At 50.9% G+C, this 70,906-nt stretch overlaps 2 protein-coding genes across 7 annotated transcripts in view; both read right to left on the bottom strand.

Moving 5' to 3' along the window:
• SUSD3 (sushi domain containing 3) overlaps nt 1–737 on the bottom strand; it is an 18,903-nt gene extending 18,166 nt beyond the window's left edge. For all 3 annotated transcript variants that reach the window (XM_061199339.1, XM_061199342.1, XM_061199341.1), the window contains exon 1: nt 638–737. In XM_061199339.1, the coding sequence (XP_061055322.1) occupies nt 638–725 (88 nt within the window). In that variant the 5' untranslated portion in view covers nt 726–737. The remainder of the gene's footprint in view (nt 1–637) is intronic.
• Nucleotides 738–18,463: 17,726 nt separating this feature from the next.
• Nucleotides 18,464–63,621, bottom strand: FGD3 (FYVE, RhoGEF and PH domain containing 3). 4 transcript variants are annotated; one of them, XM_061199338.1, is made up of 18 exons: nt 63,544–63,621; nt 54,188–54,371; nt 52,782–53,301; nt 42,951–43,040; nt 42,106–42,242; nt 40,349–40,505; nt 39,004–39,142; nt 38,355–38,413; nt 35,450–35,596; nt 35,013–35,105; nt 33,728–33,807; nt 32,312–32,342; nt 31,296–31,403; nt 30,191–30,253; nt 21,972–22,094; nt 21,533–21,673; nt 19,659–19,805; nt 18,464–19,392 (listed from the first exon to the last, which is right to left on the bottom strand). In XM_061199338.1, the coding sequence occupies exons 3-18, from the start codon at nt 53,250–53,252 to the stop codon at nt 19,150–19,152; spliced, it is 2,229 nt and encodes a 742-aa protein (XP_061055321.1). In that variant the 5' UTR covers nt 53,253–53,301; nt 54,188–54,371; nt 63,544–63,621; the 3' UTR covers nt 18,464–19,149. The 4 variants fall into 4 exon arrangements, with proteins under 4 accessions (XP_061055321.1, XP_061055318.1, XP_061055320.1 ...); XM_061199335.1 differs by lacking the exon at nt 63,544–63,621 and adding an exon at nt 57,263–57,302; XM_061199337.1 differs by lacking the exon at nt 63,544–63,621 and adding an exon at nt 57,263–57,302 and having other exon boundaries at nt 19,725–19,805.
• Nucleotides 63,622–70,906: the final 7,285 nt, after the last annotated feature.

The following is a 70,906-nucleotide window of genomic DNA, read 5'->3' as shown; positions in this document are numbered from 1 at the left end:
TTATCTTTGTTTCTAAAAGGGTTAGATTTTAGACGCATTCATGGAGCAAGGCCGACATTCGAATCCGGGGCTTCAGCTGCAATACCCCTATCTGAGCAAGGCAGGAAGGTGAACCCCCTACAGAACAATCTCGAAATCAAACATTTAAGATAACAGCCAGCCCACTCCTCCTTCCGGAGACCCCGGAGCCTCACCCCAGGCTCGGCTGCAGCGGGACCTTGAGCAGTCACTCCCCTCTCCCAGGTTCAGTTTCCCCGCCTGTGAATTGGGCTGGGGAGCGAGCTGAGGATCCAGAACACCTCCCTTAGGTGAGGCCAGTTTCGATTTTCCCACGTCCGTCACACCGACATCCCCCGCACTGAAGCGGCCCCCACTGGGAAAAGGCGCGCACCTGGGTTGGCGGGCAGCTGGACGCCGCCGCCTGGTTTCTGGCCGCTTGCCACTGGGCTTCGGCTCCGCTGGGGCGCCTCCTGGGCGGACGGAGAGCGTCGGGGAGGTTTGTCCTCCGACTGTGCGCCTCACCGCGGCAGTGCGGCACCCACCGCCCCCGCGCAGGGCTGTGCACCCCGCGCCTCAGCTTCCCCGTCTGAGAAATGGGCGCAGAGCCCCGCTCGAGGTCTGCGGCCTCGGCCCTCACCTGTGCAGTTCCCCGGGGCGGGCGTGGCGTCCCCCATGCGGCCCCCGGGCCTCGCCCTGCGGCTGAGGGTCGTGGCCTCCTCGCGCATCCCTGCGCGCTCCGCGGCGTTCGGCCAGACTACCGCGCAGGGGCCAGCGGGGGCTGGGCCGCCCGGTCACGCCCATCCAGGGTTGAGGGCGGGGCCGACCCCGCAGGAACCCAAATCCCCGAGGGGGCGAAGCCAGCAGAGCGGGAAGTCTCGCTCCAGGGCTTTGCGCAGGTGTTGACCTCTGCCCCTGCGCCTCCGACCACCAGGGCCCCCCACAGACCAGGTGTTTTCGGTGAGTAGCACATGTGAACCCCATCTGTGTCACTGTGGGTCAGGCCCTCTGTGGTGGGTGTCGATATTGTAGGTCCTCAGTGAGGGACCCCCGAGTCGTGGGGGGCAGGATTCAGACCTCCAGGGTCTGGCCCTGGGCTCACACACCCGGGGGCCCTGCCGTATCCTTGCTCCTCCTACCCAGCTCCCTCTGAAGGGGCCCCTGGCTAGGCTCAGAGCTGCGGCCCGCCCCTTCCTCTCTCTAGGACCCCGCCCAGCCCAGGCGCAGCACCCCGCCCAGGCCCAGGCCCAGGCAAACACTGAGGGAGCTCTAAGACAACAGACTCAATAGACGACCCCCCTCCCCCCCCAACCCCCCCTCCCCCCCCCCCCCCCCCCCCCCCCCCGGGCCAGGGCATCTCAGGGTAGCTCCTGATCAGGTGACCAGCCCGGTAGAGCTGAGGGAACGTAAATGGAGGATTCCTGGGTCTGTCTTCGTTTGCAATCCTAGTCTAATGATGGATCCTTATGTCTATCTTGGTCTACACTATCTAGGCCAATGGTGGATCCCTGGATCTGTCTTGATCTCCACTACCTAGTGTAATGGAGACTCCCTGGGTCTGTCTTGGTCTGCACTCCTAGATTAATGGTTTATCACTGAGTTTATCCACCATTAGACGAGGTAGTGGTCACCAAGATAGACATATGGCTCCATCACTAGACTAGGAGTGCAAACCAAGATAAATCCAGGGATCCATCCTTAGAATAGGTAGTGGAGAACAAGATAGACACATGGATCCAACATTTGAGTACAGACCAAGATAGATCTTGGTCTAATGAAGGGATCCTCCATTAGACTAGGTAGTGGAGACCATGATAGATCCAGGGGTGCACCATTAGCTTAGGTAGACCCAGGGATCCTCCATTACTAAGTAGTGGAGACCAATATAGACCCAGGGATCCACTATTAGATTAGGAGTGCAGGCTAAGATAGATCCAGGAATGCATCATTTGACTAGGAATGGAGACCAAGATAGACACTGGGACCCTCTGTTAGACTAGGTAGTGGAGACCAAGATAGATCCAGGGATCCAACAATGGACTAAATAGTGGAGACCAACCTAGGCACAAGGATCCACTATTAGACTAGGAGTGCAAACCAAGATAGACCCAGGGATCAAACATTAGACTAGGAGTGAATACCAAGATATATCCAGGGATCCACCATTAGGCAGTTAGTGACAGAGAGAACAACTGATGCAAAGGCCTTGAGATCTTAATTCTTTGGAAGCTTGAGGTATAGCCAGAAGTCCAGTGTGGCCACCCCTGCAAGTCTGTGAGGTGGCCCAGCTGGACAGGCCTGGCTCTGGAGTGCCTGGCAGGTGGCAGCGAAGAGGTGGGTGTCTTGTGGGACAATAGAGCAGGGTTCCAGCGGGCCAGCCCCTCCCCACCTTTGCTTTCGTAGCCTGGTAGAAGCTGACGTTCAGTGCGATACATAAGGGCCCTGCCCTTTCCTGGGTCAGAGTTGTTTCACCCCATAATATCTAATTCCCACTTCCGACTTGTGGGTCACACATAATGACTTTCTTCATTTCCCTTGATGTGAACCAAGCATGTATGTCCCATCTGCCACATCAGGAAGCCAGGTGAGTCCACAGGGCCCACTGTGATCTGCCCCCTCCAGACCACACTCAGGGACATGGGACCCCAGAATTCCCTACCACATGGCCCCGTACCCACCTCTGGGATCTTGTGGCCTTCTCATTGGTTCTGGTCTTTTGTGCACCACTGTACCCAGGACAGCTGCCTGTACGTGCATGAGCAGGGCTGGGAGGGGAGGTCTGGTGTGGCCTTTGAAACTACAGGATAGAGCTGGTGGAAGCTGCCTGCGGGCTGCCTACAGCACCGCACGCTGGCCCAGGCCTGCTATGTGTATGCGTCCTGGGGCTGCTGTAACAAGGTACCACAGACTGAGTACTTTAGGACTACAAAAATGTGTAATCTCAGGGTTCTGGAGGTCAGAAGTCTGAGATCAAGGTGCTAGCAGGGCTGTGCTCCCCCTGAAGGCACTAGAAAGGGTCTTCTCCATGCCTCTCCCCAGCTTCTGATAGTTGCTTGGCTTGTGGCAGCATCATTTCAATTTTCATACAGCTGTTTTGTCCCTTTGTGCATATCTGTCTCTGTGTCCAAATTTCCCCTTTTTATAGGGGTGCCAGTCCTATTGGAATAGGGCCACCCTAATGACCTCACTTTAACTTGATTGCCTCTATAAAGACCCTATTTCAAAATAAGGTCATGTTCTGAGGTACTGGGGGTTAGGACTTAATCACTTGAATTTTGGGGAGGACACATTTCGCCCATAACAGCCTATAACATAACAAGAATGAGACAACATGTTTTCTTGGCCATCTGTGGCATGGTTACATGTTCTGGGTATTCAAGCATGTGGCGCTGGCCTCCGTTTGTACCGTTAGGGAACTGGTGGTGGCCTGAGACTTCTGTCACATGCTACAGGAAACTATACACCTCGTTATACCTCAGAACACCCACTGTGTCAAAGACATCTTCAGAAGCAGTGGGAGGCACTGGGTTTGGTTCTGGAGGTGGAACCTCAGTCAGTATGAACCTTGATCTGGACCACCCCATCTACCTTTGCTGGGGCTTCTTGGAACGGCGTGCTCCTGGAGAGCACCAGCAACACCTACCATGGGTAGGGAGGGAAACTGAGGCCAGGGAGGCGAAGGCACTAGTCTACCACAGACTCAGACCGCTTGGGCCACCACCTCGCCCCCCATCCATGTCAGGGATGGTGGTTCTGACAGGCATCCTGTGCCTGAGCCTTAGTGTTCTGATCTGAGGGATAGAAAAGATCCTGCCACCCTCCCAAGGTGAGGGAGACTGTGACATGGTCAAGGATGGAGCATCTCCTGAAAGCTGGGTTACACAGGCCCTGCCAGTGTTTGGACTTGCTACCATCCCTATCTGCCCCCCAGCTCTCCAAGTCCTGGCCCAGACTGGGAGCAGTGCCTGTGCTATGCCAGGCTGGTGTCTCCTGGCCCTCAGGCCTTGGCCGCCTACTCAAGGGAGCCCTCCCAAATGCCCTTCCTGGACAAAGCCGTTCCATGCTGCATGACCTCAGGCCTGTGAAGCAGACAGGACATATGGCTCCGTGGTGGAGGCAATGGCGAAGAGGCAAGAAGAACCCAGCAGAGACACTTGAGGAACTGACCCAAGCCTTGGCCTCTCTGCATTTGGGGTCCAGCCCCTACCCCATTACCTCTTCCCCATCTGCGTTGGTATCTGGGAGCACACAGTATGTCCAAACAAACATTTGTTGAATAAATGAACTGGCAGGAAGGAACCAGGGAGGTGCGTGAAGGGGGAGGGGTCTGGAAGCTCTGGGTCTTGGTGTTCTGCTCTATAAAATGGGCTTACACACATGCTACCAGAGACTTTGAGGGGATGATGAAGATCTGGCTTGGGGGTCTCCTCTTCCCTCAAGGCTTAGCCTGTCCCAGAGAGCCTTCCTCAACTTGATTGTCCTGACACAGCGTCCACAGGCCATGGTGGCGGGGTGCGGGGGAGGCGTTGGTCATTGGTGTGTTTCCCTCAAATTGGATAATCACTTTAGAAATGTAAAATGCTTTTTGTTTTTCTTTAAATGTTCTTCATTTTTTCCACCACTCAATATAAAAATAAGATTTTTATCCTAAAAACCTCTCATAAAGGACCAAGTCCAGAAAATTCCATCCCAAAATAAGAGTCAGGGAAGCAGGGTGGTCTCGTGGGCTTTGCCTCTTTTTTAAAAAAATTATGTTTTTAAATTAAGAGCAATTATTTTAAAAAGTAATCTAAACTTGTAGCTCCAATGAGCTGGGTATTTGGGGAGAGAATTTTCCCAAAAATATTTTCTGCCAGGCTGTTTGGCACCCTCCACACACACTAGTACTCTGGCTGCTCCACAGGAAGGCAAGAGCTGGTCCTCTTCTGTAGGGAACCCCTGGCTGGAGCCCACTCCCCACCAGGGCCCAGGCTCTGACCACTGGACTGTCCCCCCTGGCCCTAGGTCTGTACAAGTGAGGCTTTCCTTGGCTTTCAGGAGGGAGATAGGTGACTCACCCCAGGTGACATCAAGCCACCACCCACAGGTTCACAGTGATGGCTTGGAGACATGTAGCAAGGAAGCTGGGAGGAGGCAGGCCTATGGGCTATACGCTTTCCTAGGGGGGCAAAAGCAGGTGATGGATTCACAGAACAGATAAGACCAGGCCCTCCTGAATGCCAAGCCTGCTCAGCAGCCAGGACACAGGGGGCACAGGAGGGACAAAGGCTGATGGGCTGCTTCCAGGGCTCCTCTTCCACCTCTGGGCAGCCAGACTATGGGTCATTTTTTCCTGCCTCTTGACTCTTCTCTGAGTTGTCTGAATTTTTTACAATAAGCATGAATCTATTCTCTCATCAGAAAACAGGAAACTCATAAAGATTTTAAGGGTGGGATACATGTAAATGGTAACACACATTCACAGTACAGTTCTGAATTCTACCTGTCAGAAAGGATATGGACTGGCCCCTCATTAGCAGATGGGGAAGCTGAGGCTCAGAGAAGTGGAACTGTCCCATCTAAGGCCATTTGCCAGCTAGGATGATGCCTCATGACTGTGGTCTGAGGGCTCACTCATAATGATAGGGTTTGGCTGTGCCCCCGCCCCCGCCAGGTGGGGGCAGGGGTATGTTTTCACAGCCAGAAGTTTTCCTGGGTAAGCCTGGGGTAAGAACTGCATAGGCAGGTCCAGGGCAATCCAGAGGCTTAGTGGTTATGAGCCAGTTAAGCTTCTTTGATGCCATGCACCTGCCCAGCCAGCTTGGAGGGAGCCTGAGTCCCCAGTCACAGAAGTATGAGAGCCTGCCTCCCCCTGCCTAACACAGACCCTGTGGCCTCTTGGCCCTCATCAGCTCCTCAGGCTCAGGGCATTTTAGCTACTTCTGCAGCCTGCTGGTTGACTTTGGGTAAGCCCTGCCCCCTCTCTGGGCTCCTGTCTCCTCCCTACCTCCTCCCAAGCCACACCTGCCAAGGCTATGGCTCAAGGGCACCTCAGACGCCCAGGCTTGTGGCCTGGCACATGCCCTTGTGGGAAGGCATTCCCTGGGCCTCCTAGGGGGTGGTCTCTCACAAGGCCTGGAAGGCTGGCCAAGGCCATCTGCATGGACAGATTGAAGAGACCTGGCCTGGGACAGGTGTTTGGAGGGCTCCCATTTTACAGATGGGGAGTCTGAGGCCTGGGGAAAGGGTCTGTCCCTAGCAACACAGCTCATCCCCAAGGCCCAGCCTCTGGGGCCTGACATTCTGGCTCTCTGTGCCTCTCAGTTTTCCCAAGATGGGCATGTTAGCACTCCTCATACCAGGGCCAAAGGAAAGATGAGATGTACAGTGCAAGTCCAAGTGTGTCCAGCATGTGAGCCCCATAGTCAGGGCTAGTAGGAGGGTCAGGACAGAAGAGAGCAGGAAAGGGCTGCTCTGAGTCCTGCAGGCTGTATACCTGCTCTCACCTCCTCACTCCCTGTGCTGACAGCAGTGCTTTTCCAGTAATCATCAGGAGCGCTTTGCTGTCCCCGTTTTATGGGTGAGAAACTGAGACTCAGGCCTGTGAGTCACACATTTGCTAAGTAGCTGCTTTAGTCAGCTGCAAGGGATAGAAACCCAGTATCAACCCAGAGGAGATGGCTGCTGGCAGCTTCAGAGTTCGGAGGGAAGTCCTTGAAGCTCAGGATCCCAGAGCAGGGGAGCAACTCTTTCAGCATCCCAACACCTCATCCCAGAGATGCACTGGACCATGTGTTCATCCCTGGACCAATCGCTGTGCCAGGCAGAGGCACTCGATGAGCCAGGGTTCCAGGAACCTGTGGCTGCATAACCACAGATACTGTTTACAACAGCAACAGTCATTTCTGCTCATGAATCTGCAGTCCAGGCAGGGCTCAGCACCTTGGCTCTGATGCACCGTGAGACTCCACTGGAAAGGCATCCCAGGGCATTGGCACCTCTCCACAGGGCTGCTTGAACTTCCTCATGGCATGGTGCTGTCTTCTAGGAGCAAGCGTTCCTGAAGACAGGGAGTGGAAACTGCCTGTTTATCCAGGCCTTGGCCTGGAATGTCACTTCTATTGTATTCTATTCATCAAGCAGCCATGGAGCTCAGGTTCAACGAGTGGAGACAGACCTCACCTTTCATAGGGAGGATCCTCAGCAAATTTGAGGGCCACAAGCACTAGGCCAGACTCTTCCTGGGTATCTGATGTGCACCTGCACACTAGCAGGCCATTCCAAATTAGAGAACTTAGATCAGATTCAGACCCCAAATGCAGGTGTGACCTTACTGAGTTCTGATAAAACATGCACAAGCAGATGCAAACACAGGAGGACTGGAGGACACTAGTCCATGGTGTTAAGTGCTGACAGGGGATACAAGTAATGTCTGTGTTTTTGATGCTTGTCCACATTTTCTGAACTGTTCAGAGGAATGTACACTCTATTCATCTGGCCTTGGGCTGTAACGATGCTATCTGAGGGCAGGCAGGCAGAGCCTATAACCAGAGACAAGGTCATCTCTCACGTACCCACGTGTGGAGTCCTGATTATGGTGCCCAGGAGTTTTCCTTCCCATCGAGACCCAGCTCAGCCCAGGTGGGTCCAAGCTCATGCAGATCTTGGATATTGCTGTACTCTTTTCTCCCCTGTCCTCTGTACCCCCATGGTCCCGGTCCTCCTGGAGACCACATTGTTCTCATCTCCTTTGAGAGGCTCAAGGAGGGCCAGGGGAGGCCAAGGCTAGCCCATCTGGTGAAGGCCAAGACCCTGAGGGTAGTGCACGGGCTGGATCTCTTTGTATCTCTGTGCTCACTGGGGCCCCTGTGCAGCAGACAATCTGTCAACTGAACACTGTGATCCTTGGTGGGGGACATGCCCCTTCAGCCTTCAGAGGACTGTGGGCGCACAGGTCCTGCCTTCCCTTGCTGATGGCCACCACCTCTTAAAACCAGACTCAAAGGGTGATTAGGTTAAAAGCTCCCTGCCCAGCTCTTCCTTGACTCCCTATCTTATTCCATCCAGTCATCAAATACCTGCTCCTGCCTGGCTCTGTGCCCCATGCTGCTGACCTCTGTGATCTCTTGGGTCCACAGGGCCCAGGAATAAAGCCCTCAGTTAAGCTGACTTTCCTTGCAGTCTACCCAGCCCTGTGGCTCTCCTCGTGCTTCCACAATTCACTCAGGTGCCACTGCTTCCAGGAAGGACTCCTTGCCTACCCAGGCTGGCTTGGGGCAGACCATAGGTTTGTGACTCCTTCTCTCCTACCCAATAGACAGATTGTACCTGGAGTGCAGGAACCACACCTGGTTCATCTCCTTGGCCCCAGAGCCCAGCACAGGCTGAGCACAGGGCAGGTGTCACTAACTGTTTGAGGAATCTGAGAACGAGAGATGGTCCAGGTAGATAATGTTGGTGACACCTTGGGCAAACTCCTGCTATTCCTTTCTCTCCACTCACCAAATTGAGCTGTGGATCAGATTGTGGAATTTGGCATCAGTGACCTTAAGCTCAAACCCTGGTACTGCTGTGGTGACTTTGGGCAGGTCATCTGTGTCAGATGCTGCCTGTGCCCACCATGTCTCCTCTGCTAAGCTCACTCAGGGCCCTAGGCCCAACTCCCAGCTTCCTGAGTCTCCCTCTGGGGTCTTGTGTTAGTCATGTCTTTTATTTTCTGTGTTCTGATGCTTTGACACAGGCCAGGCTGACCCTGGAGGGATGACCTCCAGTTCCTAGAGATAGTAAAGGAGTTGCCATGAGCACATCTTTCATATGCAAACCAACACATCCAGCGCCAACGCCACAACAACCTCACACTCCAGACCAGTGTCCACCCGCCCTAGTCACCCCAGGGCCAGCTACCAGACAACAAGCCTCTGTGCCCTGGTCCACTAAAATTATTCAAACTGGCCAGTCCTAAGCCTGCTCACCCTGCTCACTCGTTCCTTCCTATGGAAACCACAGTAAAGGCTCTCACCACGTCCCCCTCTCCCTCTGCCTCCTGAGCAAACCTGGTGCTTCCCTGTGTGGCCCTACATGGTGCAGTGTGCTCCCAGCCCCCTGGCCCCTCAGGCAGGTTAGCTCTGAGGTGCTGGTTCTATACAGTGAGAAAGCTGGGCCCTGGGGCTCTCCTGTTGAACATAAACCGTCACAGAACATCAACATCAGACAAGGTCACTCTGTGAGACAAAGAAACAATCCACTGTACCTATCCTGGTGATATAAGTGGCTGCTGCTTTGTTACCAGCTACAGCTTTTGCTTCCCTTCATTCCTTATACTTTCTAATAAAACTTATTGATACTCAAACACAGAACAAGCCCCACTTCCTAACAGCATCCAGTCCAGCTCTGCTTCTTTGAACCTCTTCAAAATTGCCTTATATGAGCCCAAACCCTACTCAAGTCCTCCCTAACACCGTTGCACTGAGACACCTTACGATTTCGCATGGCAAGTGTTTCACCTCACCTCATCATGGCAGGTCTAAAAACCCCGGCATCGTCCTGGGGTCTCTGCTGGGACAGGGTGAGTGGCACACAGGCTTCCCCTACAGCCAAGCTTCAGTTGCCTCCAGACCTAAGTTGCTTGATACCACGCTCTGTGTATCAGTGTCCTGGGGCCACTACAACAAAGTACCACAAATCAGGAAGCTTAAAACAACAAATGAATCCTTGGCATTCCTTGGCTTGTAGCTGCACCACTGCAATCTCTGCCTCCACCATCACATTTCTGTGTGTCCTTTCTCTCTTCTTATAAGGACACCAGTGATTGGATTTAGGGACCACCCTAATGCAGTAGGACCTCATCTTAACTAATTACATCTGCAAAGACCTTCTGTCTTGGTCACATTCTGACATTCCAGGTCGACATGAATTTTGGTGGGGGACACTATTTAACCCATCATAATCTACCCTTTGACCCCCTCAAAAGTCACTTTGGTCCCACTTTCAAAATACATCCACCCCATCCCAACATCTCCCAAAGTCTTAACCCATTCCTAATGGGAGAAAAAGGAAGGAACGAAGGAGTCACTGGTCCAAAGCAAGTCTGAAACCCAGCATGCACATTCCAGTAGATTTCAAGGCCTCCAAATAACCCTTTGTGGCCTGATGCTCTGTCCTTTGGGTGCATGAAGGTGGCCCTGCTCTCCGGGGCTTTGGCAGCAGCTGCATCCCACCTTCTCTGGTCTCTGCCTCTGCATTCGTGGCTCTGCCCTCCAAGCCATTCTTTCTTCACTTCATTTCATCTCTGGGCCTCTCAATCTAGACTGGCAGAGTTTCCACTAATGTAACAGTCTCAAAAGCCTTGTTGGTCTTCTGCATAATTCACAGGGAGCTACACCATCAGGTAAGAGGCTCCACAGATCTTTCCTGAGTAGCCCCATCTCTCTTCCTGCATTCCGCTGAGATGGTGGAGTATACCCGACAGTCACAGATTTAATCTCTTCAACAGTAGGTTCTCCCACAACATCTTTGGTGCTGTCTTTAGACCACACTTTCTGAACAGTGAATTTCCTAATTTTAACAGGCTAAGGACTGCCCAAATCATCAAGTGCTGGTTCCTTTTGCTTAACAGTTCCTTCTGCAATTTATATCTTTCCTCTAAGATTTTACTATAAGCAGCAAGGAGAAACCAGGCCATATCATTCATATTTTGCTTAGAAATTTCCTCAGTTAAATATCCAAGTTCATTCCTTACAATTTCTACTTTCCAGTCAACACTAGAATACAATTCAGCCAAGTTTCTGCTGCTTTATGGCCTTTCCTCTGGTTTCCAATAATTGGCTCTTCATTTCCATCTGAGACCTCACCAGAAGCACCTTTCATGTTCATACTTGATACCAACATTATGTTCATGACCATACATGTATTCTCTGAGACAATAGAAACTTTTTCTACATTCTCCTCACTTCTTTCTTTTCTTTTTTGGAGGATCTTTTTTTTTTTTATTGAAGTATAGTTGATTTACAATGTTGCATTAGTTTCAGGTATACAGCAAAGTGATTCAATTATACATACGTATATATCTGTTTTTTTCAGATTATTTTCCCTTATAGGTTACTACAAAATATTGAGTATAGTTCCCTGTGCTATACAGTAGGTCCTTTTTGTTTATCTATTTTGTATATAGTAGTGTGTATATGTTAACCCCAAACTCCTCATTTATCCCTCTCTCTCACTTTCCCCTTTGGTAACCATAAATTTGTTTTCTATGTCTGTGGGTCTATTTCTGTTTTGTGTATAGGTTCATTTGTATGATTTTTTTTTAGATTCCACATATAAGCGTTAACATATGATATTTGTCTTTCTCTGTCTGACTTATTTCACTCAGTATGACAATCTCTAGGTCCATTCATGTTGCTGCAAATGGCATTATTTTGTTCTTTTTTATGGCTGACTAATATTCCATTGTGTGTGTGTGTGTGTGTGTGTGTGTGTGTGTATCACGTCTTCTTTATCCATTCATCTGTCAATGGACATTTACGTTGCTTCCATGTCTTGGCTATTGTAAATAGTGCTGCAATGAACATTGAGGTGCATGTATCTTTTCAAATTATGGTTTTCTCCAGCTATATGCCCAGGAGTCCTCACTTCATTTTGACCTCTCTCTCACCAGAATTGCCTTTATTGTCCGTATTTCTACCAACAATCTCTTCAAGGAAATCTAGGCATTTTCTATCATGTGCCTCAAAACTCTTCCAGCATGTATACATTACCCAATTCCACAGCCACATTTTTAGGTATCTGTTATAGAAGCATCCCCCTTCCTGGTACAAAATCTGTATTAGTTTTCTAGAGCTGTTGTACAAATTTCCAAATTTAGTGGCTTAAAACAACAGAAATTTATCCTTTCAAAGTTTTGGAGGCCAGGGGTCTGAAATCAAGATGTTGTCAGGGCCGTGCACCCTCTGGAAGCTCTAGGAAAGGATCCTTCCATGCCTCTTCCAGCTGCTGGCCACTCTGGGTGAACTTTGGTGTTCCTTGGCTCATAGCTGCAGCATGCCCATCTCTGCCTCCATCATCACGAGGCCTTCCCTGTGTGTCCCCTCCTCTTCTTATAAGGACACCAGTCATAGGACTTAGAGCCCACTCTATCCTCATCTTAACTAATTACATCTGCAAAGAACTTATTTGCAAATAAAATCACAATCTGAGGTTCCAGGTGGACATAGATTTAGGGTGGGGGACACCATTCAACCCAGGAAGCCAACTTGTGTTGGCTTTCTTCCCTTCTCTGCCTTATTCTCCATTCCCCTACTATTCTTCCTGGGTTGCCTCCCAAATAAACTCCTTGCATTCAATCCGTGTAGCAGGATCTGCTACTGGGAGAAAACTACCTAAGACACAGGCCCCCTGCTGTGAGTCAATGGGGACCCACCTAAGACATGCCCGCCTCCACCCTGTGAGCTACTGGCAACCCATTTAAGACATAACTCCTGGTGCTGAGCTACAATGTCCCCCTCTGTGAGTGGAGTGAAGATAATGGCCCTTTCCTCTAAGGTTTTGGGAGCACAGAGGAGAGACTGCCGTAGGGCTCTGGGTTTAGGACCACACACAGGGAATAGCCACTCCCTACTTCTGGGAAGTGGGGTGCTTTGGGAATGACCCCAATATTTTTCCTTGAAGTGGATGGGCTGCTCTTTTGTCAGTTTTCCAGTGCCCCTTGGGGGCAGATGTTGTTCTGGGGGGCTATAATGTACTTTCTGAGTTCTGATAGGGCACAAGGAAGTGGAGATCCCTCTCCAGGATGGAGATTCATGGGATGGTGGCATGTGCATTTTCAGCAGGCAGAACTGGAGTGCTTAAGGGCAGGCCTGGCCCTGGCAGGAAATGGAAGATTTTTGTCCCTCCCAGGGATACTGCCAGCCTGGATTCTGTTGGGGAGATAGGGTCAAGGCAGGACTTTTTGGAGGGTGCAGGCTGGTCCCTGCAGATGAGGTCTGCGGGGTGGGGCAGGGCCATAGAAGAAATCAGACTCCAAATGAACTTTATTCTCTCATGGCTGCTTCAGGTGAAGTCAGAGATGGGTTTCTTCCTGCCTCTGTTCTCCCATCCTGGTTTGGGCTCCCCGGGAGGCCCTTCCATCCCGTTCCAGGATGGCCCCCCTCCACCCTCAAGTGGGGGGGACTATCTTAGGTCACGTGGCCATCTTGGACCAACCCCAGCAGAGGGAGCGGGAGAGCTGGTCAGTGAGCCTGTGCCACAGGAGGGCTAGCTGGAATCCTTCCCCTGTAACCTTCACTTTCTAGGATCTTGGGGCCAGATGGCCCACCCGAGCCACCAGCTCTTCTCCTTGGCAGGAAATTCCCTAGGCACTACCTGGTATTTGCCATCCTGCTGGTCAGAGAGGACCAAGTCCAGTTTGGGGACAGCACAGTGGGGCCATCAGGAAGGTAAGACAAGGCTGAGAGAGCAATGTGGGTGTGCCACCATCCTCAGGGATCCCTGGTATGCTCCCATCGGGGGGGCCACTGAGGCCCAGCAGACAGTGGCTTGAGCACACCTGGGCTTTGAGGGAAAGAAATCTGCAGGCTGCGAGATGGCGCGGGTGCCATGGGACAACGGCTTCCTGGGGCTGCAAGGGCCTCCATCAGAGCTTTGCACCTGTGAGCAGGGCACCAAGCCCAGAAATTTGTTGGGTCAGCAAGACCAGGCCTGGTGGGCCTTGTGGCCAGGAGGGTGGGGGAGGCCAGCTTTCTAGGACGGAATGTGCAGAATGCAGGGTGGGAACCTGGCTGCTCCCCATGGCCTGCCCTAGCCCCACTTACTTCTCTGGCCCTCAGTTTTCTCTCTTGTAAATGGGGGGCAGTGGTGGGTGTGGGAGGGTATGTGACCAGGGAGCAGCCTGGCCTCCTGTCACAGCTGGTTGCCTTGGGACCATCTGGAGCTCCTCGGATCACTTGGAGTACTTAGGAATACCTGGAGCCCCCAGGGGACACCTGGAGCCTCACAAGGACCATCTGGAGCCCCTGGGGACCATCCGGGACCCCCTGAGACAAATTGGAGACCCTTAAGGATCCCTGGGGCCCTCGGAAACACCTGGAACCCCTCAGGACCACCTGGAGCCTCCTAGGACACCTAGAGTCCCTCATGGACCACCTGGGGCCCTCAGGACCACCTGGAACACCTTGTGACCACCTGGAGCCCTCTGGGACCACCAAGAGCCCCTTGGAGACCCCACGAGGAGGGGGAGGTGACTGAAAGGAATGGGCGGTGGGGGGTCCATAGTGCAGCCACCCTCTGTTGCCAGCTGGGCCTCCTAGAAGGATCATTCAGAGAGAGCTCGTCTGCAGACACATTGCAGTGGCTCCTGGGGAGGTGAGCCCACCCTCCTTCCTAGATGCCAAGCACTTGGACTAGCTGCTCAGAGGGGCTTGGATTCCAGGGCCCTGTCAGACCCCAGGAGGTGGGGAGGCCCTTTGAGCATCTGGGGGATGAGGGCTAGAGCCCCCCAAGGCCTGGACTCTGAGGCTTAGGGTAAGCAGGGACTTCAGGGGCTGATCCTGCCACTTCCATGTGCACAGTGGTCCGCTGTCCCCTTGGAGGGTGGTGAGGGATGGGCACAGGTGTGCGGCGGACCCACCTGGGTCCAAATGCCCCTCTGCTGATTTCCTGGGGCATGGCAGCCCCTTTGGGTCTTGTGTGCTGGTTTCTGCAATGGGACCAGACATCTGAGGAGGAATTGGCTCTATGTCCTGGAGACCTGGGGACCTCAGAGGAGGCAGGAGAGCACTGGGCCTTTATGATCTCAGGCAGCATCTGTCTCTCTCTGAGCCTCGATTTCCCCAACTGTTAAAAGAGGATTCCATACCCAAAGTGCTCTGGGGCTGCATGGCAAGAACAAAGTCTCTGAGCTTTCACCCAAGCTGTTGGCAGATATTAACTGAGCACATACTCTGTGCCAGGCACTATTGTAGGTGCTTCATTCTGCTCTCAGAACTTCTGTTCTAGATGAGGAGACAGAGGTTAAACAAGAGGGCAAATACCCCAACAAAAAGTAGAGAGACTGGGGCAAGGGCTCTTTGTTGAGGTTCACAGAGCAGACTCTTGCAAAGTCCTGCAGGAAGAAACCCCAGGCAAACAGAACAGCATGTGCAAAGTCCCTGAGATGGGAAGGAGACTGGTGTGTTCTGAAGGTCCAGTGGCTGGAGCCTGGTGACCTGGGGTGGGAAAGAAGCAGTGCGGGGGCACCGGACAGGAGAAAATGAGGCTGGAAGTGTGACAGGGCCAGAGGCTACAGGGCCTGGGTCCAACCCCTGAGTCCCAGAAATCCAAGTGGCCGGCACACCAGTGCCCAGCACACAGGAGGTATGCCAGCAGTGCCTGCTGCATGAAGAAATGGACAAAGAGTGAATGAGTGACTCCTGGCTGGGTCCCTAACTCATTGTGTGACCTTGGGCAAGTGTATTTCCCTCCCTGGGGCTTAGTTTCACTGCTACTAAGACACCCTGAGTTGTCATTATTTTCAGCGAATGGCTGGGCTGGGTGCCTGGCTGCAGCAGGCCCTTGTGTATGCTGGCTGCTTCCTCTTCCCAGGACTGTGAGGGACACGGCCAGCATCCCCCCTGGGCCTAGTGGGGAATGTGTGTTCCCCAGGCTGAAGAGGCAGCAGCCCCTGGGGGCACAGAAGACCCTCAGCTCAGGCCTTTGACTTCTGTGACAGTTGGGTACTTCAGACCCTTTCCTGTCCCATCTGGCATTCTTTAGGACCCCAGAGGCCCCAGGGGCCACCTCCTGCTCAGCCCACTGGCCTTCCTTCTCCCTCTATCCAGGGGATGGCCTCCTGTCCTGCAGGGTTGGGGGCTGGACTTGGGGAGGAGGAGGAGGAGGAGCAGACAGAAAAGGAAGGACAGTGGAGAGGCTGAAAGCCAGTGTGCATCCAGCCTCCACCCTCTGTAGGTGGGCAGTGCAGAGTGCCCAGGCCCCAGGCTATGGGAGCAAGATGAAGGTGGACAGAGGTGGGCAGTGTGCAGGTAGGAAGACGCCCAGGCCACACACATGGTGTGGCAGCCTGCTTCTCACAGTCCTTACTGGGGCATCCAGAGGGGCAGGCTAGATGCCCCTAGCCAGAAGGGTCCCTGGGGACAGACCTGCCTTCTGGGGCCATGCACCGGCCACCCACCCCATGACTTCAGACTCCACAATAGTTATTAACATTTATCAGGATATTTCACAAGAATATCTGAGTTTCTTTCATCTCCTGAAAAGCTGGAAGCTCTGGCCGCACAGGTCCATGCCTGCGTGGGGACAGCTGGCAGAGGCTCCCCTATATCACCATGACTGCTGGCCTCCAGCATGCCCGTCATGGGGGTCTGTTTTGAGACTTGCTGGAGACACCAGGCCCTGTCTCCAGCTCTGCCCTGGTTGCCCCCATTGCAGCCAACTGGATCTGTTAAGACCCCCAAGCCTGCCCCGTGGCTCTTGCCTCCTGGAGCATCACCAAAGGAGACCCCGTGGAGACCCCACGACCAGGCCTTGTCTCCCCCAGGCTCCCTCTGCTCCTCGCTGTGTGTCACTGGCTCCTCCAGGCCTTGGTGGCCCTGCACTAAACTTAGGCACCCTTCCTGCAACCCCTCCCCCAGGGTGTCCTGGTTGGGAGTGGGGCTCCTAAGGACCTCCTGCCACACCCGCTGCCATGCCCACTCTCCTTCCCTGCTTCTGTTCCTCCCCTGTGGCTGCACATCTTCTTCTCAATGTCTCAATGGGAATAGCCACTCCAAACAGAGGGATTTCCTTTCCTCTGTGTTCTCAGGGTCCAGCACTGTCCAAAATGGACAGCGAGGACATTTTTCCTGGTCCTGCTGCAGCCACAGCCTTTGGGACGCCTCCTGCTTTCACCCTTGTAGCTGGCCCCAGAACATATGGACCGTGATGGAATATAATGTCCTGGTGTACCCTGAGCTGCTAGGGACAGAATGCCCACCTCGACAGCCTTCTGATGTGCTGACTGAGGACAGGACCCTCCTGAAATTACTGTGGAATCTTGTGTGCCAGGCCCCCCAGGCTGTTGGGTGGGAGAGGATAGGGCTCAGGTCTGCCCTGGGGCACAGAGAGCTCACTGGGAACCGGCCACGGGGACCCTGGGCAGGAACCCACAGTGGGGGCCGCAGGTGAGGACCCTGGATGGGGGGCCCAGTCTTGCCCCCTCAGACCCCAGCAGAGTGGCACCATGTCCAGCAGGTCAATTCCAGCTGCCCACTTGGTCTGGAACTGTGGGACTCTTGGAGGCATCCTTTCTGTGACTGTTTCCTCAACTGTCAAGTGGGAACATCCTGGGGTTGAGGTGAGACTGGAGTATTACAGAGTTGACCCTGAGAAGGAGCCCCACTAGGTCCGCTCAGTCAGTGCATGAGGCAGAAAGAGCAGAGCTCCAAGGGAGAAGGGGCACGACCAGCAGGAAGAGGCCAGCTGGGCTCCAGGTCCCTTCAATGCCTCTGACACCTGCTGTCCCTGCCTTGGCTCCATGGGCAGGGACTTTGCTGTATTTCCTTGAGTAAGAGCACAGTTGGAAGGGCCTGGCCTCCCCTTCCCAGTGGGCAAGTTGCTGGTATCAAGCAGCTTCAGAACACCCACTGCAGGGTGGTGAGCTCTCACAGATGCAGGATTGAGGCCCAGGTATGCAGCAGGTATACAGCTGCAGCAGCATCCAGGCATAGCAGGGTGGGTATGTGGGGGACGGCGCTGACTCATGCCTAAGCTCACCTGTGCCCTGCCCACCTCACCTGGGTCTCTACTTTAGCTGTGTCTTGTCCTACCTCACCTGGACCCTGACCACCTCACCTGGGCCCTGCCCACTTCACCTGGGTCCCACTCCCAACTCACCTGTGCCCTGAGCACCTCACCTGTGCCCTGTCACTCCTTGCCTGGGCCCCACCCCCGCCTCACCCATGACCAGTCATCAATTTCTGGCTCCCACAATGGCCCTCTCAGCCCACAGGTATGTGCCCTGCAAGTCTGCCCATGGCTGGGCAGTGATAGGCATCCCTGCAGGGTGCCTTGCAGATGTTAGAGGGATGGGGGTCCCAAGGGACTGGACACCACTCAGTCATCAGTCCCTAAGTCCCTCTGCTCTCCCTCAAGGGCCTCGGGGCTCTGGTGCAAAAAGACCTCCCTGACATCTTTGTGAGTAGCCAGCACCCCCACGATCCCATATCTAAGTCTGGCTCCACTTGCTACAGGGGCAAATGGCCCTATCTACCTCACTCGCATGACCAGGGACACAGAGCAGGTCTCCAGGCATGGCACCTTGTCTGAGGCCCTGCTGTCTAATGCCGCTGCATCCTGGGGCAACCACAGGGGTGTTACTTGCACCCTGCAGGCCTGGATTGGGGTCCAGGGCCTCATTACTGGCTGTGCCCATCTGTTACCCTCATTCTCCATCCAACCACCAGCAGGCCCACTGTGGGGAGACCCTGCCCCAAGGCTGTGTCCACCTGTTGGCTGCCAGCATTTATTTATGTAGATAAGCACTGTCCATCACCCACCAGGGAAGGCAGGCACAAATCTCAGGCCCCCCCACGACGCCTGTGTGGTCCCCCTGTAGTTTCGCAGCATGGTTATTCAGGAACCCACCACTCGCCTCCTTGGGCATCTCCAAATGGGGTGGCGAGCTACGAGGTGGCACAGGGTGTGCCCAGTCCCCGGGAGAGGAAAGAGGAGAGAGGTGGAGTCCAGGGGGCCAGTATGGTTCAGCTCACATGGATGTAGATGGTATAGATGGGTGGGCAACTGTCAGGAGGAGTGGCATGACTGCAGACATCCACCAGGTGTCCCTGGGCACCACCCATGAGCTCCTTCTGTCTTCCGGCGCAGATGACCCCTCACTGCCCACTCAGATGGAGTTTTCTTGACAGTCACCCCACGCCCCACTCTGGGCCACACTGCTGGGCCTGAGCGCAGAGGTCCGGGTCTTTGAGGGACGTGCTGGGTGACCCTGGGCAATTGGCTGCCCCTGTTTGGGCCTCATTTTTCTCCTCTCTGACGTGGAGGAACCCTCCAGGGCCAAGTGCTATGTGGCCTGTTGGTCCCTCAGCAGTCCCTTCATGCCTGCATGTGGCCTTGATGCCACCTCTCAGATGAGTACAGGCCCTGCCGTGGTGGCTGTACAGCTAGGAGACGTGGCAGAGACTCAGCTCATGGGGCAGCTGGGGCCTGGGGCTGCTGGGCCCCCGGGCTGGCCTGGGCCGGGTGCCCGTGGGCTGCTGAGCGCAGGGCCTCCAACCACTGCTGCTGCAGCTCGGCGGATGGGGCACTCAGGTACAAAGACTGCTGGGCCTGCTGCAGCTGCCACACGTGTCCAGCATCCAGTCTCTCTGCAGGGTCTGGCACACTCACCCTCCAGCCAGAGAGGGGGATGGCATGCAGCAGCTGGCCATCCTGCAGAAAAGGAGAGGAGCATCAGCACCTCGGCCCCTGGAGTCCTGGCATCACTAAATACCATCTCCCACAAGTGGGCAGCAGAAGGGTGATTCTGGACAGCCGGGGAAACTGAGGCCCTAGGGTCACATGAGCCACCCACCACGTGGGGTTGGCCCCAGGCTGCATGGCCCAGGCCTATCTGGGCGCCGCGGGCTTGAGGCTGTGGGCTGCCGGAGCAGGGTGGACCCCCACTCCCAGTGTGGCCCAGCGGACAGAGGACACACCTGGCTGCCTCCTCGAAGGTGCAGCACCAACTCCAGGGAGTCCGACTCAGAGATGGCAGCCCACACCTTGCTCCAGGCTGTGCCGCCATCCGACACCTGCAGGGGGCCACAGAGCAGGCTGGGCAGGGGGTCCACAGTGGCTGGCTTCTGGGGACACAGAGGACAAGTCAGGTGGAGTCTCCCTTGTAAGAGCCACTCTCCAGGAAGCACCAAGGCCGAAGCTCTGGGGGGAGAGAGGAGGGGGAGACAGACTGGACAAGGCCTGGGCCAGCCTGAGCTTCCCCAGGGTCACTGCAAGGCCACTTGGGATTGGGCTGGACCTTCTAGGCAGTGAGACCACAAGAAGGGTCAGGACAGAAATAAAGATAAGGTAGGAAAAAATGGAACAGCAGGGAACCAGAATGTGGCGGCTGTTGATGATTTTCCTGTACACACACACACCTCTCACATATAACAACACACACACCACACACATTCATACACACATATACACCCATACCACCCCCACAACACCCACACACACCTCACACACATTCACCACACACACAGTACACACAAACATACACACTCACATACACATCACACACACACACCACACACCCACCCCTCCCTTTCTTCTGATGTGTTTAGAGCAGTCATGGACACAACCCTTAGGTCATCAGGAAGCCCCTCAGACACACCTGGCAGAGCTGGTTCCTGCTTGGACCTGAGACCTGGGTCTCCCAAACACAGCATTTAAAGTGCATGGATGAGGGGGCCAAGGGGGCTGAGCAAGGGGCTCCTCTCTCCTCTATCGAGATAATCCTACACTCAGTTCTAATATACTGATGCACTTGACCTCTAACATACAGAGACCCTAACTGGGCCTCCAACCGGCGCACCCGGATGACCCTCCCCGGAACCTTTGGGAAGGGAAACTGACATTATAAATAGCTTCCCAGAAGACCCCGATGTGCAGTTGGCCTTGAGAATTATGCACTATGTTATGTGGAGAGAATGGAAAAATGCACTTTTTTGGAAACCACATTCTCACTTTTCCAGCTTTCCTGTTACCTCAACAAATAGGTACAGTGCCCTTGAAGGAGGGCCTGGAAGGCAGCAGCCATGCTCAGGAGGACAGGAGGTGAGAAGGGGGCTGGTGTCCTCACTGCCCCCTAGCCCCCTGATGGCTTGGGCAAGGCAGGGGCAGCATCTCCTTTCAGCAGGGCCTCCAGGCCTTCAATCAGAGTGACCGTGAGTGAAGATGACACTTGTTCCCATCTGCTGTGGGCTGAATTGTTTGCTCTCAAACCCATATGTTGAAGCCCTAACCCCCAATGTGACTGTGTTTGGAGATGGGGCCTCTAAGGTGGTAATTAAGTTAAAATGAGGTCATATGTATGGGCTCCAATCCAATATGACTAGTGTCCTCATAAGAAGTGGAGATTAGGACACAGACACCCACAAAGAGAAGACCGTGTGAAGACACAGGGAGAATATGTCCATCTACAAGCCAAGGAGAGAGGCCTCAGGAGAAACTAGCTTGCTGACACCTTGATCTCAGAATTCCATCCTCCAGGACTATGAAGAAATAAGTTTCTGTTGTTTAAGCTGTCCATCCTGTGGTATTTGTTATACAGCCTGAGCTGACTAATGCACCATCTAACTCCTGAGTGCAAATGGTTCCCAAGCTCTCAGCCATGACTGGATCCTAAGAGCCCAACACGCACACATGTGATATTTGGCATTCAACTGCTAGCTGCTCTCAGTGGCCTATGGACCCAACTGAGCTCTACCAGTCCTGGTCTCAGGGAAGGCGACAGCTCTAGGAGCACTGTCTGTCAAGGCTTCTGGGGTCTTGTGTCTGGAAGGCTCACCAGACCCAGCCCACCCACCTCTGTGCTCTGCTTGGGCTCCAAGGGCTCCTCGAGGCTGGGGCTCGAGGGGGCCACCGGCTGGGTCAGGAAACACTCTCGGCAGACACGGCTCTGCCTGCCGTTCTCGGCCTTGAACTCGGAGCACTTCCCACAGATGACCTGCAAGACAAGGGCACCTGTGACCCCAATGCCCAGGGACAGAAGACTATCCAGAAGGAGGCTGGAAGGAGAGGTGTAACGGCATGTGGAGGGGAAGGGCTTGTCTGTGAGCCATGGGAGTCGGGAGCCTTGTCCACAGGGCAGAGACCCCAAGTCTGTCCCCTGCTGGGCCTCCAGGACCTGACTTCTTGCTCAGAAGGTCCAGGATCCAGGGGTCTGTGGGCATGGAAAGAAGATTGGGAGGAGGAACTAAGCACATGGAGGCCCCAGCAGCTGGACTCCTCCCACCTGGACTCACCGCCCCGCACAACTTGCAGTGGTGCTTCCTTTTGGTGATGGAGTTGAAGGTCTCACCACAGCTGCTGCAGCCCTGCTTCTCCTTGTCACGTCGGGTCTTAGAGGACCCTCTCCTGGGCTCAAGCTGTGGGAGGCAAATGGCTGCAGTCAGCTTCCCAGCGCATGTGGAGTGGCAGCTGTGCGATACACAGGCAATGCACATGCAGGGCAAGAAAGCCGGACGTGCAGAAGGGAATTAAGCAGGAGCCACACTGGCCGTGGCCCCCTGCCCAGCCTCACTCCCCAGAAGCTGCCCTGCTGTCACACAGGGTGAGATTCCAAGGGGAACAGGAACTCAATGCTTGGAATGACTTGTCCCACCACGGAGGTCAGTGACTTTGCGTGTCTGCAAAGATAACAACCGGAACCCACACTGGGGGAAACGGTGGCTGCTCTGCACAGGAGCCCAGACGCCAAGGACTGGGGTGTCTGCACCCAGCATCCAGCCAGGTGGCCTTTGCTTCCATGCTCTGTCCCTCATTGGACCCCAGAGCATGGTGCTTGCTCCATGCCAGGCACTCAGGGGTGCGCAGTTGCCCACCCAACACGTGCGAGAGCACTCTCCTGGTGTAGGAGCAGGGTCAGGGGCTGGACTCCCCTCTCTATCTCCTCCGATGCTGCCTGAATTTCCCACAAAAGAGGGCAGTGATGAGTCCTTTCAGCAAGACAACGGGAAGTCATGAAACATGGTGTGTGTTCAGAGAGGTTAGAAGATCTTTAAGACTAGTCAAAGAACACACTATAAAATGCTTTTACTTCTTTTTTGTTTGTTTGTTTGTTTTCTTTTACGTTTAAACAAGCTGTTTTGTGTAAGGTTTCTCAGAAAGTTTTACAAAAACCACATCAAACTCCTTGGAGCAAAGAGGAATTGGAGAGTGGCAGGCAGCAGTGGGAGAGAGGTTTTCATTTTATTCTATCACTTTACTTTTTTTTTAAAAAAAGTATTTATTCCTTTTTTAGTTAAACATATTTACAAATTTTAAAAAATCTGATGCAGTCTAAAACTAAGGAACAGGTATATAAATCATACATGGGAGGTAGATGTCAAGGCGACATGTTGGAAGACTGTTTAAAGGTGTCAAGTTATATTGCTAAGGGAAACAAGCAAGTTGCAAAATAACGTACAGTAGCGTATAATGTTTATACCAAAAAAAGTACGTGCATGAAAAAAAGACTGGAAGGAAGCACACCCTGATGATCTTATTGCCTGTTTGGGGTAGAGTTACTCTTATCTGACTCTCTTATCTGGATTTTCTCAAGTGTTCACCGAGAACAGCTTGTGAAAGAGGAAGAAAACCAATAGACACGTAGAAAAGCAAACCAGCCACTTGCTGACCAGCCCCCCTAACCGCCCCCACCTCCTGCCTCACATTCCCATTGAGGACTGTGTTCCCTCTGCACTGTGGACAGCGGTTTGAGAGCTGGGTGAGGGAACCTATGTGGTCTGCTCTGGCTGCCTACCCCTGGCCATAGTGACATCAGTTGTGTCCAGGACACCCCGATGCAAGGGCTTGGGAGGTGAGCAGGAGGCAGGAGGGAGTGAAGGTGGGAGTGGGCACCGACCATGCAGGGTGAGGCTGGGGTGGGGGCTCAGTAGCGCTGTCTGATTAGGTTTCCCTATATGATTAGGAGTGGTGCAAGTTGGGGGACAGCTCCCAGGCCCTTGCCCTGCCCCTCATCAGCCATGAGACCCTGCACAAGTCACTTCTCCTCTCCAAGCTTGGTTTCCTCATCTGTAAAGTGGGGTGAGGAACCGCCCCTGGCCCTGAACCCCGTCACAGTACAAGAATCCTGACTGGTTTTGCTGATTGCCCTTACATGTAACCATGGCTCTCAGGAAATGCCCCATCGTTCGATGAAACAGCTTTCTAGCTTTGAACCGCCCCAGCCCCTTAGCATTTCCTCTCTGTGTGGGTAGGGGGCGCTGGGGTCCCAGCAGAAAACACAGTCAATTCACCACAAACTTAAGATTTTAAGAAATGTCACAGATATGTATCAAATTCCCCAGGATGTCAGAGCTAGAATGGCTACTGGAAGTGCTTGTCTCAACCTCTCCCCTGCACAGATGGGGAAACTGAGGCCCAGAGACACTTTTTCTGTTTAAAAGAGAAACACTTAAAATAAGTTTAACATTAGTGTTTCTGAGCAGAATAAAATGAGGTCTGAGATTTGTTTTAAAATATTCCAGAAGAAAGAAGAGTATGTGGGGGTGGGGTGAGGATAGGGGTGGAAAGACAGATAAAACATGAACAGCACAAAGTTGAAGCTGCTCCAGGCTGGTGTGGGGGTCTCGCTGTCTGTTATTTCTACTTGTGTGTGTCCAAAACTTCCCTAATAAAAATTTGAACAAAATAAGCTAAAAAATATGTTTAATATAAACTCTGCAAGTTTAAGGAGAAAGAGATGCACTGGTTGGGGGTGAGGGGGACAGAAGGGAGGGACTTGGGCATTGGAGGCTGTTCCGGGTTGAATTGTGTCCCCCAAAAGTCACAGTTTGCAGTTCTAACCCCCAGCACCTCGGAATGTGACTGTATTTGGAGAGAGGGCCTTTAAAGAGGTGATTAAGGTAAAATGAGGTCACTAGGGTGGGCCTTAATCCAATATAACTGGTGTCCTTATAAGAAGAGGAGATTAGGACATGGACACACACAGAGGCAAGACTATGTGAGGACACAGGGAGAAGATGGCTATCTACATGCCAAGGAGAGATGCCTGTGAACAAAAAAAGAACAAAGAGTGCCACTCAGCATCCAGTTATATAAGGGTTAAGATGCAACCACTGCAGTCACCCACGACAGTGCACCCTGGAGGGAATTCAGGATGCAAAAACAAGATGAGGCATTCTGTGTGTTGGAGAAACAGGCCCCGAGATAGATGCACATCTCAGAAAGAATTTCAGTGACTCCAGATTCTTGCATCTTCCCGTGCAGAGAAAAACACTTAAAAGTATTAACTTGAGATATCTGTTCTTTGTGATATAGCAGGAATCTTTTACCAAAATGTATGCTTGACTACATGTATTTCCTAGCCAAAAAATTCCTACATATACTGGCTCCTCCCCTCCCTCTTACAAGCAGTTCCTCAGAGCTGTCTCCCAGGCTATAGTCCTCAGTAAGATCCTGAATAAAACTTAAACTCAACTCTTAAGTTGTGTGTTTTTCTTTAAGTCGACAGGCCTCAGGAGAAACCAGCCCTACCAACACCTTGATCCTGGACTTCCAGCCTTCAGAACTGTTAGAGAATAAGTGTCTGTGGCACTTTGTTAAGTAGCCTGAGCACACTATTCTGGCCTATGCTTCCCAGCTCTGCTGCCTCTGCTCATAGACCCCACTGTGGGCCCCACCACTGTGAGGCCAGTGCTGGCCCCCTGGTACGAGGAGCCCTGGGACCAGCTGGTGCCTCTGAGGGTGATAGGGACATTTGCTCTGCCCAAGACCCCATCCCCCTCCTCCTCCATCTCATGACCCCTGACCCCATGGACACTGGGTGTAAGAAAACCTTGGGCCCCCTCTCAGTTTATTCCATGCAGCTCAGGACCACAGAGCCCTGTGGGTGGAAAATGGGTGGCACAGACCCGACAAGCAATACTGACGCTCCCCACAGCCACGTGCCTTACTGGAGGCCACCCCTGTCACCCGACCTTGGCTGCCAGCCACACTCTAGCCCTGAGGCACATCTGTCTGCCCCACTCAGGGCTCCTTCCCTTGAGACCATCTCTCAGGACTGCTGGGGCTCAGACATGAGAAGAGAGGGGAGGGGCCATCCCTGGGTCTGCCGTGGCCCAGGAGCCTCAGCCCTCTACCAACCTTCATGGTGACCCTGCCATGCCTGTTTTCCAGGTGAGGACACCAAGGGCACTCGAAGTGGGAGTGGTCAGCGGCAGGGTGGCTGGATCCGCTGTTTTGCCTTCAAGCACTTACATGTGCTGCAGAACCTTGGCTCTCCAGACCCTACGAACAGCGCTGCACAACTGCTGAGAACACAGGGAGGCCATGGGGGCTACTGGGGCATCCCTGAGGGGCAGGGCTGCCCACGAGATGGAGGAGAGGCTGTAGCGGGCCAGGGGTATGTGGCCAAGAGCTCAGCTCCTGAAGGTCAGCAGGGACCCCGTCCTGGCCAGAGGGACCAGAGGGCAGTTCCTAGAGCCGGGCATCTTGGTGCTGGGGCTTGGAAGAGCGACCCATCCTCGCTTCCTTTTTTAGGCTGCAGTTCGGTGATCAGACAGGGTCTGAGTACCAGCTTTCTTGGCTGGGTACCAGCTTCCTCGGTGCTGAAGACTGTGAGCCACCATGGCCCACGCTTGATGCGGCTCCCCCAGGCAGTTCCCGACACCGAGGGCTGGTGACCAGGTGGCTGAGGTGAGCCCACCTGCATCGTTGAGGACAGGTCTTCCTGGCCAACCATACTTCCTTTTTGGATGAGGATATAGAATAAGTCAACCAAAGGGAGGGGCTCAGATTTTCTCTTTGGATGTGGAGACATTGGAAAGGCCTGGGCCAAGTCTAACCAGGGAGGTGTGGAACCGTGGCTTCCCCAGTAACAGCCAAGCAACTTCACCCAAAGCGCTCCAAATGCACAAGCGTGGGCCTGGGAGGTCTGTGCTGAGGGCCTGTTTTATTCAGCATTTTCTCTTCAGCAGATTCACTTACAAAGCAGGGAAGCAGGAGGATAATTCAGGTAAGAATCGGGTCCCAAACAGTGGCCCTGACAACCAGCCTCAGAAGATGGAGCCACACAGTTATAATTGGTCCTAAAGGGTGTGGACATAGGCCTGGGTCTTAGGCCCGGCCCTGTGGCGGGTGCAGCCCAGGCCCTCTGCCCTTCACAGGCAGCCCTGTCCTGGGCTTGGGGTGGAAGGGCGGCACTAAGTTTGTGCATGCTGAGTGACGGGTGGCAGGGGTGGGGCCTTTCACGGCATCGCAGAAGGGTCCATGTGTTGCCATGGTGGGTCTGGAGCCCAGGGAGGCCTTTTGGACTCTGACATTTCTGTGCTTCCGTGAAGAGAGATGCAACTTTTGCAGAACGGGGAAGTTTTTGGATTCTGCAAGGCCCCCTTGCAAAACTTCCTGGTTTGGGTTTAGCTTTTCTTAGGAAAGAGGGCCTTGTGGGAACTGTGCGTCTGAGGACAACACCAGGAAATCAAATGAGCACACCAAGAGTGAGTTTACATTTCCTCTCCAAAAGCTTACATCTGGCATGTTGTAGCAAAGATCACTCTTTCTAGTGCCAGAATTAAAACCCACTTTGGGGTACTTTCCACAAATATCCACTGAGCACATCTCGGACTCACCCTGTATGGCAGGAGCTTCACTGAGCTGCCCTCCTGGGTCCACCAAAACCTGTGCTCATCAGAAACACAAATGAGGAAAACCATGGCTGGGCCATGTGTGCCGGGGCCGGAGCAGCAAGTCTGTTGCTGACAAGTGTTTGTCTGTTGTAGGGCCTGGGCCTGGCTTGGGGTGGATAAAGGGACTGCGACGAGGAGGCCTGAACTTGAATTGTGATCCCGAGCATCTGGCAAGTCAAAGATGCTGCAGAGCCCTTGGAAGGCTGAGCCCCTGGGTAGAAGAAGGTGGGGTGGCCTGCACGTCCACTGGCTGAGCGTCGCCATCGATGCCCAGCGAGTCTGCAGCCTGGCCTGGGCAGACCCCTGGACTGGGCTGAAGCCCTGAGCCTCAGGGGCTCTCAGTTACCTTTTCACCTGTCAAAGGAGTTGGGCAACCAATCGGAGGGGCACCTGAGTGGCCAACAGACACCTGACACAGCTTCTCCCTCTCTTCTCCCCACCCAAGGGAAGGTAAGGGTAGAGGGGGAGGAGTTGCCCAAGGCTTCATGTCAGGACCCACTCCACGTGTTAAAACATTAAACATGTGACCTTCAGGTCCCTTCCAGCTAGAACATTCTCTGATGGGCACTGCCTGTCATGTGTGCCAGCCCCACCTCCTGCTCCTCTCTCTCTGCCTTGGCACTGGATCTTCCTCAGCCCTGTCTCCCTGACCACACAGCCCGCAGCCACTTCCACTTTTCCCTGCATCCACGGACTGAGGCCTGCCTGTGGACTCACCCTACAAAGAATGGGGGTTGCTCACGGCCCTTGATGCCTTCCGGCCTGCCCCAGGCCAAGGGTCGGATAGCAGAGGGCCCTGCAGGGGGTCCAGCTCAGCTCCCCTGCAGAGGCAGGGAGAAGCAATGCTTCATGCAAAGGGCCATCATGGAGGTTGTCAGAAACCCTGGCCAAGGGACCCTGGAGCTGATTGGAAAGCTGCAGAGGCCCCATCTGTCACTTTTCTCTGGGCAGTTAGTTACACAGATGAAGCTTGAGTGTGCAAGCTGCTTTTTATGACATTCCTAGACGTTCCAGAAAGGAGCCCAATAGCACACTGCCAGCCTCACACGCACAGTTTGGTGATTCAGAAAGCTGATGGTGGGTTGCTTCATGTGAGAAACACTTGTCGGGGACTCTAGGGTCAGCCGCAAGGGCTTCACAGATGAGGCCTTGGGGCAGAGTAGGCATAATTGAGGCATTCTGCACAGAGGGGATAGCAGGTGCAAAGGCCCTGGGACACGGCCAAGTGAGGGAGGCCAGGGCATGGTGGGGGAGGGTGGGCTGGAAGGAAGGCAAGGCCAGACAGAGCCACAATGCAGGAAGCCCCTCAGGGAGTTTGAGGGGCTGTGACAAGACCATCTCTCCCCTGCTGATAGTGCTGCTTTCAGATTTCCTGACTCTGAGTTCAAACAAATTAGCACAGGCTCCCTTTGGTTCTCGCAGTGCCACCATGTGGCAGCAGTAGCACTCAAATAAGGGGGTTCCCTCCTCTCACTTGGTCCCTGAAGCCCATGATGCCCTAGAAATGCTCCATCCCTCCCTGGGAGCCCAAAAACTTCTCAAGGTTTTCCCAGTGCTGGCAGTCAGAGACACGTCGGGTCAGGGGTCGTGTGGTGACCTGGCAAAGCTTCTGCTCTTGTAACAGAGCAGGGGACTGGGGCATCTGGGCACATCTGTTCTGGGGCCTCAGCAGGGGTTCAATGCTACCCAGCAGCATGGATCGTGTGGGAGGAGGGGACTAGTTTTCTTACTAAAAATCTAAGTCAGGACAGGAACACTTACTCCCCATGATGAGCTAGACATCCGTCCCTCCCTCTGCTGCTGTCCCAGGAAAGTCAAGTCCCACCACAAGGCCTTTGAGCCAAAGGCCAGGTCTCCTCACCTATCAAGCCCATTTCCTCTTCCTAAAATAGGCTGACCCTAACAAGTGCCAACCCAGAATGGCTGTGATGACCAGCAGGGTGGCCCTTGTAGCCAGAAAAGAAGGAGCTCTGCAAGTTGGTGCTAAATTCAGGCAGACTTTGCTGTCCAACTGGGGAGCACCTGCCACCAAGGGAGTGCTGGCCCAGATGAGGGATGTGAGATAGAGAAGTGGGGGGGAGGGAAGGAGAGGCAGGCACAGTGGAGAGAATGTGGGGGCAGTACCGACCCACCCATGGAAGAAGTTCCCCTTTAGGAGCAAACCCCCTGATAGGGGTCAGGCTGGGGCTCAGGCCTCCACTCATTCCTTCTGAACCTGGAAAACTGAGGGATAGGGCAAAGCAAGGATGCCCAGGAGAATCCCCTCTCAGGATGCAGGGTACAGCACCTCCTTGGTAGTCTAGGCTTATAATTGTCATCAGACTTCACGACTATTAGGCCCAGTGGTTAATAATGATGCTTCCCTGTACTGGATACTCACTGCATGCAAGGCGCACACATTTACCCTGTTACTAATCTCCCAAACTGACAGAGCAGGAGGGACTCGGGCATAGTCCCGTGGCCTGGCCCTGTCAGGGTGGGGACATGGACACAGGCTATCTGACCCTGGACCATGCCTTCTCCGCCCACATTGACTGAGCCTCCTGAGGGCCAGGTACCGCATTGATCCACATTTCATCCAGGCATACTTTACCTGTGGTAAAGAGCACAAGTCTTCAGAAGAACTCAGCTGTGTAACCTTCACCCACCCAAGGAAATGGACATTTGGGTCCCAGCGGGCTTGCCCCAACCCTCCACCAACAGGCCCCAGGGGCCATCAGTGTGAGGACCCAGGTCACATGGAAGGGGGAGGCTAAACCCTCACCCTCAGGTCACCCTGGTCTGACTCCAACTTCCACCTCCCACCCCTGTCAAAGCTAGGGGGGGTCACTCACCCCTGCAGCACCCCCTCCATCAGTAGCTACCACTGCAGGCACCTCTGAGTTGGCGCTCACCATCTGGAGGGGACAAAGACAGCTGGCATGAGCAGAGGTTCCGTGGCCACATGCTGACATCCAATGCAGTGTTGGAATGCCACCATTCCTTCTGTCTGGTCACAGGGTCAGGAGGAAGACTGTCGGGGCCTAGTGTCTGCTATGACTTTGGGAATCTGTCCTCCCTGGCCTGAAGGCATCTCAGAAGAGTTATCATTTCCCAGCTGGGGTGGAGGGCGGTGGGCAGGTATGAACCTCCTTGAGGCCCACCAGGCCTAGCCAGCTGCATCACACCATGTGAGGTGGCCCTGGCCTCTAGCTCTTTCCTCAGGCATCTGTGGAGAGCTCGGTGCCCTGCCTTCTACGGTCAGGCTCTGTCTCTGCACCAACTTTAATGGCAGGTATGGGGTGGGGCGGGGGGTTCTGTTTCCAGGTCACCTCTTTTCAAGGTAGGGGACAGTACGTTCCCTGCCCGGGACGAAAATAGTCCAGAAAGCGGACAAAATGGAGATTTGATGCAAATATTAAGTGGATAATGAGGTGGCCTGTGGGCCACAGACCAGTGAGACCACAGGGAGGGCCAACCAGGCCTGGTGTCTGGGACTCAGGGCTGCTCAGCCAGGCTGGGCTGGGTATCCCTTAGCTTCAGGGATGTCCCTGAGGCATGGAGTGAGGGACCCTCACTGTGAAGTCATGTTTGGTTGTACCCAGACAGAGGGAATGGCCAAGGCCTAGGGTGGACCCATCTGGCCCTGGGTGGGGATCCTTCTTCCTGGCTCCCCCCAGGCCTGGGGACAGCTTCCCATGGGGAGCAAGCTACCCCTGCTGATAAGATCACAGCCCCTAGGTGCATGTGATAGGACAATGCCTCATGTAGCAGCTTTATCCAGGCCTGTCCTTCCCTCCCTCCTGTCCAAGCGCTGACCACCCCAGCTACGAGGTACAGGGGTCCCCACATGCATGCTCAATAAAGGTGGGCATGAGGAGAGAATGAGGACCAGCTTCCCTCCCAGACACCAGTCCTTGTGCAAAGGGCCTGGGTCACCCCAGGGACACTGGCACTCACAGGCGGGTCTGGAGTGAGGGAGGAATCCTCATCCTGGCCGAAGGAGCCACTGAAGGCCTTGAAAGTCTGGCTGTTCTGCTTGTGCTTCTCAATGGTGGCCTCAATGACCTGAAACAAAACCACAAAGAACAAGGGCCCTCAGAGAGCATTCCAGGAGGGTGAGGACAAGGGTCCTGTGGTCATTGCGTTTTCCCCTGACCAACAGCCTCACATGTCCTCTGAGATGAGGAAACAAGGCTCAGGGATGTGATCAGTGACTGACCAGGTCCCCATTCCAATCTCCATGGGTCCCAGAGCCACCCCACATGCAGTACTCCAAGCCAAGAGCAGACGCTCTCGGAACATTTTATATGGATTCGAGGCCATGTTTCCATTTCCTGCAACAGCATTCCCATCTAATATCTGTTTCAATTTCCTTTTTCTCTTCTCACTCAGATTTCTGTCTTACGAATTTTGGGAGCCACAAATCACTAATGGTTAGCGTTTGGCCTGGTGGTGGTCTGCCAACCTCAGTCACTGCCTTGGCCTCCGCTCTGCCGTGGCCCTCCTGACCTGTGCCCCTACCATGGCTGGTTCTGAGCTGAGCCTGCTCTGGCTGCCCCAGGACGCTGCCTGGCCTGTCTCTGGAAGCACAGGCTCCGTCCTGGGAGTCAAGCTGCTCGTCCTGCAAGACCCACTGCTCCTGCCAGCCATGGAGAGAAGGACAACATGGACCCACCTTGGAGCTGCCAGACAGTGGAGATCCTCCCCAGGGTGAGGGCACCTCCCTGCATGCCCACCTCCAGGCCTTTATGTTTATTTGTTTACTGGGGAGCCCCAAATAAGACAATGGAGTCAAAGGTTTGTGGAGTCTGAAGGTGCTTATAAACTTGGTCACCCCATCACTTCAAGGTGGATAGATGGGTGGGTAATACCTGGGGGGACACGGGGCCATCCCATCCCTTGCTCCAACATGAAATGGCCATACCGCTCAAGAATTTGGTCATTTGGTTACTTTAAAACTTTAGGAGTTTCACCTGAATCCATTCTTTCTTTTCCTCTTCTGTCCTATAAAAGCCAAAAGAGTATTTTATTCATTTAGTCTTGGATACTGACTGTAAACCACCTGATTCCTCTCAGCCCTGCAGTACATGCCTGCGCTGCTCACTGCCTGGAAGTGCAACTCAAGGCTTGGGAGAGTGGTCCCAAAGGCTCTGGAACGCTGTGGCCAGTATCACCAGGTGCAGTCAGGTGAGGTTAAGTGTGGCCTTGTGGGTGCAGGTGGGGTCAGGTGTGGCCAGATGAAGTCAGATGTGGCTAGATGTGGTAAGCTTGGTATGCAGAGCCCTCTGCAAGGGATGTAAATCAACACTTCCCTGGGCCACAATGGGTCATTGCAAAGATCTCACATCATTGGCGGAAGTGAGAGATGGGCTCTCCCAAGCCCTGCCACAAGTCACGCACCATCTTACAGGGTAGTGTGACAATAGCCACCAAAATTTAAAGTGGACATGCTACCCTTTGGCCAGCAATTTTACTTCAGGAATCTACCAGATGGACGTAACGACACATATGTACAAAACTTGGTTCATGGACACTGCTTGCAGCACCATTTGCAACAGCAAGACCCCAGAGGACCTAGGTGCCCGTCAGTGGGAACCAGCCAATGATCATATTGGAAAATCATGCTGCTTTAGAAAATGGTGCTCATATATGGGATGATTTCTGATAAATTAAATGAAAAAAGCAAGATGCAGAACAGACTAGATAGAAAATGGTCATCTGTGATTTAAAAAATAGATACAGGGCTTCCCTGGTGGTGCAGGGGTTAACAATCTGCCTGCCAATGCAGGAGACAAGGATTCGAGGCCTGGTCCGGGAAGATCCCACATGCCATGGAGCAACTAGGCCCGTGCGCCACAACTACTGAGCCTGCGTTCTAGAGCCTGCGAGCCACAACTACTGAGCCCGCGTGCCACAACTACTGAAGCCCAGGCACCCTAGAGCCCGTGCTCTGCAACAAGAGAAGCCACCACAATGAAAAGCCTGCGCACCACAATGAAGAGTAGCCCCTGCTCGCTGCAACTAGAGAAAGCCCAGAGCAGCAACAAAGACCCAATGCAGCCAAAAATAAATAAATAAATAAATAAATTTATTAAAAAAATAAATAAACAAAATAAAAAATAGATACATATGTATGGGGACAGAAATTCCGGAAGGATACTTCAGAGATGGTTAAGAATGTCTCCTGGAGGTGGGGAACAGGGGGTGGGCAGAGGCTTAATTTTCATTGACTTCCCCTTAGTACTGTTACATTTTAAACCACAAATAAGTGAGTAAAATGAATAAAAACACATCGAAAGTTTATCCAGTTTAGAAAAGGAAGCCATCTGCTAAAATTTCAGGTCAAACACATTCACACAGCAGCAGACACCAAGGCAGCTGAAACCTACCGAGTTTGTAGCTCCAGGGACCTTTTCTTTCCAGTTATGATGAATGTGTGGGCTGCATTTGACTTGACGACATCCTGCACCTGAAGGCATACAACAAAGGACAAAACAAAAACAGTAGGTCACTTTTAGCAGGTCCTGAACTGTGGACTCACACTCTCAGACTTGGAGGTCTTTCCCTGAGAAGGGGGGCGCAGAGGTGACCCAGTGAGTCTGCAGGGAAGTGCTCGGCTTAGGGTCATGGTTGCTGTGGGCCACTCCATGAGTCAGTCCGTGGTGGAGGGTGGACCACCGACCTGCTCAGGCAGGGCTAGGACCACTCATCCACTGTTCTTGGAACTGTGCCGGCCAAATCTGCCTGCTCTCAGGGCTTCCCAGGAAGTCAGCCCCAGTGCCTTTCCCCACAAAGGTACCCACAGGCACTCCCGACACAGGGATGGGAATCTTAGGAGAAGAGCCAGGAGGATCTCCACTACTCTGCCGGGGTTTCTGAGGCCCCATGGGCAGGTACCTTGGATCTGCAGGTGTCTGCAACAGGGAGCCTTCCCTCATCCCCTTGACACCGCACTCCCACAGCCCTTAGCTGGATGTGGCCCACAGGCTGGCCACTGTCAGAGGGAATTTTTTGTATCACTAATGCAACCCTTCACTTTTTAGAGTAACTAAATACTTTGATTTAGCCAGTATTTTTGGAGTGCCCGTTAATTCAAAGCACTCCCCCACAGGAGAGGGGGACTGACTCCAGCTCCAGCAGCCCCACAGCACGAGACATCGATGGACTCAAGGAATAGGGACAGCAGGGACAACAGGTCATCTGGACCTTGGGTACAAGTGCCTGCAGAACCTCATCTGGGCTCCAAATTGGTGCAGGAGTGGAGAGAGCATGGGACCAAGGACCAGGGAACAGGCAGGATGGGCACCCCATCTGCATTCACCCCAAGTTTCCCTTAGAGTCTGTAAATGGGGTCCTTAGGGCTGACTTCACAGGGGACGGGAGACGACCCAGGTCCTGGCATTGTCCTTCATCCTGCCAACATGAAGCCAGCAGCGCACTGGCAGGTAGGCCAAGTGGAGGGACAGGGGATCCTGCCCATTCAGCCCAGGATGCTAGGCCAAGGCGCCCTCAGAGATGTTCCCCCACGCCTGGGTCAGGATAGAAGCAAGGCCCAGAGAAGCAGGCAGGCAACCAGTTGCACAGCAGTGAGTGCTTTGGTGGCTAAAGCGCTGTGTCCCTACATCTGCTCTGTGCTTTCCCAGGGGAACAGATTGGTGGGAGGGGCTCACCCACCTGGAGGCCAGAAATGTCCATCTTCTCCCGGACACTGAACTTCTGGCCCATGAGCCGCAGTTTGGGCACACAGTAAAGGATCATGCTGTTGAACTGCGATAATGACGGGCAGGTATGGGGTGAGGGGCGGTTGACTCCACAGAGGAACACCCAAGGGAGGAGGTGGGGCGTGGCTCTGGCAGGAGTGGGCAGGGCTAGGCGGGGCTGGGCTGAATGTGGGCGTGGTGAGGGCACGCTGGGGGTTGGACTCGGGGAGTGGCTTAGCGGTGGGGCATGGCTCTGCAGCAGGTAGGGCCTGGGTCGGGTGAGGGTGTGGCTGAGTGGCTGGGTCGGCCCGGGCTCTGCACCTGGGCTGGGTGTGGCGTGGCAGGGGCGTGGTTCTGCAGCTGGGCTGGGCAGGACTGGGCAGGGCTGGGTGTGACCCGATGGGGGCTCACCAGGAAGAGGTGGCGGTCCTGGGTCGTGCCATTCTTGGCTGATAGCTTCTGGATGTGGCCCTCCTTGATCAGCTCGTTCGCAGGGTTGACGATGTCCTCCTCCCCACCCAGTCTCTCGTACACCTCCAAGAGCTTGTGCATTTTCTCCTGAGAGAGACACGGGGCTCAGGCAGCTGCACAACCACAGGGATTGGAGGCCTGCCAGGGCTGGGGACCCAGAGATGTGTGGAACCCTGCCCTGCAAGTGTGGTCCAGAACCAAGATGGGACCACGATCCTGCTGACAATGGTGGGAGGGAAAACACAGGCCTTGAAGAAGAGAGGTTCACCTTGCAGAGAGTAATAAATAATAACAACAGCTAGCACCATTGCTATGTGCCACACCCTGTTCTAAACACAATGTGGGTATTAATTAATTTAATTCTAGCACCGGCCTTAAGAGGCAGATGCCATTACTATCCTCAATCTATAGACAGAGAAACTGAGGCACAGAGAAATCAAGTGAGTTGCTGGAGATGTTTCAGCTAGAGAACTGGGACTGGCTCTCTTAGCCTCCACAGTGAAGGGCATTGGGTCAGAGGAGATACGTTGGGCAGCTGCAGCTTTTGCCCTGGACAGTCATCCCCTCTTGTGGTAGCCTTACCTGGTTTTCTGCTCCACCCTCAGATGGCCCAGGGCCATGATGAGACCAGACCTCTGCCTATCCGCAGGTCATCTCCCTCTGTTCTCGAGACTGGTTGTGTGGTCATATGGCCAACCAGCACCCTTGTGGTGTGAGGGGAGAGGATAGGCAGCTCATTGCTCCAGCTCTGGGCCAAGAGGCCATAGGCCCTGACCAGGGGCTTGAGCCAGGAATGAAGGAGTGAACTCAGCAAAAGGCAGAGCTGAGCCTACAGGAACCTTAACCCAGCAACAAGGAGCATGGATCCACCATGCTAGAGCAGCCACTGCCCTTGAACCTGACCAATCTTAGCCTGTACTCCCTGGAAGCAGGCTGGTTTGGTAGCTCTTCTGCCTCTGGTATGGAAACAGGTGGTAGTTGTGGGCATGGGAGCAGGAGGGGGAGCCAGCATGGAGAGTGAGGAAGAGCAGGCAAGGCAGGACCAAAGGGCCTTGTGTGTACTGGGGGCTGGGTGTGCAGTGGGCATGTAGGAGAGCTTATGTGTGTACCTGTGAGGCAGTGGCAGGCCAGGAGGGTTCTGGACAGGGAGTGACAAAATAAGCAACCCATAGAAAGCTCTGAGTAGAGAAGTACGGATCAGAGACCAGGGAGACTGGAGGTGGGGAGGCTGGGGTGGTGGTCCAGGTTGAGGGGATTAGGGATGGACAGGTAGAAGCATGAAGAGGGTCCCATGAGCACACATTGATAAGCCTTCCCCTACACCTGACCAGAGCCCCCTGCCGGTCACAGAGGCCTCACCAGACTTGGAGCGAGTGGACATGCTATTGTGGGACAGGAGTCCACCCCATGCCCCTCAGAGATGTAGGCCCATGGGGGCTCCCCCAAAGGTCCATGGGCTCTGTGTGAGCTCATGACCACGGAGTTCCATGAAGCAGCTCTTTCTCCTCCATTAGATTTAGTCTTGGGGAGGAAAAAAAGGGGAAATTAGATAAAAAGGATCTAGAGTGAAATGTCACCTGTTTAGGTTGCCATGGGTGCCCCACTGTGGGCCTGACCTCAGGCCCATCTGGTCTGGGGGCTCCAGACCCAGTCCCGGGGACAGGCAGGTAATGAGGACACAGGACGTGGACCACACATAGCAAGAGCTGCCCCAAAACAGGCGGCCTGTCTCTCATTTCTCCCTTTTGAGAGATATGGGGTCAAAGAAATATTTCACTTTCTTTTTCCTCTCAAAAAACAACAGTGTCCTTGTGAAAGTAAATAGGTCTCAGGACTGAGGCAACCAGGGCTGGGTAGGGACTGTGGCGGCCTGGAGAGCCGGCCCACTTAGGGGGCACCTCGCCTCGTCCCAGGTTGCAGTGTGGGCCTGGGGTTTTCAGAGTTTTCCAGTAAAGCCAGGAATTTGGATTCTCCTGTGAAATGACCTGATCTCTAATTCTGGGCAAGGATTTAGAAATTCTTACACCATGTCCAGGCAGTGTGCAGGCCAAACAAGGGCCTGTGAAGACAGGGCCCACTGGGTCAAAAGGCATTGGTATGGGCTAGGAGGCCTCCCCATCGGCAGAGCCTATTACTCGGGGGCGTTAGATCAACAAGAGGACACCCTCTCCTCCACCTTCAGGCTGTATTTGGAGGTGGGGCCTTTGGTAGGTGATTAAGTTTAGATGAGGTCATGGTCATGGGGTGGGGGAGGGGTGGGGCATGATGAGATTAGAGCTCTATTAAGAGAGACACCAGAGAGCTTGCTCTCTCTTTTTGCCATGTGAGGACACAGCGAGAAGGTGGCTGTCTACAAGCCAGGAACCAAATCCGCCAGCACCGTGGTCTTGGACTTCCAGCCTCCGGAACGGTGAGAGTAAATGTCTGCTGTTTAAGCTGTCCAGTCTACAGTACTTTGTTAGAACAGCCCCAGCTGACAGACCTTCAGTGAGTGAATGAACAAACAAATGAATGATGCTAACACCAAGAGCTAACATTAAATTATGCCAGGTCCTGTTCTGAGCACTTTATGTAGAGTGATTTAATCCCCACAACAGCCCAATGAGACAGATTCTGTCAGTGACCTCATTTTACAGATGGAGAAACTGAGGCATGGAGCGCTATATAACTTACCAGCAATCACCAAGCTACTAAGGGACAGGCCTGTCTGGCTCTCAGTGGAGCCTCTGTGTTCCTGGGGGACAGGTGGGTGAGTATGCATGCTGACAGTGCCTGGCCCACCCTGTGCCCTCCCTGCCCCAAACTAATGGTCCCTTGGGCATCTTCCAGGGTCGCCCACACTCACCGTTTTCCGAATGGCAGCGTTGGAGTGGTTGGCAGCTGTGGAGATGAGCTCCAAGGATCCTGCAGGAAGAAGACAGGGTCAAGCTGCAGGGCGCCTGGTGACTCCACCCAGGTAGTCGCCCCACGAGGCTTAGTGTCAGGTTCTGCCCTGCTCCTGCCCTTTCCCACGGCTGTACCAGGCTGCTCATGAGACCTGGCCCTGGGTGTGGGGGTGCAACCCTGCAGACGCATCCCATTTGCTGGGGGTTCGCCAGGGCTGGCATGCCACTCCCCTGTGCATACCTTGCCCCATGCTGCCCGCCAGCTGCTGCCCATGCACCAGGAGCAGCCTTGCCAGCCCCATAAGGTCCTCCGTGGGGCCTAAGCTCTGCCAACACTTAGCAGCCCCCTCCACAGAACCATCATCCACCCCTCACACTACAGTGGGGGCAGGGGCGGTTTTCCCTTACACTCAGACTCTCGGTCACCTCCTTGTTTAGGGGTCACTTGGAGCTCTCTCCGTCTCTCTGTCTCTATCTGTCTCTCTGTCTCTATCTCTTTGTCTCTCTCTTTCTGTCTCTGACTCTCTGTCTCTCTCAATGTGGGTTTTCAGCAGGGGCCCCAGCTCCCACTGCCCAGGAGCTCCTCAGCCTGTGGCCGGCTTGGCTCACTCTCTGCATCCTTCCAGTCTGGGGCATCCTCTGGGAGCCTCTTCAGATAGTCCTTGAGCAGCAGCTCATAGCGGGGGACCCTCTGCACGGGCTCCAGCATATGGTGCTGCAGCGTCAGGTTTCCGCACATCTCCTGCTTCTGTGGGGGAGATAGAGGCAGTGTGGGGCACTCATGGACACACGTGTGGATCCCCCAGGAGGCTGCCTGGAGTACTGTACCCAACTGACTGCAGACCACATCTTACAGCAGAGGAAACTGAGGCTTGGAGAGGTTGAACGATGGAGTAAGGAGCTGGACCCAAGGCAGGGCTGCTCTAGACCTAGCGCTGGCCTTTTTATACACATCCTCATTGGAGACTATCTGTGGGGACAGCTGGGAGGGCCCAGACATAAGTGAGGGGGTGAGCGTGCAAGGAGTGCAGGCAAAAGGGGAGAAGGAAACACTCTGATAGTATCAGAGCTATCCTCTCTGGGGAGGGACAGGGATGCTGAGAGATGCAGGGGGATCTAGGACGCTACGCTGAGAAATCATGGGTGACCTGATTACAGTGGGATCTGGGGAAAACCCAGAAAGTTATCAAGGGGCCACCCCAAATCCGAGCCTGGCCTCCAAACCCTCAGCACAGAGGGACTCTGTGTCCATTAACCTTTCAGGGTACAGTGAGGAATGTAGGTGCACGTATGCATGTGTGAACACATGTGTATGTACACATATGCACGTGCCTATGTATTACGTGTGTGCATGTATGCATGTATGTGCATGTGGCACATACTTAAAATATTTTTTAAAGAATTACTTTATTTAAAATTGGTGAATGTGGTTAATTAAAACCCCAAAATTTTGTATGGAAAACAAAATCATACATAAAGTTAAAAAATAAAACATCAATGGAGAAAAATAATTTGCAACACATTTGACAGTTAACAGCTGACATTCTTAACATATAAAAACCTCATGAATCAATAAGAAAAAGACCAACATGGCAGTAGACAACAGCAGCCAGAGGTGTGAACAGGCTGTTTGCAGAAAAAGAGAAAGAAAAGATCAATGCAACATTTTCCTAAGTGCTTCCACTAGCCATTGAGGGATGCTGTGGAGGGAGACCAGCATGTTTGGATCCAGGTCCTATTGAATAATAGTTTGTGATGACACAGATTGCACAAACTTTTTGAGCCATGATTTCCTCACACATGAAATGAGAATGATGATTTGTCTCTGGGAGTTATTTTAAGGATCAAAACATCAATAGAGCATCTGGACACATCCCACAATTTTACTTATTTTCTCCATGTTGAAACACAAACCCAGCACTGTGCCCGTGAAGCAGAGGTGGGACTGCCCTACCTGGATGCCTTGGACAATGTCCTTAAATACCGGTGAGCGCTGGGTCCAGGTGCTCACCAGCTCCACGGCCCGGTCAAAGTTCTTGACATATTCACCATACATCTTGAGGAATGGGGCCAGCTTCTGCAGGATGTCTCCAAGCCGGGGGTTTGTGTCCCTTTGTGGGGGAGTGAGATCGTCAGACAAACAGCTCCAGTGAAGGGCCAGCGTGGGCCAGGGACTTCACCAGGGAGCTATGGGACAATGGCCTGACTCCCAGCTCTGTGTGATGGTGGGCAAACTGGTCACCTTCCCTAAGCCTTACTTTCCTCCCCTGTATCACATGGGATGGAAAATAGTGTGTTACCTAGAGGATCATGTAAAGTACTTCAACCGTGCAGTCATAGAACGATTGCTCAAAACCAGGAGTTGCTAGTAATAATGGAATCGCTTTAATGATGAGCCACAGTTATCAAAAAGAATCAAGAAAACCCCATTATACTTCTTCTGTATGAGCAAAGATTAGGAACAATGGGGCAATCTAACTCTGGCAATGTCATGGGAAAGCAGCACTGTGTAATAATGAATGGTTTGGACAGGGATTTGGAAATAAATTTCAAGGAGCAGAAAATATATTAATAACCTTTGACCTTAGAACTGTGGGGGATTTATCCTAAAGAAATAATCAAAAAGAAGAAAAAAAGGCATATGCATAAAGTCATCCTCTGCAGCATTACTAGGAACGTGCACTCAAAGGCCCACCACCTGTGAAGACGGATGGACAAGCTGCTGGACTCTCGCACCATTATTATACAAGGAGTGTCTGTGTGCTGACAGTCTCTCCAGGGCCTTGAGGAGAAAACTCATATCTAGCAGGTGTGCACTGCATCAGCCAGAAAGCCAGTCTAGCCCTGAGCTTTAACCTCATGGCCTTGGACACAGTATAACCTGCTCTGCAGGTGGAGCATGTCTTTCTAAACATTTACAAATTGCCCTGGACCCTCGCTGAGCCTTGCAGGTGCAGGGACAACCCCCAGTCAAGCCCCCTGGCCTCTGTGTTCTCCCTGGCCTGGCTGCAGCTTGGAGAATGGCCTCTTCCCCTCTTACCACAGGAGAACCACACACTGGCTCAAGCCAGGCCAGTGAAGAGGGGAGACAGCAGAGACCCCAAAGCAAAGCTGCAGCAGCACCCAGAACAGAGGGGGAAGCACATAATGTGGAGAATGGCAAGCTGGGGGCCATGCCTGTAATGTTTTATTATCATTTCTTACAGCTGGGCAGTCCCTCTGCTACAAATGAATGGAAGCGGCAGAGGGACAGATGGACAGCCCTTTGGGGACACTGCTGAGGAAGAAAAACATCTCATTTTTTAAAGCAGAGGTGCAATATACACTAGGAGGGAAAATAAACCAATAAGCACTGTCTATTCACTGGTGTTTGCAGATGGCAAACCTCATTTAAATTCCACAAAGCCCTGAGCAGGTATTAAAGCCCCTTTAGTTTGCAGATGAAGAAGCTAAGACACTGAGAGAGCTTGGGGTCAGGGTTGGCCCAGGACCCTACAGAAAGAGAGCCCAGGGCACTATGAGACAGGCTCCCTAGGTGCCTCCTGGCTTTTGGGCATGCAAACCCCAGATTTAGAGGCTGCTTGGCAGAGAGTATTCAACAAAACCACTGCAATAGTGTCACAATGACCCTCAACCACTAAGGGCATTGGAGCCAAACTCCCTGGGAGATGCCAGCCCCTACACTTCCCGGGCACCATGAGCTGCACTTACCACTCATTCATGATCCGTGTCTGCAGCTCAGGCAGGAGGAACTGCCCGTGGAAGCAATAGATGGAGGAGATGTTAGAGAAGATGCCTGTGGTGACTTCCGAAGGGATCCCTGCTTCCATCAGTTGGGTGCAGAAAACCTGGGCACAGAAAAGCCCATGCAGTGGTCACTGAGTGTGGGTCACTGCAGATGGTTACGATCATGCTTCTGCTGCAGGTTTGGGAGCTCAAGAGAGGCTGCCATTGCCTTATGTTTTCTTAGTGAACCTTCCACTTCATCAAACTGGCTCAAAGAACCTTATGGTCTTAAAGCAAGCTTACTTATGGCTAAGAATTGGGGGTGAGGCAGGGACAGTCCCCTCTAGATAGGAACAGGCCATCTTTCTTCCATCTGCCTTTCAAGGGAAATGGATGGTCCTGATTTCCTTTCTTTGCTTTGTGAGCTACAAACAGAAGAAGCACCTGTCAAAACCCAGTTTCTGTTGGAGTTTTACTTCCTGTGCTCATAAACCCCACGTTGCCAGGTGGACAGGGAGAGCGCCACCCACTGTCCCAACTATTTATGCAGAAAGATGTCCAGAGGCCATTTACATGCTCAGATAATTTAACTGCCAAGAAGAAAAAAACCCCAAGGTGACTGGATGAGACCGTTGCCCCAGAGCCACAGGTTCTGAAAGCAAAAACTAAGACTTTCTGGAGGAGACTTATATTTGTCCAAGTTTTAGTATTCATGTCAGTCATACTCCAACAGCAAGCCCTAGCCAATGCTAAGATAGAAAGTTTGCCTCTGAAACTGCCCGCTGAAACTCTGGAAGTGGACAAAGGCAGGCCCAAGCCAGGAGGGCTACCTGGTCTAGCAGGTGCAGACGCTTCACGTAGGTCTCCTCAGTGTGCAGCAGCTCCTGGGCAATGTGGAGCAGCTTCTGGGGCTCAGAGCACTGTGAAGAGAAGAGCCATATCTCACCTGGGGAAGATGAGTTTTGGGGAGGCAGCATATGACAAAGGCTACCCGCTGTATGCCAGGGATGACCAGGGGCCCCAAAAGGCCAGAGGAGGCTGCTGGGACTGGGATGTGGGGCTCAGTTCTCACAGATGGAATTTCCAGTGAGGTTTCTGGGGAAGACATAATAGTTTCTACCAACCCCCCCAAACCTTCTGCAGCCCAGAGAGAACTCTATCTTCCCGGGGCTTTAACTACAGAGGAGCTGCAATAGCCACATCAAAATATATTGTGGAGTGACATCAGCAAGGTGGCAGATTAGAAAGCTACAGGCCCTCCCAACAGGCACATGAAAAGATGCTCCACATTGCTAATTATTAGAGAAATGCAAATCAAAACTATAATGAGGTACTACCTCACACTGGTCAGAATGGCCATCGTTAGAAAGTCTACAAATAAGAAATGCTAGAGAGGGTGTGGAGAAAAGGGAAACCTTCTACACTGGGAATGTAAATTGGTGCAGCCACTATGGAGGTTCCTCAAAAAACTAAAAATAGAGTTGCTATATGATTTTGCAATCCCACTCCTGGGCATATGTTCAGACAAAACTATAATTCAAAAAGATACATGCACCCCAATGTTCATTGCAGCACTATTTACAATAGCCAAGACATGGAAACAACCTAAATGTCCATCAAAAGATTAATGGATAAAGAAGAGGCGGTACATATATACAATGGAATATTAGCCATTAAAAAGAATGAAATAATGCCATTTGTAGCAACATGGGCTAGAGATTATCACATTAAGTGAAGTAAGCCAGACAGAGAAAGACCATATGATATCACTTATATGTAGAATCTAAAATATGACACAAATGAACTTATCTATGAAACAGAAACAGGCTCACAGACATAGAGAACAGACTTGTGGTTGCCAAAGTGGGGGAAGGGATGAATTGGGAGTTTGGGATTAGCAAATGCAAACTACTATATATAGAATGGATAAACAACAAGGTCCTAGTGTATAGCACAGGGAACTATATTCAATATCTTGTGATAAACCATAATGGAAAAGAATATTAAAAATATATATATATATAACTGAATCACTTTGCTGTGCAGTAGAAATTAACACAGCATTGTAAATAAACTATACTTCAAGAAAATATATTTTAAAAAAAAAAGAAAGTTATAGGTCCTCCTTCCCCCACACATGAGTTAACAGTATACAAATAAGAATACCTCTGTGAAAACTCTGGAGACCAGCTGAGAAGCTACAGCTTCCAAGGCATTGTAAAACTAAGAAGAGATTTTATCAAATAGAGAATGAAAATTGGCATGTTTGGAACACCCTTTTGTGTTCCTCCTTCATGCTGCATAGCACAGCACAACTGGGAAGAACCACCCCCACACTAGGGCTCCTCCCTCAGGATGGAAACAAAGGAGTGAACTGTGCATCCAAAGTTTTTGCTCATCTGGAAGCTGCCTGAGGGACTGGTTTCTGTCTTGCCTGATTTGGAATGCTGTCATGACCAGTGCCAGAGTTTGAAAACAGAGGCAAGCAGCATGTTAGAGCTGATGTTCTGCAAGCAGATGCCAGGGGAGCAAGAGATCAGAAAAAGTTTAATAGGTCTTAGAAATTTCCAGCCTGATTGGCTAAGGTTTTCCCTGCACAAAGCCAGCATGCAAAGACTGGAGAGATGGTTGTTTTTCAGATGCCCAAATTCCAGCAAAAAATTACAAAGAAACAGGGAAACATGGTGTGATTAAAGGAACAAAATAAAATTCCAGAAACCAAACCTAAAGAAACTATGAGCTGCCTGTAAAAAATATTAAATACCTGTCATATAGATGCTCAATGAACTAAAAAAGAACACAGATAACTAAGTGAAATCAGGAAAGTGATGTATGAACAAAATGAGAATATCAATAAAGAGATACAAACTATTAAAAGAGCCAGACAGAAACTCTAGAACTGAAAATTGCAATAACTAGACTGAAACGTTCAAGCTAGGTCATTTGAAATCATAAATCAGAGAAACAAAAAGAAAAAACAATGAAGAAAGCAAAGAGAGCCTAAGAAACTTATGGGATACTACCCAAGGGACCAATATATGCATTTTGGGAGTCAAGTACAGCGTACTTGAAGAATTAGTGGCTGAAAATGTCCCAAATATGAGGAAAGAAATGGACATATGAATTCAAGAAGCTTACAGAACCCCAAATAGGATAAATCCAAAGAACCACACTGGGACACATTATAATAAAAAAAAAAGAGGGGTGGGAGGAGTGGGATGATATATTTGAAGTGCTGAAAGAAAAAAAAAAAACTGTCAACCAAGAATATGTATCCAGCAAAGCCATCTTTCAAAAATGAAGAAGATGATACAAAAACCAGACAGACATATCACAAAAAAAGAAAATTACAGGCCAATATCACTGACGAACATACACGCAAAAATCCTCAACTAAATACTAGCAAACCAAATCTAACAACACATTAAAAAGATCATACACCATGATCAAGTGGGATTTATCCCACGGATGCAAGTATTCTTCAATATACACAAATCAATTAATGTGACACACATATTAACAAATTGAAAAATAAAAACCATATGATCACCTCAATAGATGCAGAAAAAGCTTTTGACAAAATTCAACATCCATTTATGATAAAAACTCTCCAGAAAGTGGGCATAGAGGGAACCTACCTCAACATAATAAAGGTCATATATGACAAATGCACAGCAAACATTATTCTTAATGGTGAAAAACTGAAAGCATTTCCTCTAAAATCAGGAACAAGACAAGGGTGCCCACCCTCGCCACCATTATTCAACATAGTTTTGAAAGTCCTAGCCACAGCAATCAGAGAAGAAAAAGAAATAAAAGGAATCCAAATTGGTAAAGAAGAAGTAAAACTGTCACTGTTTGCATATGACATGGTACTATACATAGAAAATCTTAAAGATACCACCAGAAAATTACTAGACCTAATCAATGAATTTGATAAAGTTGCAGAATACAAAATTAATGCACAGAAATCTCTTGCATTCCTATACACTAACAATGAAAGATCAGAAAGAGAAACTAAGGAAACAATCCCTTTTACCATTGCAACAAAAAGAATAAAATACCTAGGAAAAAACCTACCGAAGGAGGCAAAAGACCTGTACATAGAAGACGATAAGATACTGGTGAAAGAAATCAAAGATGACACAAAAAGATGGAGAGATATACCATGTTCTTGGATTGGAAGAATCCACATTGTGAAAATGACTATACTACCCAAAGCAATCTACAGATTCAATGCAATCCCTATCAAATTACCAAGGGCATTTTTCACAGAACTAGAACAAAAATTTTACAATTTGTTTGGAAACCCAAAAGACCTCAAATAGCAAAAGCAATCTTGAGAAACAAAACTGGAGCTGGAGGAATCAGGCTCCCTGACGTCAGACTATACTACAAAGATACAGTAATCAAAACAGATGGTACTGGCACAAAAACAGAAATATAGATCAATGGAACAGGATCAAAAGCTCAGAGATAAACCCACGCACCTATGGTCACCTAATCTATGACAAAGGGGGCCAGAATATACAATGGAGCAAAGATAGCCTCTTCAATAAGTGATGCTGGGAAAACTGGACAGCTACATGTAAAAGAATGAAATTAGAACACTGCCTAACATACACAAAAATAAACTCAAAATGGATTAAAGACCTAAATGTAAGGCCAGACAGTATAAAACTCTTGGAGGAAAACATAAGACGAACACTCTTTGACATAAATTGCATCAAGACCTTTTTTGACCCACGTCCTAGAGTATTGAGAATAAAAACAAAAATAAACAAATGGGACCTAATGAAACTTAAACCTTTTGCACAGCAAAGGAAACCATAAACAAGATGAAAAGACAACCCTCAGAATGGGAGAAAATATTTGCAAATGAAGCAACTGACAAAGGATTAATCTCCAAAATATACAAGCAGCTCACGCAGCTCAATATCAAAAAAACAAACAACCCAATCCAAAAATGGGCGGAAGACCTAAATAGACATTTCTCCAAAGAAGATATACAGATGGCCAACAAACACATGAAAAGATGCTCAACATCACTAATTTTTAGAAAAATGCAAGTCAAAACTACAATGAGGTATCACCTCACACTGGTCAGAATGGCTATCATCAAAAAATCTACAAACAATAGGGCTTCCCTGGTGGTGCAGTGGTTAAGAATCCACCTGCCAAGGCAGGGGACATAGGTTCGAGCCCTGGTCCAGTAAGATCCCATGTGCCACAGAGTAACTAAGCCCGTGCACCACAAATACTGAGCCTGCGCTCTAGAGCCCGCGAGCCACAACTACTGAAGCCTGCGCACTTAGAGCCCATGCTCCACAACAAGAGAAGCCACCACAATGAGAAGCCTGCACACCTCAATGAAGAGTAGCCCCCGCTTGCCGCAACTAGAGAAAGCCTGTGCACAGCAACAAAGATCCAAAGCAGCCAAAAAAAAAAAAAAAAAACTACAGACAATGAATGCTGGAGAGGGTGTGGAGAAAAGGGAACCCTCTTACACTGTTGGTGGGAATGTAAATTGATGCAGCCACTATGGAGAACAGTATGGAGATTCCTTAAAAAGCAAAAAATAGAACTACCATATGACCCAGCAATCCCACTACTGGGCACATACCCAGAGAAAACCATAATTCAAAAAGATACATGCTCCCCAATGTTCATTGCAGCACTATTTACAATAGCCAGAACATGGAAGCAACCTAAATGTCCATCAACAGATGAATGGATATAGAAGATGTGGTACATATATGCAATGGAATATTACTCAGCCATAAAAAGGAGCAAAATTGGGTCATTTGTAGAGACATGGATGGACCTAGGGACTGTCATACAGAGCGAAGTAAGTCAGAAAGAGAAAAACAAATATCATATATTAATGCATGTATGTGGAATCTGAAAAAATTGGTGTAGACGATCTTATTTACAAAGCAGAAATAGAGACACAGAAGTAGAATATGGATTCCAAGGGGGAAGGGGGGGATGGGATGAATTGGGAGATTGCGATTAACATATAAACACTATTGATACTATGTATAAAAGAGATAACTAATGAAAACCTACTGTATAGCTCAGGGAACTCTACTCAGTGCTCTGTGGTGGCCTAAATGAGAAGGAAATCCAAAAAGAGGGTATATATGTATACATATAGCTGATTCACTTTGCTGTACAGCATAAACTAACACAATATTGTAAAGCAACTATACTCCAATTTATAAAATAAAACAAAATAAAATAATAAAAATTTTGAAAATGAAGAAGAAATTAAGACTTTCCCAAATAAACAGAAGATAAAGAGTTCATAACCACTAGACCTGCTATACAAGAAATGCTAAAGTAAGTCCTTCAAGTTGTGAAAAGATGGTAGATAGCAACATGAAGCTGTACAAAAATATAAGGTTCTTCAATAAAGGTAAATGCATGAACAAATATAGTAACCTGTACTATCATAATTTTGATAGAAAATAACACAAAAAGGACAAAAACATTTAAAAACTATAAATCTTTGTGAAAGTGCATACTATATATATAAATACATAATTTGTGACATCAATAACATAGAGTGTCTGGGAGGGGGAGCTGTAAAGGAGTAGAGTTTTTGTATATCATTGAAGTTAAGTTTTTATCAGCTTAAAATAAAATGCTATACAGATGAAAAGATGCTCAACATCACTAATTATTAGAAAAATGCAAATCAAAACTACAATGAGGTATTACCTCACACCAGTCAGAATGGCCATCAGCAAAAAGTCACAAACAATAAATGCTAGAGAGGGTGTGGAGAAAAGGGAGCCCTCTTGCACTGTTGGTGGGAATGTAAATTGATACCTCCACTGTGGAGAATAGAATGGAGTTTCCTTAGAAAACTAAAAATAGAATTACCGTATGACCCAGCAATCCCACTACTGGGCTTATACCCTGAGAAAACCATAGTTCAAAAAGACACATGTACCCCAATGTTCATTGCGGCACTATTTACAATAGCCATGACATGGAAACAGCCTAAATGTCCTTCAACAGATGAATGGGTAAAGAAGATGTGGCATATTTTTACAATGGAATATTAGCCATAGAAAAGAACAAATTGGGTCATTTGTAGAGATGTGGATGGGCCTAGAGTCTGTCATACATAGTGAAACAGTGAAGTAAGTCAGAAAGAGAAAAACTAATATCAAATATTACCACATATACATGGAATCTAGAAAAATGGTACAGATGAACCTATTTGCAGGGCAGGAATAGAGACGCAGATGTAGAGAATGGACGTGTGGACACAGCGGGGGAAGGGGAGGGAGGGATGAATTGGGAGATTAGGTTTGACATAAATACACTACCAAGTGTAAAATAGATAGCTAGTGGGAACATGTGGTATAGCACAGGGAGCTCAGCTCAGTGCTCTGTGATGACCTAGATGCATGGGATGGGGGGGTGGGAGAGAGGTCCAAGAGGGAGGGGATGTATGTATACATATAGCTAATTTACTTTGTTGTACAGCAGAAACCAACATAACATTGTAAAGCAATTATACTCCAATAAAAAAATAAAAAGCAGATGGAAGATCTTTAAAAAAAATACTATAACTTCAATTATTTTATGTAATTGCAATAGAAAAAATACACAGAATATACACAAGAGGCAATGAGAAGGGAATCAAAGCATATTATTACAAAAAATCAATTACACTTAAAAAAGGAAAGCAGTAAGAGAGGAACAAAAAAGCTACAAAACATACAGAAAACAATGAAAAAGGCAATAGTAAGTCCTTCCCTACCAGTAATTACTTTAAATGCAAATGAATTAAACTCCCCAATCAAAAGACATGGATTGATTGAACAGGTTTTTTAAAAAATCCGATTATATGCTACCCACAAGAAACTCACTTTAGATTTAAGGACGTACATAGGCTGAAAGTGAAAGATGGAAAAAGATATTTCATGGAAATGGTAAACAAAAGAGATCACGAGTGGCCATATTTACATCAGACAGAATGGACTTTAAATAAAAAAGCCATTACACAATACAAGGAAAGACATTATATAATGTTAAAAGGACCAACTCACCAAGAAGATATAACAATTATAAATATTTATTCATCAAACCTCAGAGCTCCTAAACATATGAAGCAAACTTTGGCAGAATTGAAGCAAGAAACAGATAGCAACAAAAGAATAGTAGGAGATGTCAGTACTCTACTTTCAATACTGGATAGGACATGCAAAATATCAATAAGGAAGCAGGGGATTTGAATAATACTGTAGACCAAATGAACCTAACAAACATATGCAGAACACTCCATATAACAACGGCAGAACATACATTCTTCTCAGGTGCACACAGAACGTTCTCCAGGTCAAACCACTTGTTAGGCCACAAAACAAGTATTAACAAATTCAAGAAGATTGAAATCATATCAAATATCTTTTCCAATCACAACAGAATGAAACTAGAAATCAACAGCACAGGGAAAACTGGAAAATCCACAGATATGTAGAAATTAGAAAATACGCACTTAAAGAAGAGTCAAAGAAGTCACAAAGGAAATTAGAAAATAGCTTGAGACAAATGAAAATGAAAACACATATGTCAAAACTTATGGAATGTGGCAAAAGCAGTGCTAAGAGGGACGTTTATAGCTGTAAGTGCACACATGTAAAAGGAAGAAAGATCTCAAATCAACAACCTAACTTTACACCTCAAGATTAGAAAAAGAACACACTAAACCCAAAGCAGTCAGGAGGAAGGAAATAATGGAGATTAGAACAGAGATAAATGAAACAGAGAGTAGAAAAACAATGGGAAAAAACCAACAAAACTAAGAGTTGTTTTTTGAAAAGATAAACAAAATTAACAAACCTTTAGCTAGACTTACCAAAAAAATGAGAGAGAACTCAAATAAATAAAATGAAAGAGGAAATATTACAACTGATACCACAGTTGAATACAAGGGATCAGAAGAGATGGCTCTGAACAATTAAATGCCAACAATTGGATAAGCTAAAAGAAATAGATAAATTCCTAGAAACACACAACCTACCAACACTGAGTCATGAAGAAATAGAAAATTTGCACAGACCAATAACAAGTAAGGAGGTTAAATAAGCAATAAAAAACTTCCCAACAAAGAAAAGCCCAGAAACAGATAGCTTCACTGGGAAATTAATACTAATTGTTCTCAAATTTTTCCAAAAAAATTAAAGAATAAGGAACAATTCCTAACTCATTCCATGAGACCAGCATTATCCTGATACCAAAACTTTGGGGCCTTGCTGATCCTGGAGGGACTGTCCCTCCCAGGGTTCGCTGATTCCTAGAGATGTAAAGGATTCGCTGGCAAGAATGTCTTTCAAGTGCAAACCAACCCATCCAGAGCCCACACCCAACCACCTTCTTTATACTTGCTTTTCCCCTATTCCCTGCCCTAATTACACAGGTCCAGGTGCTAGCTCTCCAGGGACAGCCCCTGTGCACAGAACCCACTGAAATTATTCAAACTGGCCAACCTTAAGCCTGCTTACCCTGTCTCACCCATCCCTCTCCTCAGAAACCACAATAAAGACTCTACTGTAACTTATATAGTATTTGTACATCAACTATACTTCAATTAAAAGAATAAAATCATTACGTGATTAAAAAAAGACTCTTGCTCACAATTTCCACTCCCTCTGCCTCCTGCCCCACCTTGGTGCTTTTCCCTCTGGTTCCCCATGGTGTGGTGTGCCCCCTCCTCTCGGGAACTATGAGTAATAAACTGTCTTTAAATGGCAGTCATCTCCTGATTTGTTGGCTTCACCATTCCTGAATAATAATAAAACTTAGATTAAAACATGCCCCCAGCCCACTCACTGAGAATTTGGCTTTCAGCAGTGCAGGCCTGTGGCTGCCCTTTGCCCACTAAGCCTGCCTCTTGATGCGGCCATGTTAGTCCATACCATCTCTACCAGGAGCCAGCAGGTCTGACCCTGGCCAAATGCCACCTGTGCTTGTCTTGGGACCCAGTCACTTGTAGCTTACCTACGCTGTTCTCCTCCCATGCACAGGCGGTCTCTCTAAGCCGGGGCTGTTGGCTTTACTTCCATGTCCCCACAAGTCCCAGTGTAGAGCCCAGAGCCCAAAACGCTAAAGGGACACAGATGAGCTTTCTTGCAAGGCCGAGCCCCCACGGGTGGGCACACCTGCTTCCCGGGGCCATCTACACGGGGCTCCCCTCGCATGCCTGGGCTCTCTTCCTGCCTCTGCCACACCCCATGGGAAACCCTGGGGTTTCTCCATTCATAAAATAAGGTGACAAGCATGCTGTTTTCCTCATGGGGGCTCTGCAAGGCAGGCAGCAAGCACTGGCAAAGAGTGGTGGCAGCACTGTTTCCTCTAAGATGGACTGCCACAGCCACCCTGGGGTGGGGTCCCTGTGCCACTGTGGGGCCATGGAACTAAGGCTTGGGAGTGAGATCATTGTCTGATGTGTCAGGGAGACCCCTGCCTGCGTGGTCCTTCCCCAGGGCCTGCCCACCAGCCCATAGCAGGGGCTTCTCTGAGTATGGTGTCTGAGTGTACACCCTGCTACTGGCACCAGGCCTGGGTGATGGCACTGTAAACCTCAAATACCCTCGGAGGAGAGCTCTGCAGCCCCTGACACCTGGGACGGGAAGGTGGCCTACCTTGGCTGGATCCGCGTCAGCCCTCAAGGGGCTATTCTCGGGGTCTGGCTCCTCACTGCTGCCCTCGCCCATATCGCTATCAGCCTCCTCCTGTGGGGCCTTGCCACCTGGGGCTGTCTCCAGGTGCAGGCCTTTGATGGTGGGGCCTGGGCCCGCCTCGCTGCCGTCCTCGCAGGAGAAGTGCTCGCCAACCACGCTGCAGGAAGGGCTGTCTATCCCGCTGTCCCGGTTAGGGATCTTAGTGCCGCTGCTGGGCTCACCCACAGAGCCCATGTCCCCCGCAGAGGCCTGGCTGCCAGGGCTCCCGGAGGCAGGGTCCCCGCAGTGGGCTCCAGGCCCAACAGGGAGCGCTCGGAGCTTCCCTGGGTCTGTGCTTGGATGCTCCAGGGAGGAGCTGCTAGGCCCAGCTTCTGGCTGCCCCCGGGTGGCAATGGGGGCTGGGGGCATTGAGGACCCCCCTCCTGGCTCCATCCTCAGAGTTGAGTTCTCTGAGCTCTTTGAGGGGCTGGCTGGGGGCTTCCTGTTAGGGAGAAATGAGCATAGTCAGTGCCAGCTGGGCCATGGACCAGCCCCCAGGTGGGGCCCTCTGGACAAAATCAACATGGAGGAGGGGGAATGGGGCTGAGTGTGAAGTGAACACCCTGGTCAGCCTCAGCTGGGTCCTGACTAGGCAGGCTTTGGGGCAATGGCCAATGGAAAGCATTTTATTCTAAAAATAAATTTCTTCATTAAAAAAAGAAGGAAGAGAGAGAGGGAAGGAGGGAGGGAGAGAGTGAGAAAGAAAGAGAGAGAGAAAGAAAGAAGGAAGGAAGGAAGGAAGGAAAGAAGGGAGAAAAGAAGGAAGGAAAGAAAGAAAGAAAAAAGAGAGAGTGAAAGAAAAAAAAGGAGAGGGAGGGATGAATTCTGTAGTGTGAAGCTACCTGCCCCTCAATGAATTCAGAATATATGTGTAAAAGAATAGCGATAACCATCATGAGCACAGTGAATCTGGTCTGTACTGTGCTTTGGCATCCGTGGCACTCTATCCTACCACGTAGCTCTGAGGTGAGGCAGGATGCCCATTGAGACCCTCCCTCAATATCACTGTCGATATTCTGTCTGACAGGTGACCCATCATTTTCCAGAGACCTGGAGGCTGAGGAGGCTGGATCTTGGTCCCCAATTCCTCTTCCTGCTAAGCACGGGAGCTACTTCGTGCCCTCACATGGTGCCTCTTCTGGAAACCCTCGTGGAGGAAAGGCACCTTCAAATGTCAGTCTAGGTGCACAGAGAGGGTCAAAGGTGAGACTAGACTGGGAGGAGATTGACATTCCCCAAAATCTTCCACTTGAACCCCCCGTGGAGCTGCAGAGGAGGACAGGGACCAGGAGCGGCAGTCACTTATTCCTGGGCAAGAGGTGGGTTACCTGAGGCTGTCAGACTCCACAAGGACACTGAGGTGGAAGGGTGGGTGCCAGGTTCCCTGCTGGCTGCGTTCCAGGTCGTTTGAGTTGGCCAGCCCAGGCCTTGCACAGGGTTGGGGGGCTGGGGGGATTTGCTGAAAATCTTTTTCTTGCCCAGCAGTTTTGAAGTGGAGCAGTTCAGGAGGTTCTAAAAAAAAACGTGAAAGGAGAATGAAAACCACCTTCTCCACTGGCACTTGGAGCAGTGTGGGTGACAGACCCAGTGCTCAAGGGAGAACATGGAAGGGCATCTTCGTGCCACCACCCAGTGCAGGAGACCCCCAGGCAGGTCATAGAGGTCTGCGGGTGGATGGAGCATGGCTGAGTCCCTGGTCCCCGTGCAGCAGCTTCTAGGCCCTGGCTTAAAACTGGGGCCAGAATTGAGCTTGTTCCCAGTCATGCAGTGACTCAGGGAGAAAGGGTCCCCTTGAGTGTGCAGTGCCCACTGTGTCTGAGGAGAGCTGGCTGGCATCTCCAGGCACCCTCCCAGACACAGGCATTCACTCAGCTCTGCTGCCAGTGGCTTCTTCACACATTCCCTTCCTCCCTTGCTAAACAAAATAAAGAACCATCGGTGGAGACGCAGTTTCCCCTCCCCGCAACACACACAACCAAAAAGGTGTCCTGAAGCCTGACCCTCGGCCACCCATGCAGCAGAAGGGCCTCCGGTCAGAGTGTGCTCAGAAGAGAAGCATGAGCCACCTCTGTGCGTGCGTGGCCTTGAGGGCTGGCGAGGCCCCAGGAGTCAAGCGCCAACTCCAGCCCCTGTGATAGTCTCCTGCGCTCTTGCCTTCCAGTGCAGTCAGATTTCTTCTGAGTGGACCCTTCTTTAAGTGACACCAAAACCAGTGCAGGGTGCACATTTAGTATTGGCTACTGCCACACTCTTAAAGAGCTTAATGGGGAGAAATATCAAGATTTCTAAACAGAAAATGCATGCTTTGCTGCATTTTTCTCATAGCACAGGTGATAAACTCCAGTTTCCGGAAATCAGACATGACACAGCAGTCAAAATATGCCAGATGGAATGCAGGCCACGCACTCAGCTTTGGTGTGTCCAATGCAGCCATCTGGTGCCAGGTGGAGCCTGCTGCAATCACACCTCAGGGATTCCTGCTTCTGGTCAAGATGGAATAACAGAAACTGGAGATACTCTCTCACTGGAAACAACCAAATCATGGATAAAACATACGAAACAACAGTTGAGAGACACCTTACACCAGGCAGCAAAGTGCGGTGCTCCTGAGAGGTGGGTACAAGTGCAGTGATCCCTCTCTCACCCCAGCTTCCTGCCCAGAGAAGGGGATCCCAGGTAGACCCCTGAGTAAGGAGACAGAGCTGGGAGTCCAGGAACACGAAGGCAGCTGGAGGTCACAGGATAGAGCACTAGAGAGAGCGCAGAGAGCTGACAAGGGCCCTCGGAGATGGCTCAGTGCATGTGTGAGGAAACTGCAATGCTGGAGAAAGATCTACTTGAGAGGGTCAGAGGGAACATCAGCTGGTGCTGACACAGGGCAGGGAATATGCCTGTTTCCACCAGCTAGACTGGAAACCCCAAGATCCACAGGGAGTTAGAGAACTTGGAAGGGGTCTTGCCTCAGTGTGGGGCATAATTACCCCCACGGTGAGCTCTGCTCAGGTCCCACCTAACAAATACTGATGAATTTTAACAGGAAAGTCCATCTGTTTACAAACAACTTAACTGCATCCCTAAACAATGCCTAAGGACAATTATAAGAGCACAAACATATTCAGCATCCAGTAAGGTGAGATTTATAGTGTCTGGCATCCAACCAAAAATTACCAGACATGGAGGGCAGGAATACACAACCCATGGTGAGGAGAAAAAGTCAGTGAGTTGAAACTGACCCACATATGATACAGATGTTAGAATTACCAGACAAGGTCATTAAGGCAGCAGCAGTCACCCGCATTATATTTAAAAGGTCAGTAGAAACATGAAGAATAAAAAAAAGATGCAAATCCAACTTCTAGAGATGAAAACCACAAAGTGTGTGATCAAGACCCACTGGAAGGGATTGATGGCAGATTAGATATTGTAGAAGAAAAATTAGTGAGTTTAGAGAGACAATAGAAGCTATCTAAAATGAAAGAGCGAGAATGAATTGTGAGATGTGGAAAAACTTTAAGCAGCATAATATCTGTGTAACCAGAATATATATGTGGAGTCTCAAAAAAGGAGTGAGCTTGAAAAATATTTGAGAAAAATAATGACCAAAATTGATACCAATTCTACACAAATCTTTCAACCACTGAGGGGAAAAGAGAATACTTCTGAACAACATGGATGAATCTAGAAATAATCATGCCAAGTGAAAGAAGACAGACAAAAGAAAAGGCACCTACTTTTTTCTCATTTACATAGAATTCTAGGAAATGTACACTAACATGTGGTGCCAGAAAGCAGACCGGGATGTTGCCTGGAAGGAGGGGTGGGTGTGGTGTGGGGGTTACAACGGAACACAGCGAAGCCTTCAAGGGGTGACAGCTGTGCTCATCATCTTGGCAGTGGCGACACTTTCACAGGTGTATATGTGTATGTTGAAACGTCAAATTGTACATTTTAAACATATGCAGCTAATTGTATGTTGATTATACCCTGTGGAAGGTGATACCTCCGAGCTGTGCAAACTTGGTGAGTTGCTGACACTCACCAAGTGTCATTTTCCTTGTTACAGAAGGGACAATGAATCATGTAGAGGAGGGTGGTGAGGGGTGTGGCAGGCCCAGAGCCTGGGGAGGCTGGCCTGCCTGGATGCCCTTCAAAGGGAGGAAGTGTGCCTTTCCTCTGGAGGCCCTTTAGCCATGACCATCTTATCTTCCAGGGGTTTTAGTGCAAGGGCAGCTGAACCATGCTTGGCCAGACTGGGAAGCCCAGGGCTCAGCATAAAGACATCCTCCAGGGAGCAGAGTACATGGTGGAGGGAGGTCCTGGTTGCAGAGCAACCTTCCTAAAGATCAGATGACCCTCTGATCTGATTTGGGAAGCCACAGGATACAGCCACCAGCCTCGCTTACCTCAGGACTGGTCTCCCTGCTGCCTGTCCAAGGCCAAAGTGAGTGCAGGGCAGGGCAGTCCAGTTCCAGCCTCCCCTCCACACTGCTCAGAGGAGCCGGGGGCTAGGGTAGGGTTGGGGGAGAGGAAACACATGTTCAAGGGTGCCCAACATACACACATATAAACACACATGCCTCCACACGTGTATACACATATGCACATGCACACATACACAAATACATATAAACATATATCCAATTATATATACACACCCACACACCCCATGTGCCAGGAGATGTGCTGAGTGCTTTTGTACTCTTGCTCAGTCACAATCACCAAGGTGGGTGACATTCCATGTTTCAGACAAGGACGCCAAGGCTGACCCTGGCCATGCTGGCCTGGGGTAATCAGCACCCAGGAGCTGGGTCTACCAGACATGCTGCTCTGAACCCCCTGGACTGGGCTCCGGGCTCATTCTGACATGCCCAAGGCCAGGGACGTGTAATCACGGAGGAGCCAAGGAGCATTTGTCATTTCTGTCTTCCCAGCCACTCAGCTCTCCCTTTAGAAGCCCTGAGCTGAGAGAGTCCACCCTAGGTGAGCTGAGCCTGCTGCCGAACTCAGGACCCAGGTCCCCTGACACCCAAGGCTGCCACCACCCAGCATCAAAGGCCCCAAACCTGGGACTGGGGGAGGTGTGGGGACTGGAGAAGTACAGAGAAATTAAATGTGCCCCACTATCCAGTGCATTGTGGACCGTTAAGGGACTCCATCCACAGCAGCCAGTGGATGGGGTAGCATGAATGCTGTGGTGCCTGCCCTGGAGTCTCTGAACCCCTTGGTAGCTGCCTGAGTTGGGCAGGGATAGTCTTACAGATGGGCCACAAGTCCGCTCCACCTGCTGCTGGACGTCCCCACCTTGGAAACAGTGTAGGAGCCCCCACTAAAACCACCATTATGCCCATCTCACTTGCTGCCTGTCACCTGGTACCCTGGAGCCCCCAAGTGAGCAGAGACCTCGGCTGTCTTGTCACTGACATGGCTTAGTGGCCCCGGCACATGGGGCCCCAGCTGGCAGCAGCCATCAGATGTGTGAGCCTGAGAAGAAGACTTTGAAACAGTTCCAGCCCTCACTGGCGACAGTCCCAGAGAAACCCTGAGTGAGAGCCATGGGAATGCACCCCACGAGCCCCAGAATCATGAGAGATGACAATCCTCGGTGGGGCTGCTCTTTACCCTACCATGTCCAGGTGGTTGGTTATGTGAAGGAGGTAATCCAAACAATACTGAAAGCACCATAGGGCAATACCAGAAACTGCTGTGCTGCACACACCTGCATGCAGGTTGCAGGCTGGGAGACAAGGCTGCAGAAACCCACAAGGCTGTATCAGCAGTGACAAAGGTCTGGCTGCGCTGGCCATGCCAGATGCAACAATCAATGACATGTCAGCAAAGCTGCCCCGTGACCCAGGGGTGCCTGTACTCCAGTGTCAGGATCCAGAAGCGCAATACTTGCCTTGGGACCTCAGCCCGGGAAGTGCTCTGGCTGCAGCTGGTACAGTCTGCGCGTTCTCCATCCTGTGTGCTGAGAACACAGAGATGGACGCAGGTACTGTGGGGTGCCACATGCTTCAAAATTCACTGGGGTCAATGGGACCTCGGGACGGGATGGGGCCAGCAGAGTAGGGAGGAAAGGAGACGGATCAGCACAGCACCATCCCAGATTGCTGGGACGCCCTGATCAGATGTTCCCCAAACAGTTCACACCATCACTTTAAAAAGTTACTGTTATTTTTTTAAACCACATGAGTGATGAGTCATTTTTTTAAAGAAAACTTAGATATTATGGAAAAACAAAAAAGAAGCAAAAATTACCTGTCCGTTCTAGTACTGGGATACTGGTGAGTGGGCAGGGGCCTGCAGGCTGGACGGCGGGGGTGTGAGGTAGGTGGGGGTCCTAACGCTCGTAGGTGTGCTGCAGCTTTTCTTAGAGAAGCTGCATTTGTTTCAACACCAAATTCCAACATGAATCCCTTATGTCCTCAAGAACGCATTTCTCCCAGAAGAATTGAAAGCAGAGACTCGAACAGATGTTTGCCCCCTGTTCACATGTGAACAAAGGTTCAGAGCAGCATTATTCACAATGGCCAAAAGGTGGAAGCCTACTTCAACATGAATGAACCTCGAGGACATGCTTAGTGAAACAACCCAGACACAAAAGGATAAATATTAAGATTATGCTTGTCTGAGGTACCTGGAGGGAGCAAATCATAGAGACAGAAAGTAGAATGGTGGAGCTGAGACTGGGGAATGGGGAGTTAGCATTGAATGGAATAGATTTTCATTTTGGAATGATAAAAAAGTTCTGGAGATGCATGGTGGCGATGGTGCATAACAATGTGAATGTACTTAATGCCACTGGGCTGTACACCTAAAAGTGGTTAAAATGGTAAATTTTATGTTATGTGTATTTTACCACAGTAAAAAATAAAAAAGCTTTTAAAAAAAGGAGTGCATTTCAGAAAGGTTTGCATAGTAAGTTCTGTAAATTAGGGTCAAAGTGACAGTGATTCAAAAACACTGAAAACTTACTCCCTGCCCTGCATTCCTGTCACCCTGGTCCTCAAACCCAGGCTTTTCCTCCACTAACCCACCCGGAAGCCTCGAGGCCCACGGTGACGTGTGGTTGTGGAGAGGCCTGGCCCCGAGCAAGAGCTGCCTGTAAACCTCTCACCCCGCTGCTGATGCATCGTCACCCTGCACTGCCCACCCTACTCCTCAGGAGACATGGCCCCCAGGGCAGGGCCTCGAACAGACCTGGGGGGTGGTTGGATGGTTGGACTGTGGCCCACACTCTGTGTGGCTCTGGCTCTGGCCTCGGCCTCCAGACTGTCTTTTGGTCCCCCACCTGACGAGGTGAGGCTCAGAGACAGCTCATGGCCCAGCACAGAACATGGGTATCATTATTAGAGGCTCAATAAATGATTGTGGGGAAAATGCAGGATGATTTCCTGGTTGATTACATTCCTGAGACCACAGGTACCTCACTGGGAGGGAGGTGGGAAGGCTAGAGCCCCCTGCCCACCAGGGAGGGTCAGCCAACTCCAGCTATGTAGAGGCCCTGCCTGGACTCCTCCCTGCTCTGACCCCAGGCCGTCTTCTTGGGCCTATGGGGGCATGACAGCCCCCATGGATTGCCTGATGCATCTTTGGCCCTCCTGCGTGGATCCAGGAAGGCAGCAGCACAGTGGGCCTGAGGCCCTGCATCCAGAGTGATCAGTTTCTACCACTTATTGACCCGGTAACCAGAGATAAGCTCAACTTCCCCAAACCTCAGTTTCCTTGTCTGTAAAATTGGACCCAACAACAGTCCTGCAAAGGTTCTTAAAGCTTAAGGCAGTGCACAACACTCTACCCTCAACTGGCCATGTCGTACATTTTTAGTGGCCCTAAACAGACAAACATGGTCAGGACACCTCACCAGGGTGATGGCCTTCAGCCATTAGCATCGCCTGAAGCTCCCAGGTCCCCTGTCACAGGGCCTGCTCAGCTACAGTAGGAGTTGGTGAAATCACACAATGAGCCCAGTAGTGATGACGTGTGCCCAGAGCTGGACTGACAGAAACTCAGGGAACGCACTGGGTACAGTGTAAGGAGCTATGACAAGAAGGGTTACATGCAGGGCTGCACTGTGCGCAGGGTGGCTGTGCCTGGGAAACAGACCACTGCACTGTTTCTTTCTTTTTTTTTTTTGGCTGCGCTGCGTAGCATGTGGAATCTTAGTTCCCTGACCAGGGATCCAACCCATGCCGCCTGCATTGGCAGCATGGAGTCTTAACCCCTGGACTACCAGGGAAGTCCCTGCACTGTTTCTACTTAATCTTTTTACTTATGTATTTACTTAATATTTTTCTTTATTTCCTATTTTTGAATTTTCTATACTTATTTCTGTTTCATATTTTGTTTCTGTTTTTATTTTACTTTCATCTAGAAGGAGTATAAATATAAACACTACAGACACTGTGCATTACCATACATTAAAAGCAACTATAAAAATAAAATCACAACCTTTGAAATAAAAAATAAATCCTTCCTTGCATAGGCAGGTAGATGTGTGATAAAGCAAGTAGAATCTCAGGAGGGGACACTGTAAAATTCTTGGAGCTTTGCTGTATGTTTGAAATGTTTTGTAATAAAGTATTTTGGGAAAAAAGTTGATCTCTGCAGTACCCAAGACCTCCAGGCCCACACTTGGGGTGGGGCAAGGGGGGCTCCTTGTTCCGTTCTGACCTCCTCCATTGGGCACCCTGGGCTCACTACATATTCCTCTCTACTTTTGATTATGTTTGAAATTTTTATTTAAAAAAGTAATGAAACAAAACAGATAAGAACTTTCCAACAGCTTCCGATTGACACTGAAATCCTTGAACACAGATGTAACTCTGCTGCTCCCTCCACACTGAGTCACCTCAGGGGCCTTTGCAAGGTGCTCCTTCTAGAGGAACAGCCTGGCACAGCTCCCTGAACTCACTCCCTGCTCTGTGACAGGCCTTTCCCAGATGAGGCTGCCCCTCCTCCATCCCCCCTACCCCTCCAGGCTCACCCACACCTCCCACCTCCACTCCCCACTGGCTGCAGGCCACACAGGTGGAAATCTCACCTCCTTCACATGGTCCCCCACCTGGCAAACAGCAGGACTCAGTAAGCATGTTCGGTGAGAAAGTGAATAGATGAATTTGAATCAGCATCTCAAGCGGTCTTATTTCCCTTCTAATATGTACTTTTACATAACCATACAAAAATGTCCTCTGGCTGAGTCCAAATTTTGAAAATATAAAATGCAAATCTATATTACAGAAGGTCAAATCCCACCTCCTACAGTCCATCACTCGACAGCCCCACGTCGTCTCATCTAACTTCACAGTGACCCTGTCAGGTAATTACAGCGAAAGGGACACCCAGACAATGGATTCACCTTCCTAAAGCCACACACCTGCACCAGCAAGAGGTCTGTGCCCTGGGCACCGAGGGGCTCCAAGTGGGCCCCACCAAAACCCGCAGAGCTGATGTGTAAGGTCAGCCACCATCCACTTCACTGGGGACCTAGGTGACCAGTCATCACACATGAGGGCTCAGACAGAGGGGACAGTATCCCAGACAGACGGAACAGCATTGCAGATGGAGGAAACAGCATCCCAGGCAGAGGAAACAGCCTCTCAGGCAGAGGGAACAGAGCCTCAGACAGAGGGAACAGCATTGCAGACAGAGGGAACAGCATCTCAGACAGAGGAAACAATGTCCCAACAGGGGAAACAGCATCCCAGACGGAGGGAATAGAGTCTCAGACAGAGGGAACAGCATCTCAGACAGAGGAAACAATGTCCCAACAGGGGAAACAGCATCCCAGATGGAGGGAATAGAGTCTCAGACAGAGGGAACAGTGTCCCAGGAAGAGGCAACAGCATCTCAGGCAGAGGGAAGTGTCCCAGACAGAGGAAACAATATCCCAGGCAGAGGGAACATTATCTCAGACAGAGAGAACAGCATCTGAGGCAGAGAGACCAGTGTCCCAGACAGAGGGAACAGCATCAGATAGCATCAGACAGAGGGAAGGGCACAAAGCAAACAAGAGTGAGCCAGGCCATCTGAAGAGCTGACAGTGTGCCTAGGTGGGTGAGCCCAGAAAGGGAGGGGATGGGACCTGGTTGTTGGAGCCAGGATGGATCTCATAGCTGTGGGTAGCCAGGGCGTCATGCAAGTGAGTGACACCCCATCCAGGTTTGGATTTCACATCTCGGCTATGGTTAATACTGCCCCAAGGTTACATTTTTACTCCTATGTTCACCCACTTTTCCATGGACCTGTTTCCTCATCTGTCAGTGGGGTCGTCAGAGCCCACCTGGAGAAGGTGGCAAGGATGCAGCAAGGCAGGTGCTCCTGGCACTGGATCAGCGACTCTTCCATGGTCACTGTTCTGGGTCCAGGGACACCCGCCACCCTAGGTTCTCAAGGGACTCTCGGCAGCAAAGCCTCACCCTTCCTCTGGGGCCTCACTCAGCACCTCATCTCAGCTTTAACCCCAACAGACCTACCACAGTCCAGGCTTCTGTGTGTGCAGAGCACACAGTCTTGTCCAGCTTTGCGAGGCACTGCATATTTGGAGGTGCTGGTTTTAGTGGGGAGACAGACATCAGCCCGAGGAGCGGAACCGGGGCCTCTGGCCTCCTGCAACCAACCAGCTGGAGACAAACCACTTCCTCCCCCTCCGCACCCGGCCCCACCCAGCCCCAGGGCCACTTGCCAGTCAAGCTGTCAGGCTCCAAAGGTTTGAGTTTGCCCGGCTTGGCATCTTGCAGTCCATGGTCTAGGGCAAGCGGTGGGTCTCAGTTTCTCTGTGGCCTTCAGTTTCCTCTCCTGAAAGAACAGCGGAGCGAGATCACCCTGGGCTTTGTCTGAGGACTAATCTGAATAATAGCAGAGCTGCCCCAAGCACACCCAGCCTCCAGGGGGCTGTGCTCACCTCCGGAGCCTGGCAACACTCAGACCCCAGTTCACATACAGGAAAGCTAGGTGGTCAAAGCATCTGCCCAAAGTCACAAGCTGGGGGAGGGGCTGCAAGCCAAACGTCCCAGTTGGCCACGAACATCAGCAGGGCACCAGCCACCTGCTGCCCCATGCTCAGTTTCCCCTCTCCAGTGGGGTCTCAGAGAACCCTAGGCCCAACTTTCCACCTCCAAAGGGGACTCCACAGCACCTCACCGACCGCAAGAAGTTGTAAATGGGCTGATTGTCAACAATCACAGGGACTCCCACCCTACAAACCCCAGAGGGTCCTGGGAGCCAAGTGCTCTGGGTGCAGTCGTGCCCTAGAACATATCCACTCTGTACAACGGGCACAAACACAGCTGCCTCTGGTACCCCATGGCTGCCCATGAGCCTCCCCCAGTCTGCGAGCCTCTCACAGGTGGTCCGCCCACCACCCTGCACTGTCTGGGCACAGTGTGGGATTCTGAGGAGGCCCTGATGGGCTCGGCCTTCCTTCCTAGTAGCACTATCATGGATAGGCCCTGTCTGTCAGTACCTAAAATGCAGATTGCAGAGGAATCTTCTGGAGCCCCACCATGTGGAAAGGCCTAACCCCCTAGGGACTGTGTTTGGGACCATTCATCCCTCCTCCGTAGACCCAGCCTACTCAGGGACCCTGGCCTCAGGTTCATCTTTGCTAGAGTCTAAGCCACCGCAGATGACACCCAACATTGTCCTCGCAGGTGTGCTCATTTGCTGTTTGATAATGCCCACGATAACCTGACTTGTTACAAATCATGCCAGAGGCACCACAGGAAGACAAAGGGACACAAGACACCACTCAGCGCCACCACGGCAGCTTCCTGCCTTGAAAACATCCGACCCCAAATGGCTCCTGCTCTGAACTTCCCCTAACCCCGAAAGTGCCCCTTACAGGACCAGCACAGGCTCTCAGCGCTGGCAAAGACCCCGAAGCCAGCACCACTCACCTGTCTTCTGCGGCACACACACTTCTCTCCAGGACTGACTTCAGGCAGTAGCAAAACACAACTTCCTTTTGCTGGTTTTCGCAATATGGGTCACTAAACGACAGTGCATTTGCATTTCCGCACTATCACACATCCAAGCTCACTGGTTCTCCCCCTGCCTTATTTGCAAAAATACAGCCCAAACCGGCTGGAACGCTGTCCAAGGCCCAGGCCATCCTGGCCTGTGTTGGTTTAAAGTTTAACAGGTTGCTTGGGTGTCCCTGAGTTGTTCTGGGCGTGGAGGCTGCAGCCATTCTGCCTCTGCCTCTGTGGGTTTTTCTAAGCAGACCTCCAGGCGCCCGTCGCTCAGACCCTCAGAGAGGGGTCGTCAGTGTGTTCAGTGCCTGAGCAGTGGGACTGGCCCCAGACCATACAGGCAGTGGTCCCTAGATCAAAGAAAGGGCCCAATGGGCCCCCAGAGGCTTCTTCAGGTCTTCTTTGGTGGGAACGGTGAAAATGGCCGCAGACGGTTGGAAAATTGAGAGGTCCCACTGAAAACAGATTATTTCAAGATGCTCCCAGGGGTGAAGCCAGTCCCCCGCCACTTCCTGAGGAGACCGGTTCCACAATGGATGCTCCAGCCCAATCCAGCCCCCCCAGCACCCACAGGGAGGGCTCCATGACTTCTAGGGTGAAAGTAAATGTATAAAGATACAGGATTCCTACAAGGCTTAGACCACGAATTCTGACCTAATTTAAATGATGGATTCTTCATCCAGGCTTACATGCTTTTTAAAACAAAGCAATTTCTCTGGGCCTTGGTTTCCTTGTTGTTGCAGGGGTGTCACCATAGATCCCCCCTCAGAGGCAGTACCTAACACACAGGGATCATGTGAGTGTAATGAATGAAATCATCAAAAGGGCCAGTTAATGAGATAATTTCTCCAGCCCACCCTGACCTCCCTTGGCAGAGCACACAGCCATGTTTCTCCACGAGTTTCTAAGTGACGCCCACACCAGCTGGAGAAGGGACTTGCTTCCGCCCTCAGTTCTACTAAATATTTACCAGTTGTTTGGGAGGGGGTAGGCTGAGACATGCTACCCACTTCCACCTCCAAATATTCTTCCTTTCAACCAAAGATTTGAAGAATTGTACAACTAGGACACTGATGAGCTCTCACTCACCTCCATGACTAATTTCAGTGAAAGCCACCATGCGCCAGACCCTAGGAGTATGGCCACCCTGGACCCAGGCCCAGCTCTAGGATACACTGGTGCATCTCCCTCCAGGAATCTGAAGACCAAGGTGAGGATGAGTTCCATCTGGCCCCCAGCCATCACTGAGGACTCAGAGTAGCCTGGCCAGCAGGTGACAGAAGACAGGGTGGCCTGTGTTTCAGGGGCACCTGGCTTCACATCCTGGCTCACAGGTTGTGTGACCTCCACACATCACTGAGCCACTCGGAGCTCCAATTCTTCTCATAAAATGGAGATAATACAGGATGCGTGGTTGGAGTTTTTGTGAGGAACGAGAGCCTGGCCTGTGGCAGATTGACCATCGGAATGCTTCTAGCCCAGGCTGGGAAGGACAGTGCCTGCCACCATCCTCCAGCACAGTCCTTCCCCTTGTTGACATCCCTCAGACAAGAGAGTGGCAGGGAGACTCCATCAGGACATGGAGACCCAAGCCCAGACCTCTGCTGTACAGAACTGACCTAAGAAAGCAGAGATGAACCCTGGCAGCACAGCAGCAGACCAGGTATAATGACCCAAAGGTCATGTGGTGGTGGGGCATGGCCAGAAAGCAGAACTGGGGTGAAGTGCCCTCTCATCCTGAGACGGGGGTCTCCACTGGGAGGTGACACCATCCAACAAGAAGAGTGCTTGTGGCAGTCAGCTCCCAAGATGGTTCCTGGTGATCCCACTCTTCTGCAGCCATGCCCCCTTTGAATAGGGTTGACGCAGTAATGCAGCCAATAGGACACTGCAGAAATATTGAGGGTGACTTCTGAGGCCAGGTCACCCCTCACATTGCAGCTTCTGCCTTTCTCTCCTGGGTCACTTGCTCTGGGGGAGCCAGCTGCCATGTCATGATAGTGCTCAAACATCTCTGAGGAGAGCCCCATGTGTGGAGGAGCTGGGCCCCCAGCCAACAGCCAGCACCAACTTGCCATGAGGGAGTGAATTACCCAGAGTCAAGTCTCTGGGTAAGACTGCAGACTCACAAGAGACCCCAAGCCAGAGATAAGCTGTACCCAAATTGCTGACCCACCAAAACTGAGTTGGTAAGTGTTTCCTGTCTTTTTAAGCCACTTAAGTTTTGGGCATTTCATTATACAATAATAGATAGATCTGCTATGCAATGGTATAATATGGTCATCAGGAAATGGGCATCACCTTAAGGTCAGGGGGCATCAGCCCAAAATGAAGAGGTGACTACAGGGTATTAATGGTACACATTCCTATTTCTCTATCCAATTATTTCATTAGTGACCCAATGGTCCAAATTGTTTCCTCAACCCTGAAGCGTTCCCTGGTAACAATGTTGAAGATTCTGTCATTCACTCTCGATGGCCCTGAATAGCTTCACGAATCAGAGGCTCTTCAGGGGAAGGCCAAGTGCCCCAAACCGTCATCCCTCTGCCCATCCATCCTCCAAAGGGGATGCTCACTCCTCCCCCAAGCAGCTCACTGCACAGGGGACAACACTGATCAGGAGGGCTCCCCCCATGGCCCCTGCTCTGCCCCAGAAACCCACAGCCCCACCTACCAGGACAGCTGGCAAGGACCTAGGGGCAGCCCATCTGAGGAAGGCAGAAGAACCCTGAAAGCAGTCACCAAAAGGGACTTGTGTGGAACCAAAGGCTGGAGAGAATGGGTGAGCAGAGACCTATCTACCAGGGGGAATGTTCACTCATTTCACTCAGGAGGTGATCCAAAGGGAGAGAGCCCCAGGCCAGCCATAAGAAACTGGTCTTGGGGACATTGAATGGGGCAGAGCCCACATCCCGAGGTGGGGCTGCTGCCTAGCTCTCAGCCCTCACAGAGGAGAGTATGGGGCAGTCTCTTGGAATAAGGGACAGGCCGGCGCGGAACCCAGGAAGGTCTTGTGATATGATTTCTTTTGTGTTATGATTCCTACTCATCTTGTGTGAAACGCATGAGATTTAAGCCACATTAAGTAATTCAAGATGGAGTCACAGTGGTGAATGTGAACTTCCATACTGGTTGTTTTGAAATGTCCAATACACGACTGTGAGTGTAATACACTGAGAGTGTCAATATAGATAAGGAACTTGTTTGGCAACATCCTTGGAAAGATTTCGGGAACAGAAGTGGTGACTAGTAGAGACAAAACCCCCTGGGGTGTAACCATTACACCTTACTGACTTCTTAAAAGTTGAGACCACTGAGCCAAATGACTTAAAGGCTCTTTGCTGGAGGACCCGGCTCCACGCTGCTGAGGGCTGTTCCAGACGGACCTGCCGGAGGCTCTGCTGGAGCAGAAGCGACTTGCCACTCACACTTGTCAAGACACCCGTTGCTGGACCAGAGACTGCTGCTGGTGCTGAGATGCCTCCTTCCAGGACTTGTCCCTGGAGTGATTCATTACCCTCTTTCCTATTTTCTCCCTACTTTGACTAAGCTCTGTTGTGTGCTGATTGTGTGCAATAAACCGAGTGATTCGCGAATTGAATGTTAGCTACGTTTCGTGTATCTCCAATCCCGTGATTCTTACCTGACTTTACTGTTGTGCCCTTCAACAAACAGGTCTGCATGAAGAACAGTGGAAAGCGTGAAGAAAGAGGCCTTGGGGGTTAAGTCCAGGGTTTACGGAGTCTCTCTATAAATTTGTTTGTCTCTCTGTATATCTGTACATTAATTTCCTGCCCAACCCTGAACTCCCTGGTTCTCCGTTCACTCCGAGAGTGCTGTGTCCCAGCTTGAGGAACAGAGGTCATCCAAAACGAGTATTTTTATAGTATAAAATATTGAACATAAAATGGCCACATATGGTTGTTTCTTATTTGCACTTCCTTGAGTGTGAGGAGTACAGGACAGTACCGCCTGCACTTTCTTCTGGAGAGTGAAGTGACCACATCTTATCACTCCCGACCTCCCCTGCTGATGGTGGGCCATGTTGCCAGCACTGGACAATGGGAGCGACATACCGCCTTCAGGCCTGGCCTCTCAAAAAATGCCCACACAATCTTCCAGCTCCCTCTTCCCCATCTGCCAGGCAAATGCATGGAAGTCAGGCCAGGAGCCACCAGATGGAGAGCACTGGACCCCAGATTGTCGACGAGCTAAGCAGAACCTTTGTCCCCCAGAACCCATTCTCCCTGGGGACCTGAGTTAGGGCTGGTCACAAGGGAAATTTGCCCATGATCTGGGAGATGAAAGTGAAGCGGTGCCTCCCTTTCTGAAAGTAATTGTGATTAGATGAGAGAGACCCAAACAGGAGCGCTAGCAGGTTCCAGCTCATCCCCATTCCTCTCTGTTCTCTGTCCCACTCCGCATCTCCCAACAACCACCATCAACCCAGCCCCAGAAGCAGGGTCACAGCCTTCCTCGAGTATCTCCACCAGTCCCCCTTCATGGTTCTGGTCTGCTGGTAGGACCCTTCTTTCCCAGCTGATATTTAGTAAGCACATGCCTGAGCCAGACTCTGCCTGGGCTGGATTTGTGGGGTAACTTGGCACCCACAGGCCCACCCCAAATGCTGCTCAGAATAAGATCAAACACCAGGGTACATCCTCCGGTCATGCAAGGGTGTCCCTGGCTGTGGACATCTGATGGCCCCAGAATGTGCAGAATCAAATGTGTGGCCAGGCCTCACTGAGGTTTTCCTGCAGACACAGAGGCCAAGGGACAGCAAAAGCACTAGCTCTGGGCAAAAGTCACCTCTCACCTATACTGTATGTGTCATTGAGCTTTGCGATCATATCTAAGCCCCGTATGAGACTCTGATGTTTAAGAGACTTTCCCGTGGCGACAAACTCAGAGTTTACTCACAGCCGCCAGCAATGGAAAAGCCCCTGTTAGAAAAGGGGGTGCCTAACCCACCTGCGTACATTCTGAGTGGACGCTCAGAGATCCCATCAAATCATCTGGCTCTAAGCAGGGCAGAGAACAGAGCCTCCAGTTTCCTTGTCACCAGGAAGTGGCAGGCCTGGGGGTAGCCCCGTCTTCTTGCCTGTGTTGATCTGAGATGACCTAGCTCTTGCTGTCCTTCAGTACTGTAGGTGCCAGCGACCTCTCCCAGGACACTCTTGTGAGCCATGAGGTGGACACTCTGGACCAAGGGTGTTGGGCAATCGCTGCTTCAGTACTGGGCAACTTGGGAGACACATGGAGCAGCCACTCTTCTGGATCTTCCAAGAGCTGTCAGCCCACTGGTCTCCCATCAGAGCCCCTCAGCGCTGCTGCTGGCCCCTGCGTGTGCTCCCTGCCCCACAGTCCTCTCTGTGTCCTTGGGGATCAGGCCAAAACCACACCCCAACACCACTTCAGTGTCCCTGATGGGGCATCCTGTGCCAACACAATGACCCAGAGCAGGCATCAACAAATCCCTTCTCACCGGCCAGGCAGCAGGCAGTCCCCACTGCACAGCAGTGTGGAACCAAGAAAATGGCCTGCAAGAAAATGGTCCTGACCGAAGGGGAAAACTACCATTGTTCCAGGACCTTTAGAAATGTTTTTCAGAACATTGAAAATCTCTCACTGTTGATATAAATATAGAAAGATGAAAAATGGTAAAACCAACATTTATTCAATATGCTGTGACAAGACATTAGAAACATTAAGACTTAAGGTGTTTTACTTCCTTGTATAAAAACTTATACAAAGAGAACCTAATTCTCTCTTCTATCTTTTAGTAGAACTCTGGGCACATATAACATTAAAATCCAATATACTCCAAGAGTGAAACCTAATGTAAACTATGGACTTTGCATGATTATGATCTGTCAATGTAGGTTAGTCAATTGCAACAAATGTACCACTCTGGGGGAGGTGCGGGGGTTGTTAATGAGAAGCCTATGTATGTGTAGGGGCAAGGGGTATATAGGAATATCCCTTTTCCCTCTTAACATTGCTGTGAAAGTAAAACTACTCTTAAAAAATAAAAGCTTAAAAAAAATTTTTTTTAAATCCAATACACTAAATATA

The sequence above is a fragment of the Eubalaena glacialis genome, chromosome 9 (genome assembly GCF_028564815.1).
Source record: "Eubalaena glacialis isolate mEubGla1 chromosome 9, mEubGla1.1.hap2.+ XY, whole genome shotgun sequence".
Lineage (NCBI taxonomy): Eukaryota > Metazoa > Chordata > Mammalia > Artiodactyla > Balaenidae > Eubalaena > Eubalaena glacialis.
Note: the sequence above shows the minus strand (reverse complement) of the source record. Positions and strands in the feature narration are given on the sequence as shown.

What these genes read in the sequence shown, in the direction of transcription:
- FGD3 (XM_061199338.1), bottom strand. Translation starts at nt 53,252, where the DNA reads ATGGAGCCAGGAGGGGGGTCCTCAATGCCCCCAGCCCCCATTGCCACC. An exon ending in ATGGAGGGGGTGCTGCAGGG is followed by an intron (nt 22,095 to 30,190) that starts GTGAGTGACCCC and finishes TGCCTCCCACAG; the next exon opens with CTTGAGCCCAGGAGAGGGTC. An exon ending in ACTGCAAGTTGTGCGGGGCG is followed by an intron (nt 21,674 to 21,971) that starts GTGAGTCCAGGT and finishes CTTGTCTTGCAG; the next exon opens with GTCATCTGTGGGAAGTGCTC.